Source organism: Solanum lycopersicum, chromosome 5 (genome assembly GCF_036512215.1).
Source record: "Solanum lycopersicum chromosome 5, SLM_r2.1".
NCBI lineage: Eukaryota > Viridiplantae > Streptophyta > Magnoliopsida > Solanales > Solanaceae > Solanum > Solanum lycopersicum.
In genome coordinates this window covers 62,765,010-62,837,098 of record NC_090804.1, presented here as the reverse complement: position 1 = coordinate 62,837,098, position 72,089 = coordinate 62,765,010, and the positions used below count along the sequence as shown (strand labels likewise).

The 72,089-nt window shown below is 36.8% G+C and overlaps 4 protein-coding genes and 1 long non-coding RNA gene across 5 annotated transcripts; 3 read left to right on the top strand and 2 right to left on the bottom strand.

Moving 5' to 3' along the window:
• The first annotated feature begins 18,261 nt into the window (after positions 1-18,261).
• Positions 18,262-27,758, top strand: LOC101257862 (uncharacterized). Its single transcript, XM_004240057.4, has 3 exons — positions 18,262-19,628; positions 26,336-26,390; positions 27,129-27,758. The coding sequence occupies exons 1-3, from the start codon at positions 19,470-19,472 to the stop codon at positions 27,482-27,484; spliced, it is 570 nt and encodes a 189-aa protein (XP_004240105.1). The 5' UTR covers positions 18,262-19,469; the 3' UTR covers positions 27,485-27,758.
• Positions 27,759-27,819: 61 nt separating this feature from the next.
• LOC101258156 (LIM domain-containing protein PLIM2c-like) lies at positions 27,820-30,612 on the bottom strand. The gene is made up of 5 exons (XM_004240058.5): positions 30,374-30,612; positions 29,673-29,775; positions 29,437-29,462; positions 28,930-29,019; positions 27,820-28,380 (listed from the first exon to the last, which is right to left on the bottom strand). The coding sequence occupies exons 1-5, from the start codon at positions 30,506-30,508 to the stop codon at positions 28,051-28,053; spliced, it is 684 nt and encodes a 227-aa protein (XP_004240106.2). The 5' UTR covers positions 30,509-30,612; the 3' UTR covers positions 27,820-28,050.
• A 5,789-nt stretch (positions 30,613-36,401) lies between these two features.
• On the top strand, positions 36,402-37,983 carry LOC109120329 (transcription factor PCL1-like). Its single transcript, XM_019213995.2, has 3 exons — positions 36,402-36,774; positions 36,848-36,930; positions 37,864-37,983. Exons 1-3 carry the CDS (start codon positions 36,681-36,683, stop codon positions 37,909-37,911), a joined length of 225 nt encoding a protein of 74 aa, XP_019069540.1. The 5' UTR covers positions 36,402-36,680; the 3' UTR covers positions 37,912-37,983.
• Positions 37,984-38,846: 863 nt separating this feature from the next.
• LOC138348441 (uncharacterized) lies at positions 38,847-39,842 on the top strand. The gene is made up of 2 exons (XR_011221047.1): positions 38,847-39,441; positions 39,549-39,842. It is a non-coding gene; the product is annotated as an uncharacterized lncRNA (long non-coding RNA).
• Positions 39,843-67,335: 27,493 nt separating this feature from the next.
• Positions 67,336-68,289, bottom strand: LOC138348966 (uncharacterized). Its single transcript, XM_069298583.1, has one exon. The coding sequence runs from the start codon at positions 68,287-68,289 to the stop codon at positions 67,336-67,338; it is 954 nt and encodes a 317-aa protein (XP_069154684.1).
• Positions 68,290-72,089: the final 3,800 nt, after the last annotated feature.

The window sequence follows — 72,089 nt, the reverse complement described above, 5'->3', positions numbered from 1 at the left end:
TAAATAATGTAAGAGTTTTAACATATATATACATATGACTAGTTACACTAATAATTTTGTATTCTTTTCACAATGTCAATATTATATATAATTTTTTTCCAGTGGACATGTTTTATGACTCATAAGAGTTCGAAAATCACAAAGAGTCAATTTTTAGCTTGTCAATTTGCTTAATGTTTTGAGTGTTTATATCATATCTTTTTTTTTGTCCACTCGGTGTTTAGAATTCATAGTGAAGTCTTGATTAAGTTTTGAGAGTTTGTATCATATCTTCTTGTTTTCTTGTTATACACTCAATGTTTAGAGTTCATAGTGAAGTCCAGATTAAGTTTTGAGAGTTTATATCATATCTTCTTGTTCTTTTATTTCTTGATTTCGTACCCAATGTTCGGAGCTCATATTGAAATTCTTATTAAATTCAAATCGCACATTACAAGGTCCATCTGGGGAGACATACCATCTCATGTCCCAACAAGATTTTTTTCATACCCAGGACTTACACTCGAAATCGAGAATGAATAATTTGGTATCGGTCAATGCTAATCCAAGGTTTTCACATACACCTTTACAACAAATGTGAAGTAATATGTTGCTCAAACTATTTAAAAAATTTACTCCAAAATCGGTACAATCTTGACATTTTTGAATATAAGCTCAAGCAACATGCTAGAGTGAGTTCATATTGTATTTTAAAGGATGACAACTGATAACACCGTATCGAATCCTCCAAAACTGCACTGTTTATAACACACATTTTTTAAGAATTCAATTGCATTTTAAAGGATGACAACCGATAATGCTCAGTTTTGGCATTTGAGATGAGAAACTACATAAAAAATGCTTTAGCATAACAATAATTCTAAATATATCTTAAACAAATACTCAATTGATCGACAATTTTCTTTTTATCCACCACATCAACAACTCGTTCAAGTAATTTAGAATGTAAGCCTTTATTTATTCTTTAATTTGCTAAGTGTTTATGAATGATTAGAATAATATTACAAATGAACAGGTTCTGCTTGTCAAACATGTGAAGCTTATTTTTGAGTAGTAACAATGGACACATCAGAAAGGACATTAAGTAAAGTATAAGGCAAGCATATTATTTTCATATTATTTACAAAAACTCCCCATAAGTAAAGTATATTATTTTCATGTTGCTTTCATTGTGTATAATACAGTAAAGTTTAAATGGTGTTCACTTCATATTCATGTATTCATTCGGTTATGTTGTTTTCAGTTATTCAAGCCAGTGAGTTGTTCACTCTACCTCATCAGATACTCGTATATTCAATGAATTGACGCTATTTAACCTGCATCATTTCAGGATGTGGATACAGATGCTCAGGATCATTACCATGTGTTTCGTTGAGATCACTATTTACTCGCATACAAAATTTGGTGAGGCCTGCTTGATTCCGGGCGACTCCAGTTTCATTTAGCTTAGTAGTATTGGGTGTGTCATGGGTTTTTTTCCGACATTTATTTTACATTGTTATAGGCTTTTTGAATGAATAAGATACTTCTATTATTTTCTCATCATGTGTTATTTAACTTATGACTCTTGTTAAGTATTTTTATGAGACAATATATATTTTTTTTACTTTCTTAAATGTCTAAATATTCACCTATTTTACGCTTTCGCGTATTGTTTAGTGTCATGTAAGTCATGTAGCAAGACCAACTTGGGGACCACAATGTTTCTTGAGTGCCTACCACGTCTAGGATGTATACTCGGGTCATGCCGCACCCAAACAAACTGAATACTTTTGTGTAATATATTTCTCTTTTAAGAATATTTGATAATTTGAATTATTTTTCAATATGATACATTCTTCCATTAATTTTCTATTTTAATAATTTCCTATGATACATTTGAATGGGAAACTTTTAAATGATATATGTAAAGAAAAAGGTAAGACTAGAATATATTTTCACTTTTTTCAGCATTTTAAAATTTATTTATCCGTTCACCAAAGATTATATATTGATTATAAAATTCAATATTTCAGGTTGATGTTCATTTGATTCCTAATAATTATCAAACTGTAAAATTTCATAGAAGCAAAAAGATAAATTATAAAATTATTAATGTTCGTTACTATGTAATTTTGTATGTAAGAAAATGTATTGTTTTAATTTTACTGACTAATATGTTTTAAATATTATTTTATAAATTCTGTGATATTAAATTTTTCTGGGAGGCATGTGTAATTTTACTAGTTTTAATAATGAAAGGATATTTTTGAAGTGTGTGATCTAGAATAAGTTGATGCTTGACCATAGCTTCGTAAATATTTTTGAAAAATTAATATTGAATGAAATTCTGGTGGAGTTTCAACATGTATTTAACCTTAGTTTTTGAGAAGTAATTTCATTTTTTTAGAAGAAAATTGGTACATGATTTCTATTCAAGATTCTAAAAACTATTAAAAAATGGAAAAGGGGTCAAATTGCCCCTGATCTATATGAAATATATCAATTATATCCTCGGTTACATTTTGGGATTAATAATACCCTGCCAATACTACCCTGCCATTATTGAAAGAGACCACAAATATCCTTCAAAAATTAATATTCTAAACTTTTAATGATGTGACAAGCTAAATAGGACTGATTCCTTCACCTAAACTGCCAACTAGGATTTACACTAACCCATCAATTCATCTTTCCAAAAATAAATCACCATAAGGTCCATAACTCAAGTAATGTACTCAAAGTTTTGTATTATGTTACTAATTCTACATTCCATGCCATGTGGCACAAAAAAAATAGAACATATTATTGCATTTCATAAACATCCATATATTAAGTGTGGAGTTTTATCCAAAATTGATGATATAGGAAATCTTCCAGCTCATCCGCATAATCAAGAACCATTTGTTGAGAAAAACAATATTCAAAATAATTTCAGTGCTAAGTTTAGTTATCTAAACTCCTATCAATATAAACAATTTACTTGATCTTGAAAATTGAATCACTTCATCAATTGAATTGATGGAGCATGCTCCATTGATAAAGATGATTTGATTTTTTCCTCTCAAAATTTAGGTTTGACTTGGAGAGATGAATTGATTGGTTAGCAGGAATGTATTAGTGGAGATTCTAGTTGGCATCTTAGATGGAGGAATTAGTCACATGTGACTTGCTACGTCATTAAAAATTTGGAATGTTAACTTTTGAGGGGCATTTGTAATCACTTGGGATAACAGTGGGGATATTTTTTATTCTAAAATGTAAAGGAGGGTATAAATGATCTATTAGAAAAAATGATCAAAATGGTTCTTAATGTATGGGGCATGAATATTCTTGGTCCTTTATATATATAACCTTACTAAAATAGTCTTTAATGTAAATAAAAATACAACCATTTTGGTCTTTAAACCTAAAATTAATTATACAAGGGATACTTTTTGTTAAATTTAATTGTGGGTTCCATAAAATTGCAATGTGGCAACCTCTTCTCCCTCAATCTTGTTTCTTCTTCCTCGATCGGCTTTCTTCTGCTGCAACTTTTAATTGATTTATTTTTCTCTTCATTAGCCTCCTTCTCCTCCTTCTTTTTCTTCTTTTTAAAACTAAACTTTACCAGAAAAGAATTGACACACAAAAATCTCTTCAAATCACAAAGAATATTTTAAGATTCTATGTTTCACCGTTATGTACTCTGTTTTCACCCTTTAATATCAATAGTGAAATAAAAAACAAATACATAAGAAAGTTATCAGTTCTGAAAAGAGTTCACTTATGGAGATCTCCTAAAAGAGAAATGGAGTGTTTTACCTAATTTACTTAGTTTAGATTTATTTTAAGGGATAAAGGGTCTGAAAATACCCCAACTTTGATCGAATTTACTATTAGGTACTAAACTTTCATTAGGACATATTACCTCCCTAGACTATGTGTGTGTGTGTGTGTGTGTGTGTGTGTGTGTGTGTGTGTGTGTGTATCTATGAAGCCTCACTAACTTTTGATTGTCTATCTATGAAGCCTCTAAAACTAAGATGGGTGTTGGGACAGACCCAACAACATCCTAATAAAGAACGTATTGAAAAGAAATAAATGTGTCCCCCAGAATGCAAGGAGGCTCACCACTGACTTCGAGTGCACAGCTACATCAACGAGCCACTGGATGGTGTTCGTCTTGGTTACCCGCGTCTGCATCATGATACGATGCATGACAACTGACATCAGTTCATTGAATATACGAATATGCGAGTTAGAATGCTAAACAAGATAGGCTAGAAAAGAGTCTAGAGAAACACTTACATTAACTTTGCGCGACTCATGATTAACATAACTCAATTATAACTGACTCAATTCAAAACAAAGTAGTCTAAAAGCAATTGCAACATACAGAAAAGTTATTTAAAACATGTTGTAAACTCTGAACGTATATAAGGATGCAATTAACTCTGACATGTTGTAAGCTCTTATGTTTTAAAGCATACTGATTTGGTTTGATATTAGTGCTCAAAATATACTTAGCTCACAGTCTATCTTGGAAATATTAGTTTTCCTACTAGCTTCATTAAGAAAGCTATAGTTCATTTCTGAAAAATAGCCCTAAGGCTCCTCGAAAATCTCAGTTTCCATTCCTCTAAATATAAAAACATTTTAATACTAATTCGGGAATACTTAGTGCCCATATACTTTTTTTGAAGAAAAGACGTCACTTTACTCTGAGTTAAATTCAATTTAAGTCTTAAAACAAGTTTAAAGTATCTGAAATGAACATCTTCTTATTCTTGTCTTTACTCCTTACTCAACCTAATCTCTAAGTCTTAAAACAAGTTTAAAGTATTTGTGAAAGACATCTTGAAAGAACTCTAAGAACTCTCTAGACTGGACTCTAATTTTTCCTTGAATTTGATGTTATAGATTCAAGGTCGTAAATTTGTGTTTCTAGATGATTACAATATGATTAAAAGTCATTTAGAGTAGTTAGAATCATTAAGAAGTGTTAAAACACCTTAGAAGGGTTTAATCGAACTAAACTACGAAAATTGGGTAAAAACCGCCGATCTAGACGCGTTCAGGTTGTGCCGCGCTAGACTTAATGTTAGGATCGAATTCACGCACACACACTAGATGAATGAAGAACACAAGAACTTTCAAAAGAAAGAGATGAGAGATCTAGAGAGAGAAAGAGAAAACCCAATATTTCGTGGTAACACCCCGTGAGTAAACTTCCACGGCGATGAGGTATATTTATATTAATAAATAAGAGTATTTTTGGTTACAGAGAATAAATAGGAAAACCTAAAATAGAGAATAAATAGGAAAGCCTAAAATAGAGAATTAAATAGGAAAACCTAAAATTAATCAGGCTCCACTACCTAACAATTCTCCCACTTGGAGACTGACTCAGTCATCCAAAAAATACATTCTCAAAAAAAAATATCTTCATCATCAACATCTTTACCGCACCGCAACATTTGTAGTCACAACTACAGAAGACCAACCGAGGTTTTACCTAACCTCAATTTCCCAACATCAACACATTTCGTCAACATGTCTGCCGGCTTCCTTGCACCCTCTATCTTCTCCAAGCACATATCACCATGCACTGCCCTGCGAGTGAAATGGTATCGCCTTCTGATGTGCTTTTTCTTCGAATGAAAGACTGGATTTTTCACCAACTGTATGGCACTCTGGCTATCTGAGTAAAGAATCTTCTCGCTCTGCTTCTTGCCCAATTCCTCAAGATAATCTGCCAGCCATATCATCTCTTTCCCAGCTTCAGCTATTGCCACATACTCAGCTTCAGTAGATGAAAGAGAAACACACTTCTGAAGCCTGCACATCCAACTCACTGCTGTTCCACCTATGGTGCAAATGTACCCGGATGTACTCTTGCTCGAGTCAACATCCCCACCAAGATCAGCATCCACAAAACCCTGTAGATTCACCTTGCCTTTGCCAAAACAAAGTGAAGTACTGGATGTACTCAGAAGCCACTTCACAGCTTCCCAATGCTCTTTCCCAGGGTTCGCCATGTACCTGTTAACAACTCCCACTGCATGTGCTATATCAGGTCTAGTGCAGACCATAGCATACACCAAACTACCAACTGCTGAAGCATATGGAACAAGTGCCATGTGATCACGCTCCTCGGCAGTCTTGGGTGACTTCTCCTTTGACAATTTAAAGTGATTTGCCAATGGAGTAGTCCTGGGTTTAGCATCATTAACCCTGAATCTGCTCAACACCTTCTCAATGTACAACTCCTGAGATAGATTTAAAGTGCCAGCAGATCTATCCCGAGAAATCTTCATCCCCAAAATCTATTTTGTTGGACCAAAATCTTTCATCTCAAATGCTGCAGACAACCTTGTCTTCATATTGTTAATCTCCCTCATACTAGATCCTGCAATCAGCATATCATCCACATACAAGAGTAGAAAGACATATGAATCAGTGTATTTCTTGAAGTAACAACAAGGATCCTTTTCAGCTTTGCAGAATCCACTCTTGGTCATGAAGGAGTCAAACTTCTTGTACCACTGCCTTGGTGCTTGCTTTAGTCCATACAAGCTCCTGGTGAGCTTTCACACCATGTGTTCCTTGCCTGAAACCACAAATCCTTCCGGTTGCTCCATATAGATCTCTTTGTCCAGATCTCCATGTAAAAACACTGTTTTTACATCCATTTGCTCTAGACGCAAATTCTCCGATGCAACAACACTCAACAGAATTCGAATAGAGGTTAACTTCACAATAGGAGAGAATATTTCAGCATAATCAATACCTTTCCTTTGTGAATATCCTTTAACCACTAAACGAGCCTTGAACCTTCTTTTGACATCTGGTTCAGTCTTGATTTTGAACACCCACTTGTTCAGCAAAGCTCTCTTCCCTGCAGGTAACTCAGTCAATACCCATGTGTCGTTCTTCTCAGGTGACCTCATCTCATCATCCATGGCTTGCTCCCACTTGATTGAATCCTCCACTTGTAGGGCCTCATCAAAAGACTCTGGTTCCCCTTCATCAGTCAGCAATAGATAGTGTAATGAAGGTGAATACCTATATGGTGCCCTGATGGATTTGGATGATCTCCTTAACACCTGCTCAGGTGTAACTTGCTCCACTTCAGATTCTTCAGTAGGAGTTGGTTGAGTATTTGCTTCGACATCTCTGGGGTTACTCTTCTCCAACTCAACCTCAACTCCCACTTGCTTTGTAATCTCTAGAACCTTCTGCTCTCTGTACTTGTAGATGACAGACTCATCAAATGTCACGTCACAATGTCTCAGGATCTTTCTGTTCTTGTCATCCCAAAACCTGTAACCAAACAAATCAGAACCATAGACTATGAAGTAACACTTCACAACCTTGGCATCAAGCTTGTCTCTCTTTTCTGGATCAACATGAACATAAGCAGTACAACCAAAAGTCCTCAAGTGTGAGTACTTGAGTTCTTTTCCTGTCCACACCTCCTCTGGAATATTGAACCCTAAAGGAACTGATGGTCCCCTGTTGATCAAGTATGCAGCTGTGCTCACACCATCCGCCCAAAGTGTTTTGGACAGCCCACAGTGTAACCTCATACTCCTTGCACGCTCATTCAATGTTCTGTTCATCCTCTCAGCAATTCCATTCTGCCTTGCCTTACCAGGAACTGTTCTTATCAATCTGATTTCCTCAGCTGCACAGAATGCCTTGAACTCTGATTTGTCATACTCTCCTCCATTGTAAGACTTTAGGCATTTGACTTTCAAACCGTCTGATTCTCAACTTCATCTTTCCACTTCTTGAAAGTTGCAAACACATCTGACTTATGCTTTAAGAAGTAAACCCATCCTTCCTGCTGAAATCATCAATGAAGGTAACATAGAATCTGGATCCTCCAAGTGATGATAATGGAGATGATCCCCAAACATCTGTATGGACCATTTCCAACCGCACTTTCTTTGGCTCTCTAGGAGTCTTTGTGAAGCTTACTCTTTTCTGTTTGCCCATAACACAGCTCTCGCAAAGACCCATATCAATAGACTTCAGACCCTCTAATGCTCCTTTTGCAACCAGCATCGTCATTCCTTTAGTACTCATGTGTCCAAGTCTATTGTGCCACAGACATGAACCGGAAGCACCTTCAGCAACAGCGTCCATGTTTATACACCCTTTAGTGGTGTACAAGGTTCCAGATTTGGTGCCACGAGCTACTACCATAGCACCTTTCACGATCTTCCACGAAACTTTCCCAAACTCTATTGCATATCCTGTGCTATCCAACTGACCAACACAGATCAGATTTTTCTTGATCCCAGGAATATATCTGACATCCTCCATTGTCCACTGGTTTCCCGAGGAGTTCTTTATGTAAACATCCCCCTTTCCTTCAATCTCTAAGGCTTTATTGTCAGCAAGATATACTTTTCCAAAATTTCCAGATTTGAAGTTGTGGAACAACTCCTTGCTTGGAGAATAATGGAAAGATGCACCAGAATCCAAAATTCATTATTCAACCGGGCTGTTCACACTAAGGATTAGAGCATCCCTGATGTCCTCTGCTGAATTTATAGAATCATTGTCATCTCCAAATTTCTGATTCTGTTTCTTCTTTGGCTTTGTACAGTTCGTCCGAAAGTGCCCTTTTTCTCCACAGTTCCAACAAGTCACGTTTTATCTGTTCAGTAATTTTCCTCGATTCTTTGATTTTGATCGACCATGTTGATTTTGGCCTTTCGTCTATCTTTTCCCCCTTCGATCAACGCTGAGAGCACTGCCCGATGAATCTCCCACTTTTCGTTTGCGAATACTTTCACTAAGAACAACATCACGGATTTCATCAAACTTCAGTTTCTCAGATCCACGGGAACTGCTAATCGCAGCAACAACAGTATCCCAAGACTCAGGCAGAGATGACATTAAAATCAACGCCTTAATTTCATCTTTGAAATTAATATCCACAAAATTGAGTTGACTCACAATCATATTGAACTCGTTTATATGATCAGAAACGGATCCAGTTTCAGACATCTGTAAATTGAACAATCTACGCATCAAATATGCCTTGTTCATAGCCGATGGTTTTTCATACATGTTTGACAATGCCTTCAACAGACCGGACGTAGTCTTCTCCTTCACGATGTTGAACGCCACGTTTCTTGACAAAGTCAACTGGATCAACCCTAGAGCCTGGCGATCCTTGAGTTTCTACTTCTTCTCCGTCATGGATTCCGGCTTCACCCCGGTCAACGGTTCGTGAAGATCTTTCTGGTACAGATAATCTTCGATCTGTATCTTCCAGAAACTGAAATCGGATCCATCAAACTTCTCGATTCCAAGCTTTGAACTATCCATCTTCTGTGATCGTGTTGAATCTCCTTAGCTCTGATACCAGTTGTTAGGATCGAATTCACGCACACACACTAGATGAATGAAGAACACAAGAACTTTCAAGAGAAAGAGATGAGAGATCTAGAGAGAGAAAGAGAAAACCCAATATTTCGTAGTAACACCCCGTGAGTAAACTTCCATGGCGGTGAGGTATATTTATATTACTAAATCAGAGTATTTTTGGTTACAGAGAATAAATAGGAAACCTAAAATAGAGAATAAATAGGAAAGCCTAAAATAGAGGATAAATAGGAAAACCTAAAATTAATCAGGCTCCACTACCTAACACTTAATTGAAGGAGGCTTGATTCTGGCACAGTGGCAGCGTCGCGCCAGGCCCCAAGTGATTGAGGCCAATTTCTAGCGAATTGTATGCGCGACGTACCTGGCCTTGCCCAGGTGAATCTAACCGATTTTCAACTCGTTTTAAATCCGTAAACCCTCCAAACCACCATATTTATTTCACCAAACACTTTGGACTATTGGTACCCTCAACACCCACTGGATTTAACTCAAAGATATAAGAATCAAAGAAAAATAGTCAGCATACAATTCAATCAACAAGAATTCAACATCTTTCTTCAAGAACTTCTACCTTTGACATGTAAACAACTCATAAATCGCTGAATTAAAATAAATTGGTGTGTGGGTTAACTAGCCCAACACAAACGATCTCACATACCTTAATAGTGATCACCCCCGACGAATTCCACTCGAAATTCCTTGGCTTTCTTGGCGAATTCTTGACTCTTTCTCTCTTCTTTCTTCTTTTCTCTCTTCTCCAATCCCTAAGCATGAATTTGATTTTTCCAAAACTGACTTAGGGCTTATTTTTACAACTAATAAAACTTTAAAGTGGATTAGGAAATAAATGGGTGTAAAGACTAGTTTGCCCTTACTTAATTCCTCAATTGGACTTTACTCACTTCAACAACCGAACTTCCGAGTAGGCATATTTCCCTCATCCTATAACAAAAATGTCCAAACTCGGCGCAGTTTGAAAGATATCTCCAAGGACTTTCCAACCATATCAAGAACTACCTCTAACTCATCCTGAGCTAGAAGTTGTGGTCGTTTGAAAATGACAAAAACTCTTTTCTTAAACTTAGGAAAATTTCCAAATTTTTCCCTTTCTTTCCAGAACTGATTTTTTTTAATTTCTTAGATTATTCCTAGCTATTTCGAGTTATAATATGTTAGAAAATACTACCTAGTGCCAAGATTCATTGTATTTGGGGTTTTAGTATGAAGTTAATGACTATGAGCATTATAAAGTTATTATGACAAGATCATGGATGATGAAAGCGTTTCTCACGCATGATCTAAAGAGCTACTCTATGATGTTTCTAACTTGGATTGATTGCTTATTTGTACATTTACATGGATGATAATATGACTTTAGATTGGATTGGTTGCTTAATTGTGTCTTTCCATGGATGATGAAAATAATACGGTTAAAAAATATAATGTGGAATGTTTTGCTTAGCACCGAGTGAATCAGGCTGTGAACATATCTCCAGTTAATTGCTCAAGGTGGCGAATATTAGAGGGTGAATCAAACCCAATATATATTCCTAACCTTCTTTGGGGGACCATTTTAGTGCATTGTGATGGTGCTACTGGCACATAAACAGCGCATCCAAAAGTTCTCAAATGAGATATATTGGGTTGTTGACCCAAAATCAATGGAGAAAAATTATGATAATTTATTAGTATGAAACAAATAAGTGTTGCAGCATGCAAAATTACATGACCCCACACATAAGTAGGCAACTTACTTTTCATAAATAATGGTCTTGCAATCAACTTCAGTCGTTTAATTAGTGACTCAGGTAGACCATTTTGAGTGTGAACATGAGCTACAAGATGTTCAACTCTTATCCCGATTGACAGACAGTAATCGTTGAATGTTTGGGATGAAAACTCTGCAGCATTATCAAGGCGAATAGACTTAATCTGATTATCAGAGAATTGTGCCCGTAATCGTATTATTTGTGCCAATAATTTTACAAATGCCAAATTGTGAGATGACAATAGGCATACGGGAGACCATTTAGAAGAAGCATCCATTAGGACCATAAAATATCTAAATGGCCCACTCAGTGGGTGAATTGGCGCACAAATGTCCCCATGTATATGTTTCAAAAACACAGGGGACTCAATTTTAACTTTTGTTGGTGATGGTCTCACAATTAACTTGCCTTGATAACATGCATCACAAGAAAATTCACCATTTAAAAGAATTTTCAAATTCTTTAATGGATGCCCATTTGAATTTTCTATAATTTGTCTCATCATTATAGACCCGGGATGTCCCAGACGATCATGTCAAAGTACGAAAGTATTTGAATCAGTGAACCCCCTGTTTACTATAGAATGTGTCTCAACTGCACTAATTTTTGTCCCATACAATCAGAAGATAAGGCCGTGAATTTTTCTACAACATATGTCTGCCCGGAGACATTTTTGGTTGTACCAAGATATTCAAGATTCATTTCATCAATTGTCTTGATATGATAACCATTTTCACGAATATCTTTGAAACTCAATAAGTTTCTCCGAGACTGGGGAGAAAACATGATATTATTTATTATGAGTTTAGTTTCCTTGGGCAAAATTATAATGGCTCTTCGGAAGTCCTTAATCAAACTAGTACTACCAGATACTGTAGTAACATTCATATTGTCTATTTTAAATGAGAAAAATATTTCTCATTTTTGTATATCGTGTGTGTTGTACCAGAATGAATCAAGAAAATATCTTTATAATTTGATAATTTGCTTGGAGAATTATCTATATCTTCAAAAGTAACAAAATAATTTATATTAAATGATTAATTATCTTTTGTTAAATATGAAAGAAATAATGTAAGTGTTAAAATGACAGTTGAATCATTAATAATGCATACGATTTTTATCACTCAAACCTTCAACACTAAATTTGATTTAGCTTTCATGTATAAAATAAGTATTAATATAATTTTAATATCTTAGAAGGACATTTGAATGACAAAAAGGAAAAGATGTTTTCCACTTACCAATTTAACGTGCAAATTTTTATTTAATAGCCACAAAAGTTAAGAAGAAAGTATAATTTTAATATTTATCAATTCTTCTTCAAATTATGACATTCCAACTCACTTTCCATTGGTGTTTTTAAAAGAAGAGACTTAATGAATATGCATGGATAAATATGAGCACTTTAATTATTATTATTTTCACATTATGACCAATACAAAACAACAAATATCAATAACAATAGCAAATATCAACAATGATTATTCTTTCATATCCACAGAACCGTCACCAATTAAGTGATCTATTTTTCCTTCAGGGTGTGTGAAGAAATTGTCACATCCAAGTATGTGATGTCAACATGATCAGTGATAAAATTAGCTTTGGGATTTTTATCCTTCCTTTTTAGTGATGCTTGATAAAGCTCAATCAAGTGTTTAGGAGTACGATAATCACGTGCATAATGAACCCTTCCACCACATCGAAAATAATTTATTTTAATTGTTTATGTTTCTCATCTTTTCCTTTTCCCTTTGATTGATATTTTACTTTGGTAAATAATTAACACCAGGAAAAAGATTTCGCTCTTGGTCGTAATTACGACCACGTCCACGGCCACTGCCACGACCTCTTCCACGCCTAGCATGGTGGGCGTACACCTCATTCACTTCAGGAAGTGGTGTATATCCAGTGGGACGATTCTCGTGATTTTCATTAACAAATCATTATTTTGTTAAGTCACGAGAAGATGAGAAATCAGTTCAGAATACTTCTTGAAACCCTTTTCTCAATATTGTTGCTGTAAAAGAACATTCGAGACATGAAATGTGGAGAACGTTTTTTTCCATCATATCAACATTATTAATTGTATCTCCACATAGTTTCAATTGAGAAGTAATTCTGAACATGCATAATTGTACTCATGAATAGACTTAAAGTCTTGTAGCCTTAAATGCATCCAATCATATCGTGTCTTTGGATGAATGACCATCTTCAAATGGTCATATCTTTCTTTTAGAATATTCCACAAAACGAGTGGATCTTTGACTGTGAGATATTCAATTTTTAAAATTTCGTCAATATGATGACTTAAGAAAATCATTGCTTTAAGAAAATCATTGCTTTAGCAAGTCTTGTTTTGATGCTTTATTTTCAATTTTAATGGTGTCTTCAAGACTCATAGCATCCAAATGGATTTCAGCATCCAATACGCATGAAAGGTAGTTCTTGCCTAAACTATGAAGGGCAACGAACTCAAGTTTAATAAGATTAGTCATAATAAAAAGAAGAAAAATAATAATGCATTAGCCTTCCAATTTAGTCGTCAAACTTTGAGATGACAGAATCTCGTGCTAATAATGTGTTATAAAATAAAGTCTAAGTACTAAAATTAAACTAATAACAATTAAGTAGAGAAAAATGTAGAGCAGAGATAAAATAGAAAACTTGAATCTTCCTTATTTTGGTATGTTTTCCATAGAGATTACAATGTCTTTTATAGGCATAAGAGGGGTATAATGAACATTCTTATTTTGTTTACAACAAAATTGAGTTAAACTTTTTTTAAAAAAAAATCACAAACTAGATTTTGGCTCTAAACCCAGTTTTTCTTCATTTAGATTTTGGGATATTGAATTTTTTGTCTAACTTCTTTTTTTGTCATACTTGACAAACTCAATGGCCAATTTTTTTTCCAAAATTTCTCCACAAAACTACTTGCAATATCTTTGGGCAAACATATCCTCATAATACATTATCAAATTGGAAATTATTTCATTAAGAGTATAATAAGTTTAAAGTTAAATTATTATCAAATATAGAAAGATATTAGAATTTTCTTAGAACTTAAAAAAAAGTATATTACATAAATAAATTTTAACTAGGCCTTAATTGATAATGAAACAGTCCAATTTTATAATATAAATTTAGACACACTTTAACTTAGATAATAAATATTTAGTCACCTAAACTTGTCTCTGTTATGTCACTTGAACGATTTACTTATAAGATAGTCATGTATATTTTCTAAATTTATGTATCACACCAATATCAGATGATAAGAATAAAGTAAAAATAAATTTTAACGTCTAAATGTGCATTTTCAAAATTAAAATGTTAATTATTAATTATAAATAAAAATTAAAGTGTTAATTATTAATTATAAATAAAAATTAAAGTGTTAATTATTAATTAATAATAAATAAAGATGTATCCTCTATAAAAAGAGTACTTTGGGAGCCTAGTAATTAGGGGGGTTGCATATATTGAATCATTAGACAAACAGACATCAAACTAATTTGACTTTTTGATTTTGATTTTTTAGTTTCACAATTCAGTATCAATGGGTTTTTTTTCTTTTCAAATTTTAGATCTTCAGTGTAAGAATGTTGAAACTTCGTTACATCGAAGAATTAAGCTTTTACTATTTTTCAAAAGAATAAAAATGATATATTTTCTTAATTAAAAAAAGTCAATTAGCAATAAAATCATTCATGAGCAAATCAAGGTAGCAACATATTGACAATTCAAATAGTTAACTTTGAATATTAATTTTGAAGAGGAACCTTAAAGTATTTTTTTTAAATATACGTCATGTAAATGAATTCGTCTTCGTCCTTATTTCCATCGAGCCATAGTTGGAGGCACACCATTCTTTACAAAGACAAATATAGTCTTTTAAGCACAATACGTCTCTTAATGAAACACATTACTCAACATGATTTTAATTTTTTCGATATCTTATAAATACTTTGATTTTATCTTATTTTATTTTTCAATTGCAGCATACAAATCATTTTAAAAATACAGAGTAAATCAAATTAATTCAATTCAACAATTGATTCATATTTTTTCAAAGTCAAAAATTAAAGAATCGAATAAAAATTTCATAAATCGAATAAAAGAACCCTTAGCTTGTCCCTACACTTGCTCAAAAGACAAAGTACCAACACTACCAGCGCCAAGATTCACAGGACTTTTAAAAAAAAGTGACAATAAGGTTTCAAAATAAATGGGTGGTGATATAAGTCTTAAGTATTGGGTATATGTGACATTATGTGATTAATGATTAAGGATTGTGGAGTTGCCCTCAAGTTTATAAGTTGACAGTTTGATCCATTGAATTAAATGAAGGGAAAAAGGGTAAATTGACTAAAACCTAATTTAACCAATTGTGGTGGGATTTAAAATTGGGGGAAGCCACCAGCAAGTTGTACCAAAAGAGGAAATAAAATATTTTTCTTCACCTCTCGTCATATTTTTTTCTTCCTCTTCTTCTTCGTCGTTCTTGCTTGCTTGCTTGTCTTTATTCTCATTCTCTTTATATTTTTCTTCTTCTTTTTGTACATTATTGGTCTTGGTTGCTAATCCTTGAGCTTTCTTCTTTTCTTCTTCTTGAATCAGATTTAACAAATTTAATCAGTGGATTAGATTTTGCTTGCTCTCAATTGAAATTACTTCATAAATGATTAGGGTCACACACCATTGTTTTGGTATGTAAAATTAATAGTTCTTTGAAATCATTCATCATTATTTGGGCACCTGCAATTTTGTCAATAATTTGCATTCGCGTTTCCAACAGATTGCTATATGTTGCAACAATTGACTATTAAAACAAATTATAGCCATATGTAGCAACAAAAAGGTTATTTCAATAACAAAAGAATTGACAGATGTTGCAATAACTTACACAAGCTGCAACATATAGGCTAGACATGTAGCAACATATGACTTACATGTCGCAAACGACATGATAGTTATATAATACCCTTGTAAATCATTGTTTCAAGTGTTATATCATATTTTTATTGCTTAATTATGGTTAAAAGTACTAAAATTTTATCCATTTTGACATTTTTTTCATTCCTAAATCGCTCAATTTATCGATTAAGTCATCTTTGAAGTGACATATGTGGCAACATATGCACGTTCTGTTCGAAAAATTGCAACAGAAATGTCACATGTGGCAACATATGTATATCATAAAATGATCTTTTGGGGATTAATTCAATTAAATTGTCACCTAATTCAACATGTAACACTAATATATAGTCATACAATATGTTTAAGTATAAAATTATGGTCTAAATACAACAACCTTCATCAATTCTATCAATTATTTTTACAAAGACTATCATTTACCCCTAGTTCATCATACAATGACCAAGTAACTACATATGATAGTTATACAACACCCTTTCCTTATAAATGGTTGTTTTAAGTATTATAACATATTTTTATTGCATAATTATGGTTCAAATTACTAAAATTTGGTCTAATTCACATTTTTTTCATTCTAAATTACTCAATTTATTGATTAAGTCATCATTGAAATGACATATGTAACAACATATGCACGTTCTGTTAGAAAAATTGCAATGTCATATGTGGCAACATATGTATATCATAAAATGGTCTTTGAGGGCTTGATTCAATTAAATTTTCACCTAACTCAACATGTAACATTAATATATAGTCCTAAAACATGTTTAAGTACAAAATCATAGTCTAATATAATAACCTTCCTCAATTCTATCAATTATTTTTACAAAGATTATCATATCAGTAATTCATCATACAATGATCAAGTAACTTCATATGACAGTTATATAACATCATTGTAAATCGTTAATCCAAGTGTTATAGCATATTTTTATTGCTTAATTATGGTCCAAAGTACTAAAATTTAGTCCAATTTCACATTTTTCCATTCCTAAATCGTTCAATTTATCGATTAACCCATTCTTGAAGTGACATATGTGGCAACATATGCACATCCTGTTGAAAAAATTGCAACAGACATGTCATATGTGGAAACATATGTATATCATGAAATGGTCTTTATGGGGTTCATTCAATTAAATTGTCACCCAATACAACATGTAACACTAATATATAGTCATACAACATGTCTAAGCATAAAAATATGGTCTAATACAACAACTTTCATCAATTAGTCAATTATTTTTACAAATACTATCATATCACTAGTTCATCATACAATGAACAAGTAACTTCATATGATGATTATATAACACCTATGTAAATTGTTGTCCCAAGTGTTATAACATATTTTTATTTTTTAATTATAGTCCAAAGTATTAAAATTTGATCCAATTTGACATTTTTCCATTCCTACATCGCTCAATTATCGATTAAGTCAACCTTGAAATGACATATGTGACAACATATGCACGTATTGTTGAAAAATTGCAACAGACATGTCATATGTGACAACATGTACATCTTAAAATGTATTTTTTTTCAGATAATATTTCAAAAGGAATAACAACCCAACCATCCTACAAACAAATAAGTGATAAAAATCACTAAAAAATTTCTCATTTAATGCCAATAACTATTATATGTTATCTTAGAAGATATCAACGATAAACTAGAAATGATGAGGGCAACGACGCTTTGTTGTAGAAGAAAATCACAACATATTACCACTAATGTTATAGAAAACATAGCAACAATTTGAATTGTAAAGAAATAATGGAATGAGAGAAAGGAAAGAGAGTAAAGAAAATGAAAATTAGTAAAAATAAATTAAATTTGAAATATGAAAAGAAACGACCCTTTATAGAGGAGAGGAGAGAGGGAAAATGAAAGGAGGATTGTTTTAGATATTTTTATTTTATTTTTTAAATTTTTTTGATAATTCATAGTGTGACATTTGTTGCCACATATATCCTTTCTGTTGGAGTACATGCAGATAATTTATAGTTTTTTTTACAACAAAGGTTATATATGTTGTCACAGACACCACATTGATAACAATGAAATGTTGACATATATTGCCTTTCTGTGACATATGTTGTTACATATCTTTTTTCTGTGACATATGTTGTCACATATCTTTTTTCTGGGACATATGTTGTCACATATCTGCTTCTTTCTGTGACATATGTTACCACATATCTTCTTTCTGTGACATATGTTGTCACATATACTCTTTCTGTTGGGGCACATGTAGATAATTTTGTAGTGTTTTTTATAACATAGGTTATGTATGTTGCCACATACGCCACATTCTTCTTTTCCATCATAATTGACATTTGTTTCAACAAAAAAATCATTAATATTATCAGCAAAAATAAACTTCACCAATTGTTATATACAACTTATCCAAAAAAAAAAAAAGTAATTCACAATGGTATACATAACCATCAATCTAATCAATGTTGGATATTGTTGCTTCACATCACAATTGACGACTTCGACTTTTTTCTCTGTCTTTCGCTTTCTTTTTCAATTTCTCCTTCTCCATCTCTAGGTCCTTCTCCTTCTCCTTCTTGTTCTCCTTGCCTTTTGGTTTTGAGTGTGATACAGAGCAGTAGTCATGGTTTTTTTCTTTCATTAATTATAGATAGTGATTGAGAAATAGATTTTTTCAATCTCCTACATTTCAAATATTTGTGGACAACTGAATAAAACTATATTTCTTAAACCATATGAATAAAATGGTCAAAAAAAGAACAACAAAATTAAATTCTCACTCAAGTTAACATTACATATACATTTTCTCAAATTATGTCTTTTTGGATTTGTTAATTTTCTTTCTAAAACAATAAATAATAGGTATCATTACACTATTATTCAGTTTTCACATCTATAGAACGATTTATTTCATTAGCCCAAGAAAAAAGCTTTGTATTGTTTCAAAATTATAAAATTTCAACAAAAAAAAAAGAGTTATCCATTTTAAGTCAAACACAATCTTCAAATCAGAAAAAAAGAGAGAATTACAATCAGAGATGAGAAGAAAGATAAGATAATCGGAGAAAATATGTATTTTGATAATTGGATTTTTAGATTTTCTAATGATGAAGAAGAGAAGAGAGAGCATTGAGAGAAGAAGAAAAAGAAATATTTATTTTCATTTACTGTTTTTTTTTTTTTTATAAAAATGAATTGAATAGAATTATAAATTGAAAAAATAAAGTATTTTTTTGTATTTTTATAAAAAAATTAAAAAAATTTAATAACGTTAATTTGATTCTAAATTTACTTAATTCCATTTTAAAAATAATTCGAGCCTTTCATTTCACTGTATTTGGGGTTCTTCCATCAGTAGAGACTAGAGAGTAAAGGGAGAAGAGAAAATCCATGGAAGCCCCTAAATCTGCGCCACCCCAAAGCCAAAATCTTCCTCCTTCTCAGCCACCCATGAACAGAAAGAGGCCACTTGACATCTCCAAGTCACAAAATTCCCCTTACAACAAGATGAGACTCATTGTTAAAGATCTTCGACCCCATGTTATCGAGGTACACTAGTAAGAAAATTTCTGTATAAATTGACTTGCTTTTGACTCTTCTTCTTGTTATTGCTTGTGGGTGTTTTTCAATTTATGGGTTTTCGAATTAAATTTCTCTGAGAATTGAAAAATCTCTGAAAAAACTTGACTTTGTTTTGACTGTTCTTGTTATTATTGCTTGTGGGTGTCCTTCAATTTGTGTTTTTTCCAATTAAATTTATCTGAATAAACTTGACTTTGTTTGGACTGCTCTTGTTATTTTTTGCTTGTATGTGTTGCTCTTGAGAATTGAAGATCTCTGAAAAAATTTGACTTTGTTTGGACTTCCTCTTTTTTTTTTTTTGCTCGTGTGTGTTACTCCTGCTTATTAGATTCCTCTGGATATATAATTTTGTATGTTTGCTGGATTCCATTTATACAATGGTCCACATTTTCTGTTCAATGCTAGAGTACAAATTTCGATTTTGATTTTTTTTTCTTCATTTTAAAAAGGTTTTCGAAAAGATTTGACCTTTATCATGTTAACTCCATTAATGGAGCTTGTGTATAACACTAAGTAATAGAAATATAGAAGAAGAAGAAGAAGAAGAGTAGAGAAGAAAACTGTATTATTGATTCAACATTTCTGATTACATTTCATGCCTTTAACACTAACAACCTCCTAAAAGACTCTGCTGACTCAGCTTATCTCTAACTAACTTTACTAACTGTATTTAACCATGGTAGCTTGCACTAAGATTAACATCATACTAGGGGTTTTGGGTTTTCTTAGCATTTATGGTGCAAATTATTCCATGGATTCACTAGATGTTGAAAGAAACTATTGTAGCAGCTTTAGTAGTTTTGGTTTATGCAATGACATTTACTAGTATTATATATACTCTGTAAACAAATTGGAAACTTGGGGTTGGGAATAGGCTTCTTCTCGTGGCGGAACCACGAGTTTTACAAAGAGTGTGCAAAATTTAAAGAAACTAACAAAAAATTTCAGTGTATATTCACATTTATCTTGCTCAAGCCAATTACTTTACCATGAGTAATTTCAATTTGTTTTCCACTTGATACAAATCATCTGAGAAAATTCAGTCTGAATCGCTTTTAGTTATAAGAGATACACGGTGAATTATATAAATTGAAATAATGATTTTCTAATGGATGGATGGAGATTTTTCTAAATACATCCAAATATTCATGAAAAAATAACACTAATTTATCAGTTTACTTAAACTTTAAGTTGTTTATAATCTATTGATTTTGCTACTTCTTAATTCTAATGGTGTATGTTAAATTTCTTGTGTTTTGCTAGAAAATATGTGAAATTTTTTGTCAAAAGTTTAAATCTTAGTTAGTTCTCTGGATTTACCTATATGACATTCGGGAAGAAATTAACCCCTTATTAACTTTTTTTATTTCGAAACTGTTTATCTACTATTGAGGGAATGGAAAATACAATAGTACATGTGTAATTGCATATAACATATTCTTCTAAATCTTTTGATAGAAACTTGCTTGAAATGTTATTTTATATTCCTTACAAATAAAATACCCAAATTAAAGTTTCAATTAAATCAGAGATTTACTCGAGTGGTAAACACCCTCGACCTCCAAATTAAATATTGTGTGTTCAAATCACCAAGGAAGCAAAAAGATGGAAGTTCCTATTGAGGGTTAAAAAGCAAATCAGAAAAGGGCATAAAATACCCTCAAATTATTGGAAATGGTACAAAATTACCCTCCATCCACCTATTGGCTCCAAAATACCCTTTCCACACACCTATTGGGTCCAAAATATCCTAGTCATCCACCTTTTGGTTCAAAATTGACCACTTATTTAACGGTTTTATATGTAAACTATTTAAATATTTTTTAAAATACGTGGCGCTCAACTATTTGTTATAATTTAACTTATTAGTATAATTTATAAATTAATCCACTACCCATCCATTACTAATTAAACCCTCCAAATTAATAAACCGTCACATTATTAATGCAACAACAGAAAAGCTATTGCCAATTGAGTTTTTTAAAAATTTGAGACGAAAATATCTATGGAAGTAAATTATCATACATTTAAGTGTCTAAATAGAAATTACCGATAAACTTAAAAGGCTGATTATGTTCATCTTAATTATTCTTACGTTTCAATTATGTGATGTTACTTCATAGGTAACTTTTTTTCAAAATAATATATTAAAGGTTTTAAAACAAATTATAAATATTTATAAAATTATATTTAAAAAAAAGTGCATGAATTAATTCGGGATGTATTACTTCTTTACCTTTAATCATAAATTTCTAATTCAATCTTGAAAGAGAATCCTATTGAAAGTGTCCTTCTAAATAAGCGGCTCAACCTAAATTTAATTGGGGCTTCGATTCGGACTCGAATAATTTTGGATGTCATTTTCAGGATAATTTCATTGTGTTTTAGTAGTGTTTATGACGATTTTGATATTATAGTTGGATTATTAATTGTGTGGGTTTAGTTAGTAATGGGTGGGTAGTGGGTTGGTTTATAAATGATACAAATAAATTAAATTATAACCAATAGTTGAGCATCAAGTATTTTAAAAAAAAATATTTAAATAGTTTAAATTTAAAATCATTAAATAAGTGGTCAAGTTTGAACCCAAATGTGGATGACAAGGGTATTTTGGAGCCAATAGGTGGATGAAAAGGGCATTTTGGAGCCAATATGTTGATGAAGGGTAATTTTGTACCATTTTCGATACTTCAATGGTATTTTAGGCCCTTTTCCGACAAATTAATAAGTTGTGCTTCCTTCTTCTACTTTTGCTTCTTCAGTTTATTAATCAAGAGATAGTTTATGATTATGTAATTTCTAATTTAATCTTATTATTGACTTAAGTCTTTTTCAAAAGAATTGAAATCATTATATATAATAAGTGATAGAGTAAAATTATCATTTTATTTATTATTTTTTAGAGGTGTGTCAAATCAATAATTGACAAATAAAAATGGATGAAGGAAAGTATTAATGACTTCTTGGAACCATAGGCACCTTGATTTCTGTCTCCATGATGTTTCCTCAGCCTTAGCTAACTGTTGTATCTCCATTTTTTTATTGCAGCAATTTGTTCTTTTATGCTTGAGTCTATACCCTTCTTTCGTTGCCTCTTCAAGAACTAAAGTCTCTTTCAAAGCTTTGTTAGTTCGGGTAGAAACTTTGCTGAAAACCTCCCTGTTCCATGTAATCAAATCCCTTTTCAAAGATCTCAACTTTTGAGAGTGCATGGAATATGGAGAACTATTAACCACTTAGCTTTGCCACCACTGTTTTACCAAGTTAGTAAATCCTTCCTTCTGGAGCCACATATTCTCAAATTTAATATAAGAAGGTTCGTTTGACCAGTCAACACTCTCTAAAGAGATGGGTTTAAAATCAGAAATAACCTTAGGGAGAGCCAATTGAATATCGTTCCACTCCAAAGAAATCAAGAATCTATCAATTCTAGAGGCTTGTAGTTAGTTTTTCCCCTGGCCTGGTAGAGAAGGCCCCTTGCAGTGATAAATCAACTAAGCACATGTCATTAATGAATCAGAGAAGCATTTTGTGGCCCTAGATCTTCTCACACAATTGAGTCTTTCACTTTCAAATCAATTGAAATTAAATTCTCTTCCAATGACCCATTTTCATTCCAAAACCCCCTACACTGGCAAATTCATTCCAGAAATCATCCCTTTCCCAGTTAGTGTGTGGCCCATAGACACAAGTAAAGCAGAATCTGAAATCAGTTTGAACACCTTCCATCATAGCCCACATATTGTGTTGCCCCTGATGTGCATCAATACAACTCCATTGTCTTTTATCCCATAATATAATTATTCCCCTCTATTGCCACTGGCTTTCAGTTCAAGCCATTCAACCAATCTTGAACCCCATAACTATCTAGCTATTTCCACAGAACATCCTTCGATCTTAGTTTCCTGCAAACATAGAATGTCAGGCTTCCACTTATGGATATGCTGGTTCTCTTGCTCGAATCATTGAGCCCTCTTACATTCCAGCTTGTGATCTCAGCTTTCATTCAGAGAAGGCTTTGAGTTGCCCGCCTCTGCTGGATCCTTCACCTCTTCATATGTAATAGTGCAAACCAATTTCTTTGCCTCTGTTTCTCCCTTTTTTTTATTTCTTAGACTCGCTACTTCTCCCCTTTTGCTGTTGCATTTGAGATTGCATTTTCTGCTCCATAAGTAGATTCATATCGAGGATTTCATGTTCGAAACCTGAAGAGTTCATCCCAAAAGCCTTGCGTGCTTTAGCCTAGGCAGTTTTAGTCCAACACGATGTCTTAATTACAGCTGGAGTATGAATTGCCTGGTGTATATCGTGATCCCATGTTAAATGCAAAGTATCACTACCAAATGAAGGGGAAAAATCAGAACCCTGAAATTGGGAAAGTGAGATTCTTGGTACTTAGAAGGGACAGTTAAAAGTGGCAGGGATTGCACGTACTCTGCTTCATCTGCATCGTCGTTACCCACCATAGAACCATCGTGATCAGCTTTTGAAAGAGGTAGGCAAGTTGTTTATTTCTACATATAAAAGGTTCCAGCTGGGCCTCTTCACTTTTGTGGACAAAGTGGAGGTTTACTGATAGTGATATTGGTCTGTCCCTTTTGAATACCACTCATGTAGTTGTGGCCTTGTCTTAATAAAATGAGCTTTATACCTTTTCTTTCTACTGGAATAATATAAGTGGTTCACTCTAGGTTGAAATGGACTGCTAAATCTAAACTAATGTCTTTAGCTATCTGTGCCTCGTTAAATGTAACTGGGAGCATTTTATGTGGCAAAAGTTAAGTTCCATCCTATCTCTTGCTAAGAAGAAAATTCTTCACCAATAATTATAGTACAGTTCCAACTTCCACCCGTATACATCGTAAACCATGAAATTCGTACTACAGTCGCCCTCCAGCAACAAAATTTTCCTCCTTAAGAAAAGCTCACTGGAGACGCACCAACAAAACTCTCATTAACTCTATTAGAGCAAAGACCCAGAAATCACCTTCAAACTCCGGACTCCTCTTTTCTGTTATGCTGAAAGCTTGGAAATAGTTGTCTATAGTTGTTTATAGTTGTTCTGCAGAAAAGAGATTCATAGACAAGGAAGCTATTGTTGATTGTTCTTTCAATGAGACTGGAAAATTTGACATAATTTGAGCAAATGTGAGTTGGCAATGTGTGAGGAAATGAAGATAGATGTAGATATCTCAAAAGAAGGAAACAAGTGGAGGAGAAAGATTAAGAGAAGAAATGATTAAGTTCAAACTAAATGTAATTAACATAATGTCCATTTGTAAGATGACACCGGTATAATTTAGTTTTTAACATTTGTTAGTGTATCACACTCTTTTAGATTCTCTGCGATGCTACCTCTCAGGGTGTAATTGTCTCGACCCAAAATCTCCTAGGCTAAGTAATTGATACCTAATTACCTTGAATCGAGTATACCCATTATCAATCAGTTTAAGCATGAAAAATAATAACTGAAGGAACTTAAAGCAGCGGAATAATATTAGGCTAAATATAGCTTTGTGAAGCATAAGCGTCTACAACCCCAAACGACGCTAATATAGCTTTGTGAAGCATAAGCGTCTACAACCCCAAACGATGCTAAGTCTGAACTAATACATACAACACTATCATGGTAGCATCTATAAAGTAATCATGGGACATGCCCGCCTCATAATAACTTTCTAGGATAATTGGAAAAACATAACTAAAGACATCATAGGGAGTATATGGTCAGTTCACCGTTCACCACTGTCTGATTGGGTCAACCTTGTTATCTTCTAGGCGGCCCTCCTGATTTACTGGATATACGCATTTAAGTAGAAACCTTAGACCTAATGGGAAAGTCCAAGGAAAAGTGGAAGCCAAGAAGGTTGCTTATAAATCTAGTCGGTTTTTGTTAGCCGGGTCCAAGCTTAAACTTGAACTTGATTTGCCAGTTGGTTTTTTGTTAGTGCAAACAGTTGGCTGGTCAGATGTTTCTATAAATCCAGTCAAAACCATTTCTCCGGAAATGGTTTTTTTGATAGCTTGTCAAACTTAACTCTGATCCTCTTAAGTAAATAACTCTTATCATTGATGAATGGCAGAGAGAATAACTATCTGTACCCCAGACTAATTCTACGTCATAGCAATACACATATGACAAATGCATTGGGGATTGCCTTTGTCTTGAACTGAGCTGTAAATGGTTTCAAATTACTTATTTGATGTGAGATATTTAACCAGAATAAGGGAATGTCATGTAAAAATGAATATTATGTCATGTTTAATTTGTTACGTATTTATTTTCTCATATCCTTCTCGAGGTAGGGGTAAGGTTTGCGTACACACTACCCTCCCCAGACCCAGACCCCACTTGTGGATTGGGTTTATTTTTGTATTTATTTTCTCATATATTATTTATGATGATGTTTTAAGTTTTCAAGATTCATTTTCCTGTCAAGGAAAAAAGAGGAAAAAGTTCTCTAGATTCATTTTAAAATTCTGAGACCTCATGCAATGTAACTGATAATCAAACATCTAAGGGTCTTATCCGTTAGGACCATATGACACTGGGAAGAATGTTGTATGGGGCAATCCGTGGCCAAAAACCTGTCTGTTCTCTTTGCCTTCATGAATGTTACTTCCTTATAAGAATTGGATGTTATAGGGTCTTACTTTTATTTTTCATCTTGAAGGTTCTCCGTACTCCTGACTTCCGCAATTGCAAGGCTGCTACTGAAATCCGTCAACGTAAGTTTCCTATCAGATTTATTCTTTACAATCTTTTCATTTCAAAAGTTGTCATGAAATAAATACATCACTAAGCTATTAGCAATCTTAAGCCACACTAGTTATGAGATTATTGACATGCTAGTACGCTCTCGTGTCCCTGTTTTGCTGATACCAATATGATGCATTATGTGAAAGTTCTGTAGTTAGTAAGAAATGCACGGCTGTTTGTGGCATTCTCTTCTAGGTTACATCCTGGTTGGAAAAAAAATAGTTTTAGTATGACCTAGTTGGTTGAAGGTGGTTAAACATCCACCCTTACAAACCATTTCTCTCTGGATCTTATGCCTTGTATAATAATTTACGTAGCAGCAGCTTTCATCTATTCATAAAATGCTGATTTTTGTTTTGCAAGATAAACTGATCCGGCAATCTATATAAGAACTTTGTATTAGTGTGATCCATTTGCGCTGGCACGTGGATGTATCATACTTGAACAATGTTTAAATTTCATTAGCATGATCAGCACGACACATACTCGGTGTACTACTTTGCATGGTCAGGATTTCTTGCTTACGTAAGTTATTTTTAGCTATAGCAATCCAATTGCCCGCGGATATGGTAATCTGCTGTTATTGGAACCATACATGTTGCCTTTTTTAATTTTTTGTTGTCGAACTATGATCAAGATTTTCAACATGACAATCAGCATGTTATATATCAGACATGGATCCTTATTATGTGCATGTAAATGTGCAGAGTTGAATCTCCTGATAGATCTTTACAAGGAGGTGATGGAAGAAACAGTAAACCCAGAGGTGGCTAAGGATGCATCCGGAGCCCAGAATTCTTCAGTGGATATCATGGATGAAGATAAGCCTAGTGAGCAACAGAACGACATGAAACCTCCTCCCGAGAGTGGGGCCTCTGTGAAGCCTGAAGGCAATTCATCTGAGAAACAGGAAGCTGAAGATGATGCGGTCCAAGGGACAGGCACATATGTCGTTGGAGGTTCAGCATTTGGCTGGAACTTCATAACATACACCAGCGGGAAGGCCATCTATTATGGACGAACCAAAGAGTCCTTCCGATCTTCATATGTTAAATCTGAATGAAGTAAAGTTCAATTTTACTCTCTATTTTAGGGATTAGAATTGCTTGATGTGTGTACTATTATAGATTCGGATGTTTGGTTAGTTTTACGACCTCTTTTCCACCCTCCTCTATCTTGTATGTATCGCGACTATTGAGTATAACTGCTTGCATCGTCTAAAACTCTTAAAATTTCTACCAAGATCCACCTATGTACTTGACAGACAATCTCTTTATTTGAGCATGACATAACATGTGAAGAAACCTACATATCTATAGCAATCTCTTTAAGGTGTATATTGTTATATGTCATCTTTGGCCTTGACTTGTTGATTTTGGACAATGACACATTGGAATATTATCTAGCAAATGATTGTATAACAAAAAATAGTTAACCTCTCAAACATGTTTACAAACTAGACACCAAGTCTAAAAGGGGAGAAAATGAAGTTTTTGTAATCAAAAGTATAACAAGACTTTTGATCACATGAATATACTTGGATTTCAAATGCAAAAACCTTTTTCAAAATTTTCAAAAAAACACAAACAATTAGTAATCAATTACATTAAGTGCATAATTAGGGGTTGATCAAGATTGCTCATTTTCATCATTAGGTTCCTTCTCATCTGCCTTGTCATGATCATTAGCAGGCTTGTCGTCCTCATTAGCAGGCTTGTCGTCGTCGTCATTGTTATTATTATTATTATCATCATCATCAACAGGTGTTACAGTACTCTTCTTGTTAGTAGTAGCCTTGAGGACATGTTGGTAACTTCCTTTCTCCATGAAAAGTTGAGCAAAATGGTGCTTGCAATAAAGGACTCCATCAAGTGCAGCATATGTTGCATGAGTCAAGGCACAACCTCCATGAGCACACTTGAAGCATGATTTGTGAAATGCTTCTCCCTCCAATATTACCTATATATCAATCATTACAGTGACGAAATCATGATTTTCACTTAGAGTGTTTTGAAAATGAAAAGTAAACACATAAACAAGTCAAGAGGATTCAACAACTACAATAAATAAACAATGCAATTAATAGTTCTCTCGAAAGGGTCGACTGACCTTACCTGGCTTCGCCCCTGAATTATCACTATATTACGAGACAGAAAAACATTAATCATGTTGATAAAGTTTGTTTGGTATTATAAGGGTTATTTTTCAAAAATTAACATGATTACTTTTACCTACATGATATCAATTATAATAGCGTCGGAGTCATGATTTTTACTAATAGTGTTCAAAATATAAATAGTAAACACATGAACAAGTCAAAGGGGTTCAATATATCAACTATATATTAATAAAAAAAATCAAGTTACATCATGAATAAATATTGTAATTCATTTCCTACGAATAACTTTACCTGACTTCGCCCCTGAATTCATTATATTATGAGAGAAAAAAGAATATAAGTTCTGTTTGGTATGATTAAAATCATTTTTTTTTAAAAAAAGTTAATACCTTTTCAAGAGGGTAAACAGTTTTGCTGCAAGCAGCACATTTGTCTTGGGTTCCAGAGAACATTGCAGAGACTTTGCTTGGAGCCTTTGCCTACACAAAATATTAAGGCATTTAACTATTTGGAGGATTGAAGTAAATAATACTACTGTACTGTACCGTGTACTATCTAACTCAATTTATGTGACACATTTAGTTTGTCTGGAAAAAAAATCATATTTTTATAATTAGAAAAAATCAACTTTTAAATTCTATTTTTTCTTAATAAAATGATTTACGATCAGACAAATGTCAAGACTTGTTTTAGACTAAAACATTTCAATCATTTTTTTTTAAAAAAAAAAAAATCTATCTCAAGTCAAATAGTATCACAAAAATTAGTTCCAAACAATTTAATATTGATTATATACATATCTATATGATCAATTTTCACCATATTTTCGTTATTTGATCAAATTAATATTTAAAAAAAACAGAGAAATGTGTGTCAGTGTGTGTCCAATAACGTACCAGAGAACTTTCCTTTTCAGACTTGGCTGCATAAATTATAAAAAATAAGGTTAAAACTAATAGCAGTTGCATAATATAATTAATAAAATAAATTAAGTAAGGGTTGTGGTGAAGTGAAAAGTAGTCTCTCATTGTTAATCAGAGATTCAGAGTTCTCGAACTCGAGTTTAGATAACGCTTTAGTGGGACTTCTCGATAATAATAAACTAAGTATAAGAAAAGGCAAGATGTCTTACAAGAAGTCTGAAAGTTTTTGCTAAAATTTCCAGATTCCTTAAAAAGTTGTTCGAAATGTGGCTTGCAATAGAGGACTCCATCCATAGAGGAATAATTGCTCATCTACATGACAAAAACATCACCATGAGTACAGAGGTGAAGCTAGAATTTCAATTGTACGAGTTTTGAATTTTATTATGATGATTTTAAGAGATAATAACTTGATTTTAAATTTAATATTTTTAAATATTTAATAAGTTTATTAGCACTGAATCGGTTAAACGTCCCACATACAAAATACTAGCTCAGTCCCTGACAATGACATAAATGATGGTGACTTTGAACTGAGCACTGATCTGTGTATTATCATACATATGGAAATATTTATGACCACTAAAACATGCTTTTATTTATTTAATTATATTTATTTATCAGAGCAAATTAAAGCTCATATTAAAACAAAAGCTTATTAGAGGGCAAGAAAGCTAGAGATTAAAAAAAAAGACAATATCATCTTTTATCACAAGTAGAGCAAAAAAAAAGTAGAAAAAGAAAAAGATAATCAAAGGTGTAACTTGTTACTTCGTTTCGATTTATCTTGCTTTCTCTTTCTCGTGACATGTTAACAATCACGTGATTCAGAAGTGTTTATACATAACTCTATGCACGTAAAGTTAGAATCTGATAAACAAATTAAAACGAAAAACATATATATATATACCACAAGAGTGCCTTTGCAATGGCTACATTTGAAGCATGACTTATGAAAAGTAGCTCCATCAGCAGATAACAAATCAACAAAGTAAACTGTCTTATCACAAGCTTTGCATTTATCCAATGTCCCTGTGAATGCCATTTCCTTTTTATTTTATTTATTTTTTAAAATAAAAAAAATTCTTGAAACTCAAATCTCAATAATAAAAACTTTTTCTGAATGAGAAATGGCTAAGAAAAAAATTTCAAGGATCCTATTTTTCCTACTTATATCTTCTTAGTCATTGAGATTAAACAAACAAACAAACTATTCACTAATTTTTTTTCTATTGGAAAATAATTAATTCAATTTTACTTAGTTCACATAAAAACATGACACATGTTTGGGAGATCCATTTCATAGGAGGTGAAATTGATGGAACTTATTTGAACTCTAAAAGAATGTGGATATAATTCTCTTTAATTGGAGTGAAATGAGGCCCTTTTTCAACTCTTCACCATGAGAAAATTTTATTATTTTTCCTCCTTAATACCATACCTATAATGTCTCTTTCATCATTTTGTGTACTATTCTGATAATTTACATCCTACGTAGTATATTTATCTGCGAAAGAAATATTAATGATAAAGTAAAATAAAATAAGGTCTTAGTTTTTTATACTATTTTAAATTGTTCAATTTCTTATTTTTTACAAACTATTAGAGCTTGACTTACCATAGGATTAATTTCTTGACAATAATTAGTCTTACTTAATTAGATGATTAAAGATATTATAAATTTACGAGTTAATTAAGAAACACTAATGACTGATAATATTATTTGAAGATAGAATTTGATTAATCCCTTGTATGTGTTGTGAATTTATAAAGCATGTGACTGATAATTGGTGGGATGACAATGCTTGTATGAGTAATACTATTTTTGCTATGCTTTTTTTCGGGTGTATGTATGTTTCAGGTTGATTATGTGTTGGTTGGGATGACAATTATTTAGCAAAAATAATGTATATATGAGTTCAGTGTATTAATAGTTTCTTATTTGGTATATTTTTCATTTTATGTATAATTAATGTTTGCATTAGTTATAAACTCTATTGTGTATTGAGAAGTGTATTATTAATATCGTGGATTTTTTAGTATTAGTAATGCAAAGAGATTTAATACATACATTTGCATAATTAAAGATCATATTACCCCTCAAAAGTATGTTTACATCTTTTCCATCACAATTGTAAAGGATATTTTTGTAAATAAATATTTGTATACAATCATACTATTTTCATACATCAAGCCAAATATATATATATATATATATATATATATATATATATATATATATATATATCAATTAAACAAAATCATCAGCATTAATGATGTCAATACAGTATATTATATTGATTTAGTATCATTTAAACGAAATTACCAATCTTAATAATACTAATACAATATAGGATACTGATTTAGCATCAACCAAGAAAAAATAATTAGTGAGCATGTAGTGCAATTATGTAACATCTCGTAACTTGAATTAACTAAGAATACACTAAGAAACCAACAATAATCAATTTTGGGAGTAAGTACGGAAATCTGGAAAATTTCCAACTTTCAAAAGTGAGTTTTGATCATTTTCAAACAAGAAAAAATAATTAGTGAGCATGTAGTGCAATTATGTAACATCTCGTAACTTGAATTAACTAAGAATACACTAAGAAACCAACAATAATCAATTTTGGGAGTAAGTACGGAAATCTGGAAAATTTCCAACTTTCAAAAGTGAGTTTTGATCATTTTCAAACAAGAAAAAATAATTAGTGAGCATGTAGTGCAATTATGTAACATCTCGTAACTTGAATTAACTAAGAATACACTAAGAAACCAACAATAATCAATTTTGGGAGTAAGTACGGAAATCTGGAAAATTTTCAACTTTCAAAAGTGAGTTTTGATCATTTTCAAACGGTCATATATTTCAGCTCGGGAGGAGTTTGGATGAGTTCTTTATATGATGGAAATTCATCGGGAAAATCTTTCTAAAGCCGCCAAATTTGCGAAGATTTGATGTCGTATGAGGGATATATGTCTTTCAAAAGTTGGGGTGTTAGACTGAGAAAAATTCAATCCGAATTTTAGTAAGGGCAAAGTTGTCTTTTCACCCTAGTATTACCTAATTCATTTTAAGGGTAATTTAGGGGTAAAAAGTCAAGTCCCAATCAGTTTTACAAAAATTAAGAATGCTTAGGCTTGAGAGGAAAGAGAAAAGAAGAGGAAGATCAAGAATTGTCCAAGAAACGCATAAATCGTTGCATGAATTTCGTCAAGGGTGATCCCTATCGAGGTATGTGAGATTATTCGGTGTTGGGTCCTTTCACCCACACCACAGTTTGATTCACTACAGCAAATTAGAGTATATTTGAATGAAAATCTTGAAGTTCTTGACGAAAGCTTGTGAAGTTCTTGTTGGTTGAATTGTAGTTGATTTATAGTAGGTTTGTTTCATATTTCCGGATTGTTTTCGGATATAATCTATTGGCTAATGAGTTATTTATCGATCCCAAGTGTTTGGGGTGGAATCCATGGAAGTTTAGGAGGTTTAGAGATGAAAAACGGAGAAGAAAAATTGGAGGTCCTGTCAGATAGCCTTTGGGGGGCCGCGCCTGCCTAAGCCCCTCAGGGCAGGCTTTGTCTAACAGACGCTGGCGGGCCACCCCAGCCATAGAGCCCCAGACCAGGGTCTGTCCGACAGGCCCTGACGCCTAGAGATCCCATTCTTCCCTATCTTTCCGTACTAGTTCCTAAGTGATGTACCTATCATTCCTAGTCGATTCCAACATTCTAAAGTATAAATATCATGAAATCATCCATAAACACGAGATCATGATCCTTGAATCTATAATCCTCAAGGAAAGTTAAGATTAAAGTCAAGGGAGTTAAGAGTCAAGTCTAAAAGTTTAGAAGCAAGTCAAAGTAAGCTCCTAAAGCATTCAAGAGTCTTAAACAAACGTTTTAACTTTGTTTTAAGGTTCATGTAAAGAGTTGAGTTAAATTCTCAAATGTTATAAGGAAACTATCGAGTAAGCAAAAAGCATAAAGTTGAGTTCATTTCTTAAGAGTTACAAGGGAACTAAGTAGTCCTTCAGAGCTTAAACTAAAATGTTTTCAAACTTTTGAGAAAGAAAGGAAGCTAGACTTCCATAGAGCCTATGGCTAGTTTTAATAGAAGAAAGAAGAAACTATGATTTCCATGAGAACTTTTTAAAAAGTAAGTTTTGAGCACTAATTCCAGATCACAGAATCAGTATGCTTTTGAAAACATAAGAGCCAGTATGTATATATTTTGGGAGTAGTATTGAGCAGCGATGTGAGGATGCCAGTTCAGATTAACTCAAGTCTTCATGTAAACCATGTAGTCATCATGGGTAGAAAAGGGTCATACTTTTTAGATGAGCCCTCTTCATATTTTACTAGTGGATCCATTAGGCAGTTCAGGTCCTATACTTTGGCAAGGTTAGGATGGCCGGGCAGCGTGGCTTGAGTAACGTTATATCATCACTATAACTCTTAACTGATGGTTGTCGATTAGAAAAGCTCCCGTAGAAGTATTGTACTTTCATATACATCAGTTATTTATATTTTGACATACATCTCAGATATTATTATATACTTGTATACATTCAAAGTTGATAATATATTTTCAGTCAGCATTTCTTTATATTGCAATTACTTTTACACTGCGTATATTGAATAAGAGTTAATAGATCATGAGTTAAGTAGAGCCAAGGTAAGTGTTCTTTCTTACTTCTTTTCAAGCTTAAGTGTGTTTAGCATTTCAACTCGCATACTCGTACAATCAATGTACTGATGCCAGTTGACCTGCATCGTTTTATGATGCAGACGCAGGTAAGCAGGATCAACACGCAGCCTTTGATCCTGTTGAACACTCCATAGTCACTTGGTGAGCATCCTTGCATTCCGGATGACATACCTTTTATTGCTTTTCTAGCTTACATCATTAGGATGTTGTGGGGTCTGTCCCAACATCCATCTTATTCAGTTTAGAGGATTCGTGGACAGTTAGTAGTTCAGTAGTATTTTCATTTTCATTTTATGTTAAAGACTTTATTTGCCATTTTGGCCAGTTTGAATGTTTAAGATTTTTAAAAACATTCCAGATAGTATTTCTATTCAGTTCAGTTAAGTTCTTTCATTCTTACAAATATGATTGTTGTCTTCCACTGAGTTAAGTAAGTCAGGTCAAGGGTTTGCTCGATGTCAGCAATGATCGCCGAATGTTAGTCCGCCCAGGGTGTAGTCTCGGAGCTTGACAAATTATTTAATGGGGTATTAATGTAAAAGAGTATATATTTATAATTACTTACTTTTATGGGATATTTGCTTAATCTTCCCAAAATTTATTTTATCTCTATGAAACAAAGAAACCCAACAGTACTAAAAACTTAAAGAGCATTGGCTGATAAATGTATTTCGAGAGTTTCATTAGTCGTGTTCCTTCACCTTTTCGTGGCCTAAGCTCTTAGTTGATAATTGTAAACACATAGAGTTTGTTAGGCTAAATTCATATAAAATGTAGACCGAATACATGTTTGTTTGAGTTGAATGGTTTATTTTTAAAATACACAATTTTATAAGTCTATTTACTTAATTTAAGCCTATGATTTATTAATCTTGATGACTCAAATTCATAACACCTGTTAAAGCGATGTGGTAATATATTCAAATTTGGCCAATAGGATCAATGCTAACAAATTGCTTGATGTCTGATAGGAACCAATCGAAATAAGGCAAGATAATTCATTTACATTTGGATTGTCTACTTGCTCCACCTTTTTATTTTTCCTGATTTCTTACCATAAATAGGTTTTCCTCCTAGGAAAAGGTTTTGAATTGACTAATCCTTTTTTGGTAGAAAAAGGTTTAGGACTCTATAAATAGAGGCATGTTCCTTCTAACTTAATCAACATTCACAATGTAGTCTTAAGGGCTTTGAGAGTTTTGATTAGAGGGAGAATTTGTGGTTCACAAGCTTGATATGTTATCACTTGTGTGAACCTCCCATGTATTCTGAGTGAATTGGTTGAGGTTGTTTCCCTCTATTTTGTAGTCTCATATTTTTAGTGGATTGCTCATCTCCTTTGTGGTCGTAGGTCGATTGACCAAACCACGTTAAATCTTTGTGTCTTTTAGTATATTTCTCGTTGTCTTCTTACTCGTGGTCTTTCGAGGTTTGCTTTGCTAGCTTCCGCATTTACACCTTGCTTATTTTCGGTCCTAACAAAGACATTACATATAATTCAAATTCATAACACGTGTTAAACCGATGTCATAATACATTCAAATTTGGCCAACAAGATCAATGCTAACAAATTTATTGATGTCTAAAAGTAACCAATCAAAGTAAGGCAAGAGAATTCATTTACATTTGAACAGTCTACTTGCTCCATCCATAAATAAGAGATGACATAAGACCAAAATTCATAACATATGTTTAAGCAATGTGATAATACATTCAAATTTGGACAATAAGATCAATGCTAACAAATTGTTTGATGCCTGACAGTTACAATCAGAATAAGACAATACAATTCATTTATATGTGGATTGTCTACTTGATCCATCTTTAAATAAGAGATTACATATGACCCAAATTTAGAACCCATGTTAAAGCGATGTGATAATACATCAAAATTTGACGAATAGGATCAGTTCTAACAAATTGCTTAATATTTGACAGAAACTAATCAAAATAAGGCAAGAGAATTCATTTACATTTGGATTATCTACTTGCTTCATCTATAAATAATATATTATATATGACTCAAATTCATACCACGTGTTATAGCGATGGGATAGTATATCCAAATTTGGCCAATAAGATCAATGCTAAAAAATTGTTTGTTGTCTGACAAGAACCAAAGAGAATTCATTTACATTTGGACTGTCTACTTTCTCCATCTATAAATAAGATACTACGTATGACTCCAATTCATAACACGTGTTAAAACGAATGTGATAATACATTTAAATTTGGTCAATAGGATCAATGCTAAAAAAAAATTGTGTAATGTCTGACAGGAACCAATCAAAATAAGACAAGATAATTCATTTACATTTGAACTGCCTACTTGTTATATATCTATAAATAAGAGACTACATAGCTTTCTGAGGACATTCAACAATTTTTACAAAAGACATTAATTAAAATCGACTTTATAGCTCTTCAAAAGAGGAATACTTAGCGTTCTACCTTGATATCAACCTGAAACAACAAGGTGTTCACCAATGTAAACAAAAAAATTATGGAAGAACGAAAGGAGAGAAGGCTACGTATAAAATGGACGCCGAATGTTAACAAGAAATTCAATGAAGCTATTCGCAGATTAGGAGAAAAAGGTATGTATTTCTTAGAATACTTTCTTCTTAATTTAGTCTTTTACTATTCAATCTTTATCTTTCGTTGATGTAGCTACTGCTATACCGATCTTGGAGTACATGAATGTGCCACAATTGACTCGCAAACAAGTTGAGAATCGTCTACAGCAATACAGAGTACATCAACTAGCTCAACATGCTTCTTCTTCTTCTCTAGTTCTAGCTAATCCTCCTAATGTACTAAATTCGCATGATGAACTTCAACACACATGCAACAATACCTTCTTTAGTTCCACCAGATGAGTTCCTTACAGGATCGGATGACTTGATTCAAAATCTTGAATTCGACCTCTATTCCAAAATAAGCGAAAATCAGATTGACACTTATCAAAGTGAACCTCATCTCAACATGTTCAATCACATCCAGGACAATAGCGAGTTTCATATAAGTTTCAATAAACGGATTCAACAAGGACACCTACCTCAACCCCCTCCATTACCTTCTCTAGTTCCAACAAGTAATTTCTTCGCAGGGTTGAATGACTGGAACCAAGATGTAGGACTCAACTATTTCAATGACAACATGATTGAAAATCAAACTATCACTTGTTTCAATACAGATTTGGTAAATCATTCGAATGTATTGAAAACGAAGGATCTAACTATGAACTTCAGTGAACCACATCAAGATGCATATTTACCTCAACCACTTGTCATTCCACCAAATGATTTGTTCACAAGCTTGGAAGATCCATTTGCTAGCTGCCCAACTCAAGATAATATCTCCATAAGATTAGTATCAACATACAAACAACACAAATACTTCGTTTGTTTCACAAATAATGGTCTAATTTGACTTGACACGGAGTTTAAGAAAATAAAGAAGATTTTTGATCATAATAGGGTCATAAACTAAGTTATATCAAATGTACAAAATTGTTTTTAATCTTGTGCCATTAAACATGTCATATGGAAAGTTGTTACCAGAAAAAGAAAGTGTTCATTCTTTTTTAAACAGACTAAAAAAAGATCATTAGTTTTAAACGGAAAAAGTACTTTAATTTATGATTAATTTTATCAATTTATAATATTGTATATTGTTGCCAACAGGAATCAGAATCCTTGACATACACAACAGCATTACTGGAGCACTTTTGAGGAATTTTTATTTGCGAAAATGGAATGCAATGGAGAAAAATGTTTGATAATTTTTCATTCTTCTATTTTATATACCATTTGGAACTCAAAATATCTTTATCTTTAATGTTTTATTATGAGTACTCATACATTTTTTTATAAAAAAAAAATCATTCGATTTCCTTCTATTAATTTGTGCATATATGGAGTTTTAAAGATTTGAATATTTTATTATAAAAATATAATGATTTGAAAACTTTAATTCTTCGTTTTAATTTCTAATCTTTTACATATTTAAAAATTACATTAAAAAAAGCTTAAAATCTCAATGTAACAATTCAAGATATTTTTAGCAAAACATAATTAAAAATCATAACGAAATTGGTTGATTCCCTTATTTTTATCGAAACAAAAGAAAATTGCATATATTGTTTGAAAATGACGTAAGAACTAAAAAGTACTATAAACCACAGTAAAATGACAATTAAAAATATGTGAGAATCATATAAGAAATTCTGTTGGTTTTCCTAAAATCACTTGTATCATATAAAATGAAAGAGATGGAGTAACATATATTATTTGAAAATTAACATAAAGGTACATAAATTAACAATTCAAAATATTTTTAAGAAAAGCACATATAACAAATTTAATTTACTTTTTCAAATTTCATTTGTATCGCATAAATTCAAAGAAAAAACTAACATACGTTGGATCCGCATTGGCGTGAACACCTAATATCTAGTATATAAAGGCTAACCATAGACAAGGTGATGTGGCACCTCTCTATGATCTCCATTTACATTTAGCTTTTTCCTTTTTTTTTGGATTTTTCAAAAGAATAAATTAATTATTATAAAAAAATTACTTAAATTTATTACAAATATATATATATATATATATATATATATATATATATATATATATATATAAAGCTGGATATAGAAAATCTGATGTGGCACCTCTCTATGGCCAGCATTTCTATTTATGTTTTATTTCATTTTTATTTGTAATTTTTATTAACAAAAAACTGGAAAAAAATATTTAATGCATTACATCATGCTCCTTTAAAACTTTCATCATACTAATACACATTTAAGTAAGGCATCATACATATATTTGCCCTTAAACTTGGCTTTAAATTTTAAGTATGACCTCAAATTTTTATAGTGCACAAATAGGCACATTAACTTTCCTATTTTTTTTTATAAATACACACGTGAATTCTACATGGCAAAACGCGTGTTATGCACGTTTTCTGCGCGAGTTATGACTATTTTCGAGGCCCACAACGGTAAAAAAAATAGAAATGACAAATATACCCTTAATGAATTCCCTTTATATATATCTTTATACCAAATTAAAATCTAATTTCTCTTTCCTCCTCTTTCAAATCAAAAAATTTTTCCCTCTCTTTAGAACAATTTGTGCTCATATTTTGTGCAAATGACTTCTAATTTTTTTTCTCATTGTGGAAAAAGAGCTATAATGAAGATTTCTTGGTCTGTAAACAATCCAGGTCGTTGGTTTCTTGGATGTGAAGATGGTCGGGTAAGGTTCCGTTTAAAACATATTTTTTTGTTTAAATTTTAGTTCTCAAGATTCAATTTTGATAGTGAATTTGTTCTTCTTAAACAAGTTGGATGCAATTTTTTTAGGTGGTGTGAACTTGATTATACTGAACACGCTAGAATTGCTATTTCGGGATTACAAAAGAGGATAAAAACATGATGAAGAAAAGGAAAAGATTAGGAGAAAATATCGACTTTTGCTGATCATTGTGATACTATCTTGGATTTATAGAGAGTTCTTTATGTAGTAAATGTTAGATATACTGGTTGAAAAAATTATGCCAAAATTGTTATGTATAGCTTTCTTTATGGGTTAGGGGTTGTTAATATGTATTTTAAGCAATCAAAGTAATGGATTGGAATGCACTACTTTAAAGTTGACAGTTTGTCTCCAACATTGGCTTTAATATTCATCACTTTTACAATCGAATAGCATTATTCACACACTTTCATACTAGCATGATTCACACACTTTCATACATAGTAAACACCTAACATCAAGGCAGCCTTAATATCAATCATAACAAACACCAAAAGGCTTCACAAAACACAACTTAATATCCATTAAACACAACTTAACAAACTCCAAATATTTGTCTATGCAAACATACATCAAAATAACCCAAAATACATCAGAATGATCAGTAATTGGAGTAGACCTTTACAAACAGTTACCAAAATAAACAAAAACAAAGACCTCCTAGATCAACATTTATGCACATCAGTAAGACTTTGACCTCTTATGGAACCCACTTTCCCTTGGATTTGCTTTGCACCTTTTTCTTTGACAATTGTTGAAGTTGATTTCCAGTCATTGCATCTTTTCCTTTCCATTTTAAACTAGGTGGCTTGAATCCAAGATCAATTTGTTTGTGATGCATCTTTAAATGCTACCCCTATTCCACTTGAGATAACTCTTTCACTTGATCATCCGGGCTGCATAATTCATAGGGCATTATTTAGTATACCTAAATAAAGATGTAAGAAAATCAATTAAAAAAGGCAATATACATAAGTTAATCACTTGTCTTTCAGATTGTATATCTGTGTAAACACCAAATCACACATCCTTGTTCTTTTCTTTCCAACTGAAGCAGCTGGTTGCATTCCAACTAAAGAAGTGGTGGCTTTCCAACTAAAGAAGGTGGTGGCATTCCAACTAAAGAAGATGATGTCCATGCAGTTGAAGAATATGTTGCCCTTGCAGTTGATTTCTTCTTTTAACCTTTGAAGTATCTACACATAAAGAAGAGGCATTGATATACCGTGGTTTCACGGTATAATTAATACTTTTTCCTTAAGTTTAGTGTGTCCGAAAGCCCTTTTTGTGCTAATTTTGATATAAGTTTCTTTTTGTTTTGCAGGAAATCTGTCCAAAGCTGAATGCGGAGATTTTGAGCAAAAAATGCAGAAGAGACCACCTACGGAGCTTATGACGGTCCGTCGTGCATGTGACGGTCCGTAGGTGGCAGCGTAGAGAAGCTGCTAAAGGAAGATGGGGAAGTCTGACCAAGTGTGGGATTACAAAGCTTGTGACGGTCCGTCATGGCTATGACGGTCCGTCCTGCAGGTTCGTCGTGAAGATCAGAGAAGTGATCCCAGTACCCAGATTCCAAGAGTTGAAGTATTTTGAAACGATACCCTCGACGGACCGTTGTGCCTATGACGGTCCGTCACACTTGCCGTCGAGGGGAATGAAGAAAGCAGCAGAAGAATTGCACCAAGTATGGGACAACGGAGTTCACGACGGTCCGTCATGACCACGACGGTCCGTCGCGTGGTCCGTCGACCCAGCCGCGTGTTGGCAGATTTTCAGTAATTAGAATCCTTGTTTAATTAGGTTTTTATTTTTTTATAAATAGTTCGAAAAACCTCGTTTTTGAGGTTAGACTCTGGGAGATTAGACATCATATTATTTAGACTTTGTGTATTAGTGTTTGATTTTTGAGAGATTCTTACAAGTGATTTTTGGTGATTAATCAAGCAATTTTTCGGACTTTACTCTTTCTCATTGAAGTAAGTACATGAATTCTTATTTAATATATTTGAATATTGTATTTGTGGCTATGAGGAACTAAACTCCATAACTAGGGTTGTGGGAACCATAGGCAAATAATGAGATAAACCCTAGCTAAAACAACAATTCTAGAATAGTGTCTTGCATGTATTAATAATTCTTTCGCTTAGAAGTCTTTTTAACGGATGATCAACGTAAGAACTCGCCTTAATGCTACTTGACGGACCAAGGAGGTAGATAATAGGAAAAGAATTATTAACATAGATTTAGTGTATACTATCTAATAGGCTAGTATTGATTGGTACGAGGTAATAACTTAGTCAAATATCGAATACGATGCTTAATATGAGGTAAAGATAAGGGTTAGGAAAGCAACACACGCAGCTGGACCAAGGTGCGGAGTGAGATTTTCTAGATGCCGGACCAAGGATTTAGAAATACATAACTTATCACTTTGCATGCAAGATACTAGGAAAGAATTGTTATAGTTAGAGTTATCAAGTTATGAACCTGTGGGGAACACGTAAACCCTAGTTACTTTGATTAATTGATTATAACCCAAAATTAAAAGGTGTTAAGTGTCTCTGTCAAGTTCGTTAGTTATTTTTACTTATTAGGAAATACAAACCCCCCTTTTTATGCTTTTACTTTCTAAGGAAGTCATCAACGGAACAATAGTAATAACAAGTTGAAGTTAAGTCTAGACTATTTTCCTCGTGGGAACGATCCCAACCTCATTAGTTGGGTTATTTACTTGACGTGACCGCTTTTCTTCTCAAAAGAGAAGTAAGTTTGAGCGTATCAAATTTTGGCGCCGTTGCCGGGGAATTTAGCTTTTAGATTAACTTGAACTTATTACTAAAGTTTAGTTGATATTTTCTTGATTTTACTTTGTTTTATTGTTTTTGATTTCCTTTCAGAACTATCCTCCTTATATGTCAAATACACGGAGAGGAAGAGAACCCTTGTTTCCCTACGATCACGAGCTAGAGCGTACACTGCGCAATATGAATCGAAACTTGGGAATAAATGATGAGGATCCAAAACAGAACATCCCAAATCCAGTGGATGTTCATGGTCAGATGTTACCCGACGCTCCGGGTGAACATCAACAGAGGGGCCAAAATCCCGTTCCACGGCCCCAAGCATACTACAGAGGGTATGATAACATCGCAGACTCAGATGGGCCACTTGTCTTGCCCCCTCTACCCACAGGCCACACTTTTGTGGTAACTAGTAGTCTGATGCAAATGCTCACTGCCAGAGGTTTGTTTTCAGGGCTACCTTCTGAAGATCCACATGCCCATATAGCTAAGGTACGGGCAGTGTGTAAAAGTTGTGTGGGGAGGCCTGATTTGGATCTAGATGTAATAGGTCTCAGAGTGTTTCCTCTCTCACTGACGGGAGAGGCTGCTATGTGATTTACTGAGCTCCCATACAACTCCATCTTCACTTGGAACCAACTACGGGATGTCTTCTTAGCACGCTACTATCCGGTCTCCAAGAAATTAAACCACAAAGACAGGGTGAATAACTTTGTGGCACTACCAGGAGAGTTAGTTAGTAGTTCTTGGGATAGATTCACCTTATTCTTGAGAAGTGTTCCAAATCACCGTATTGATGATGAGTCACTGAAGGAATACTTCTATCGAGGACAGGATGATAACAATAAAGTAGTGTTGGACACTATAGCAGGTGGATCTTATGGAGAATGCCCCTATGCTGAGATTGCTGAGAAATTAGAGAAAATCTCCCGTAACAACAAAGCTTGGAGTACTAGGAAGTCCGATACAGGGAGAAACACCTTAGCAGTGCAGTCCACTCATAACCCAGCCACAGATGATATTCGTGAAGAAATGGCTCAGATGAGAACTGAGCTTGGGTTGGTACTAAAACATGTCACTGGGGGTGCAGAAAAGGTCAATGCAGTCAACTACTTGGCTAAACCACCACCTCCAATCGATGAGTGTTATTATGAGGAGGATTCCTATGCAGTAAATGAACAGATGGGGGGTTTCCAACCAAGTGCCCAAGGCTCTAATCAGGAGAATCGGCGCCAAGGTCAAGGGAACCAAAGTTGGAACTATGGTAACTACAATCGTGAGGGTCATTATGTCCGAGATGAAAACTACAATCGCGACAACAACTTCAACAGGGGTAACTATGGTAATAGAAACGACAGGAATGGACCCTATGTTCCTCCTCAAAATCGTGAAGTTACTCCTAGGGATGGTGGAGGTAGTATGTCGCGAGTTGAGGATATGTTGCATAAAATGATGAGGAGGTTCGATGCTAGTGATGAGCACAATAAAGAGTTGAGGAATGATTTAGCGGGTATTGGGCAAAAAGTTGATACACATGCAATATCGATTAAGCAAATTGAGTTACAATTGGCCCAATTATCTGCAACTGTGAACACACGGCAATCGGGCACTCTTCCTAGCAACACTGTCCAAAATCCAAAAAATGATGGACATTGTATGGCAATTACTACTCGCGGTGGCAAGCAAACCATTGACCCACCTATGCTATCTAATGAGAATGAGGTGACAAAAGACACTGATAAAGTGGTAAATGTTGATGCTAATTTAGAGGATAACATTGCAGAAGATGCTGAAGTGCCTAAAAAGGTAACTCCCATGCCTAGGCCACCACCTCCATTTCCTCAAAGATTAGTGAAAAAGACTGAGGATGGCAAATATCGGCGTTATATAACAATGTTGAAGCAACTTTCTATCAATATCCCTTTGGTATAAGCTTTAGAACAAATGCCCGGTTACGCCAAGTTTATGAAAGATTTGGTCACAAAGAAAAGATCGGTTACTTTTGAGGATGATGATAAAATGCAGCATTGTAGTGCTATTGCTACAAGATCTCTGGTCCAAAAGAAAGAAGATCCGGTGCGTTCACTATTCCTTGTACAATCGGGCTATTACATTTTGCGAAAGCATTATGTGATCTGGGGGCAAGCATAAATCTCATGCCCCTCTCGATTTACAAGAAGTTGGGTTTGGGTGACCCAAAGCCCACTACGATTGATAGGCTCAAACTTACTTCTCAAATGAGAAGTAAAGCGGTCGCGTCAAGTAAATAACCCAACTAGTGAGGTTGAGATCGTTCCCACGAGGAAAATAGTCTAGACTTAACTCCAACTTGTTATTACTATTGTTCGGTTGATGACTTTCTTAAAAAGTAAAAGCATAAAAGGGGGGTTTTGTACTTCCTAATAAAATAAAAATAACTAACGAACTTGACAGAGACACTTAACAACTTTTAATGTTGAGTTTTAATCAAGTAATCAAAGTAACTAGGGTTTACGTGTTCCCCACAGGTTCATAACTTGATAATTCTAGCTATAACAATTCTTTCCTAGTATATTGCATGCAAAGTGATAAGTTATGTATTTCTAAATCCTTGGTCCGGCATCTAGAAAATCTCACTCCGCACCTTGGTCCGGCTACGTGTGTTGCTTTCCTAACCCTTATCCTTACCTCATATTAAGCATCATATTCGATATTTGACTCAGTTATTACCTCGTACCAATCAATACTAGCCTATTAGATAGTATACACTAAATCTATGTTAATAATTCTTTTCCTATTATCTACCTCCTTGGTCCGGCAAGTAGCATTAAGGCGAGTTCTAACGTTGATCATCCGTTAAAAAGACTTCTAAGCGAAACAATTATTAATACATGCAAGACACTATTCTAGACTTGTTATTTTAGCTAGGGTTTATCTCATTATTTGCCTATGGTTCCCACAACCCTAGTTATAGAGTTTAGTTCCTCATAGCCATAAACACAATATTCAAATATATTAAACAAGAATTCATGTACTTACTTTAATGAGAAAGAATAAAGTCTAAAAATTTGCTTGATTAATCAACAAGAGTTACTTGTAAGAATCTCCAATAATCAAAAACTCAGAAAAATAAAGTCTAATAATATGATGTTAAATCTCCCAGAGTCTAACCTCAAAAACGAGGGTTTTCTAACTATTTATAAAAAAATAAAAACCTAATTAAACAAGAATTCTAATTACTGGAAATCTGTCAAAACGCGGCTGGGTCGACGGACCACACGACGGAACGTCGTCGTCATGACGGACCGTCGTGGGCTCCGTCGCCCCATACTTGGTGCAATTCTTCTACTGCTTTCTTCATTCCCCTCGACGGCAATTGTGACGGACCGTCACAGGCACGACGGTCCATCGAGGGTCTTCGTTACCAAATACTTCAACTCTTGGAATCTGGGTACTGGGATCACTTCTCTGATCTTCGCGACGAACCTGCAGGACGGACCGTCATATCCATGACGAACCGTCACACGCTTCGTAATCCCACACTTAGTCAGACTTCCCCATCTTTCTTCAGCAGCTTCTCTACGCTGCCACCTACGGACCGTCACAAGCACGACGGGCCGTCATAAGCTCCGTAGGTGGTCTCTTCTGCATTTTTCGCTCAAAATCTCCGCATTCAGCTTTAGACAGATTTCCTGCAAAACAAAGAAAAACTTATATCAAAATTAGCACAAAAAGGGCTTTCGGACACACTAAACTTAAGGAAAAAGTATTAATTATACCGTGAAACCACGGTATATCAACACCCTCAACTTAAATTCGTTGTTTGTCCTCAAGCGACGCACTATGACTCACTACACCATCTTTGTACAATAGTATTCATGTTTTATCCTTTGCAATCATTTGGCTATCAATCCCGACTAATCCCATCAAATCTATGCATGCTATCACTATTAGGCTTGACTTTTGTGGGATTCGAACATGACACAGACTCACCATGCACTAACGCCTATCCTTTTCAATTGCTTACCGAGGTGCTAACAATTCCGGTATTGCAACTAGTGTCCTCGCTTTAGAACAAAATCCTCATTTTTCACACAATGATTTCAGTTTGAGTATAAGGATTACATTTCAACACTCGCTCTCAGAATAAAGTCACACTCATTCATACCTATTGCCATAAGCTTGCCCTTATTTTCACTGCCTTAAGTTCACTATACAACCCTTAAGATCACGATAGGACTTTTTTTAAGATTGTAACGTAGGCTCAGAGTCAGGTAGGGTATATTTAGGTATACTTTAGTGACTTTTTGCCCTCCTTGACATGTCGGCTAAACCTTCCGCTCTATATCAATTTATCTCGCCCAGTTTCTCCTATTCTTTCACCTTGTTGTTTCCCTTCTTTCTTCATTTGTGTAAGTGACTCTTTTCTTTTCTTGTTTGTAATTCTTGAATATTTCCCCTTTTTTTTCAATGAGTTCTTGAGTCACTTTACTTTTGTTCTTTCTCTCTCTTTGTTCTTTCAACCCCACTTTCCAGAGCATTCCTCAAAACAGCCACCCTCAACTCATGGCTTTGCCATGAGTCAAGGTACACAATACCCAAAATCGGGTCAGGGCCATAACGAAGGTTGTTTATACATTAGCCACCCTCAACTTATGCTTTTGGCATAAGCTGAGGTGCACATGTCCAAGGAGGGACCAGGGCCAACATATTGTTCCCAGAAAAGATCAGTTGGGGTGAAAAGAAAGGTCTAATTTTAAGCTCAAATTATTTGGATCAACGAAGGATAACTTTCATTTGGTTTCTTTTATTTAGGCTAGAAATGGGCTATATTGAATAAGGGCCTATGATCCTTTCCTAATTGTATGTTACAACTTACTTTTAGCAGAACTAACCAGACAAGTTCTAGCTCAGTATCAGTAGTGGACTATTCAACTTTCCTCACACTCACTTGACATCTCATCACTATACCAGATTATCAGACACCTAGTTCGACTTGAAGGTTTAGAGTAGTGCAATGGTGTAACTCTATTTCATGTTTAGATCCACACAATTATCAGTTACTACGCCTTTTCATGCAACCTTTTCCAGTTTTATCGGGATATCATTTCAACCATCATGCTTCAGAGTTAAACTATGTACAAAAGATATAACGTGCCGGTTCAACAGAAAAAGTAATCAGTCTTTTGGGGAAAAATAACACAGGCAAGAAAACCCCAAAAGAGGATAGTGAGTTGGGCTACTCAGACTTCACCCTAACACTCACTTTCCATTTACCCCACCCCCAACAAAAAAGCATGCAATTGTCCGCAATGCATAAAAAAATCTAAAGATTAGAGGGGTAGGTGAAGCAAACCTGTGGCGCATAGCGCCGTCGGTCAACAAGCTGGTGGGTCTGGTTTCCCAGAACCCACATCCTCTGCAATCTGGACACCCTCAGTGATGTCCTCAGCAACAACTGCACCCTCAGTAGTGCCTCCTGCTGTCTCTACAGTGCGGGAGCTAGACGCCCCAGCCGCTATCTGTGATGCTCTGATCTGGTGTGCCTCCGCCTCAGCAAGTGAGGCTCTCCTCGCGGCCTCCATCTCTCGGCGCTCCTTCTTTCTTGCTCGCGCCCCATCCTCTGATCGACCCCTCCGCCTCTTGGCACTCTCTCTCGGGGAAGATGGGGGAATGTCTGGAGTAGAAAATAGAGCCGCCAATACAGTATCCTCAGCAGGCTCGACAGACTCTGACACTCTTGTCGCTAGGATCGTGTCGATGTCTGCACGAAGACTGGCGACTGCAGCCTGGAGAGTCGACACATCTACCGGAGGGGCTGGTCGAGCTAATACTCTCAATTCAAAGGCATCGAGGCGCTGGTTAACTTCAGCAATCTTCCGCTGCATCTGCCTCTCCATACGCGCCTCAGACTCAGCAATAGACTTCTGCATCCACGGTTGGATATGATGCAGAAGAGTGGCCATTTGTGCCTCCAGTTTTTGGACTCGGGCAAGCGGGGCCGGTGTCAGTAGAGGGGCTGTACTGCTACCCGGGATAGACTCGACCGGGGTAGTGTCCATGGATGCCTGTGTAGCTGTGCGAGCCTGGGCCACCGTATCCGCAAGGTCATCAGATAGTGGTGGCAGCTGTGGACGGGGCCCTCGACGTGGGGCCAACTCATTGGCCTCGTCTCTGATGAGGCCGACGTCAACGGTACCCGGCGGGGTCCTCAACTAATCTATGTGCCATATGGGCACACCTGCAGACCTGCAAAGGGCAAAGATCATGCACGGAAAGGGGTAGGTGGTGGTGACCTTGAATGCCCTCTCGTGCATGACTGCCTGGAGAAGCCATGCATAGTCCACCTCGAAGCCGGCTATCATCGCCGCCATCAGCACTGCTCGATCCCAGGTGACTATGTTATCAGCAGTTGTGGGGGAAAGGCAGTGACGCACGAGCAGCCACAAGAACTTGGCGACGAACGTGAGGTTGGCCTTCTTGATGGCCCCCTTCGGCTTGGTGACCCAATCTGCACCCTCTCCGTCGACTGATAAGGGTAGGGCCATCCACCGCTTGGTGGTCTCCCTTAGTGCTGGCTCTCGCAGGAACTGTCCATCCTTCACTACCTGTCAGCGGTAGTCAAACTCGGCAGTGATGGGGGTCCGAGTAGCATCTGTACTCTCACCGTATAGGAACCAGCGAATGGCGGGCAGGGAAATGTCAACCTGCACGCCCCGGACTAGAACCTGCTCCAATGGGGCCTATTTCGCGGGAGCAGCCCGCCTGTCGATCTGTGATCGGAGAGTCGCTACGTAGGACGCGTAGAACTCTCGGACCATCTCCTCACTGTATCGTCCCAAGGGACGGGCTGTCCACTCTAGGCGATGCCTGGTGAATATGTTATGGATCTCCGGCATCGAGTGGAGACTCCCTGTAAGTACCCGCTGCTCCAGGGTGAGTGTTCGAGTCATTACTCCTTTATCGGTCAAGAACTTCGCGTCGGAGTAAACCTGAAACTGGCCTTCAACGCACCACCGGTTTGGCTGGTCAGAGGCTGGGGTGGGGACCGGGGCTGGTGCGCCGGATGTGGAGTCTGAACTGTCAGCCTCATCAGACGAGGCCGACGCTGCAGCAGTGGCGGGTGCGGGAACCTCAGCAGATCCTGAAGCTTCCTCGGACCAGGATGCTCCCAAGGAGCCAGACGCTCCTTCCTCGTTTGTGGCCGACCCAGAGGGTGTGCCGGTCAGTGTGCGCTCCTCATCAGACTGGGAGGCAGTGACTACGCCGGACGCCACCGTCTTGGGTGTGGCTCTAGGGGCACGTGTAGCACGGGAAGGAGCGGAGGTGCCTGGGGGCATGTATTCAGGGTCCCGCTCATCATTAGACCTGATGATAAAGCGTGCAGACGGGGGCGACAGACTTAGATCGCCCGCGTGCATAAGTGCGGTCTTGCTTGGGTGCCATAGTCGATAGTACCTGTAAAGGGGCAATGTTAGTATGAGTAGTGGCAATCAAATCAGGCAAGATCATATGACATGAAACTTTAAAAAAAATGTGTTAGTAATATTGAAACTGTACCACACGACGGGACCTATGACGGCTCGTCGTGACTTTGACGGACCGTCATGAGGTCCGTCGTGTTATACTTGGTATATGTATATATAAGGAACCCTGAAGGAGGGGTCGCTGACCATCATGACGGTTAAGCAGGACGGACCGTCGTGGGTATGACGGTCCGTCGTAAGGGTCCGTCGTTGGACACTTGGAAAATGATGGGAGAACCTCAGAAGAGGGTTCTCTGACCATCATGACGGTCGTGCAGGACGGACCGTCGTGGGTGTGACGGTCCGTCGTAAGTGTACGTCGTTGGACACTTGGAAAATGATGGGAGAACCTCAGAAGAGGGTTCTCTGACCATCATGACGGTCGTGCAGGACGGACCGTCGTGTGTATGACGGTCCGTCGTAACTGTCCGTCGTTGGACACTTGGAAAATTTTTGGAGACCCTTTTCAAAGGGGTCTCTGACCATCATGACGGTCGTGCAGGACGGACCGTCGTGTGTATGACGGTCCGTCGTAAGTGTCCGTCGTTGGACACTTGGAAAATTTTTGGAGACCCTTTTCAAAGGGGTCTCTGACCATCATGACGACCGTGCAGGACGGACCGTCGTGAAGACAACGGTCCGTCACAGGCGTCGTTGGGGAGGGTGCTAAGGCTTATGCGACGGACCCTACGATGGTCCGTCGTGAATACGACAGACTGTCATCGGGGTCTCGTTCTGAATATCAGAGACAGAATTGTAGCCCTAAGCAACCCCAATGAACACATATGGTCGTGTAGTGTTGTGGACCTCTATGTGTCTATCCCAACTACCTAGGAAACTATTAATGTGAAATCACCTATGTCTGGGGTTATTATCATGGCAAATTCAAACATTTAGAGCCTAGGTCTAGACATAATCATATCAAGGTAACAAGAGACGACTAGGAACGAAATAATAACTAATAAACAAAAATATAAGAGAAATGAGTACAAATTTAGAGACACATACCTTGGAAATGGAGAAAACACAAGTGGGGAATGATTCAGGTGGCAAGGTAGATACCAAAAACAGCAGCACCGACAAGTAACTGATAGTAATAAGGTTGGGGAGATTGTGGAAGTAATGATCAGTGGGGGAAATGTGGAAGTGGAAAAGAGAGGGGAGATGAGAGGAAGTGGAAGTAATGGGGTGGAATATGGAGGGATGGGGAGTATAAACGGTCAAATTTTGAAAAGGGGTCCAGCCGGGTCGGGTTGGGTTAATTTCATTAATCGCGCGACGGTACCCCGATGACGGTCCGTCGCACATGCGACGCCCCGTAGTGGTGTCCGTCGTGTGTGCCCTAATTTCAAAAATGACAGAAATACGTACCTGGTGTGACGGTGCATACGACGGTCCGTTTCACAGGCGACGGTTCGTCGTTGTATCCGTCAGTGGCTACTGCGGAGTAGTTTTCTGCAGAATTTCCTGGTGATGTGCCTGCAAATTTAAAACCCATTTATAGAAAAATGCTACCATTATTAAAAAGACGACAAGTATTGAGTTGCCTCCCAACAAGCGCCAGATTTAACGTCGCGGCACGACTGGGGCCACTTGATTACTCAGACTTCATCAAGATGGCATGCCTCTATCACTTTATTCCCCAATGCTTTATGCCCAAAATAGAGTTTTATTCTATTTCTATTCTTCTTAAACCGCACTCCCTCCTTGGCTTTTAACTCAACTGCCCCATGAGGGAATATTTGGGTAATCAAGTAAGGGCCAGTCCATTTAGACTTGAGCCTACCTGGAAGACAAGGCACCCCAGAACTGTCTACAAGTACCAAATCCCCAACCACGAACTCTTGTTTTGCAAATTTTTGTTCAGTCCCCTTCTTCATCTTTTCTTTGTGGGATATGGCAGATACCGATTGGAGCTCACCACTCTGCCTCATGGTCCTACAAATGTTGAAGGTTGCTTCTTCATTATTCAACCGAAATGTCATCTGTCCCTTCTCCATGTCAACTAAGGCTCTACCTGTAGCAAGAAATGGCCTCCCAAGAATAATGGGCACCTCGAAATCGACTTCGCAATCAAGAATCACAAAATCTGCTGGAAAGATGAATGATTCCACTTTTACTAGCACATCATGGAGTATCCCTATGGGCTTTTTCACAGTCCGATCGGCCATCAGTAGCCGCATCGCAGTAGGTTTTAGATCCCCCAAACCCAACTTCTTGTAAATTGAGAGGGGCATTAGATTTATGCTTGCCCCCAGATCACATAATGCTTTCGCAAAATGTAATGACCCAACTGTGCAAGGAATAGTGAACGCACCCGGATCTTCTTTCTTTTGTACTAGGGATCTTGTAGCGATAGCACTACATAGTTGCAATCTATCATCATCCTCAAACGTGACCGATCTTTTCTTGGTGACCAGATCTTTCATAAATTTGGCATAACCGGGCATTTGTTCTAGAGCTTCTACCAAAGAGACATTGATAGAGAGCTGCTTCAACATTGTTATGAAGCGCCGGTATTTACCATCCTCAGTCTTTTTCACTAATCTCTGAGGGAAGGGTGGTGGTGGCCTAGGCATGGGGATTACCTTGATAGGTACTTCTGCATCTGTTCCATTACTTTCATCTGTTTCACCACTACCCTTTACCACCTTATCATTATCCTTTCTTACATTTTTCTCAGCAGATGGCATGGGTGGGTCAATGGTTTGCCTACCACCCCGAGTAGTAATTGCCATGCAGTGTGCATCATTCTTTGGATTTTGGACAGTGTTGCTAGGAAGAGTGCCCGGTTGCCGTGTGTTCACTGTCGCAGATAATTGGGCCACTTGCAATTCGATCTGTTTAATCGAAATTTCGTGTGTGTCCACTTTTTGCCCAATACTAGCTAACTCACCTCTTAATTCTTTAATGTGCTCATCACTAGCATCGAACCTCCTCATCATTTTGCGCAACATATCCTCAACTCACGCCATACTATCTCCACCATCCCTAGGAGCAACTTCACGATTTTGAGAAGGAACATAGGGTCCACTCCTGTCGTTTCTATTACCATAGTTACTCCTGTTGAAGTTGTTGTCGCGGTTGTAGTTACCATCTCGGACATAATGACCCTCACGGTTGTAGTTACCATAGTTCCGACCTTGGTTACCTTGACCTTGGTGCCAATTATCCTGATTTGAGCCTTGGGCGCTTGGTCGGAACCCCCCATTTGTTCATTGACTGCATAGGAATCCTCCTCATAGTAACATTCACCGTTAGGGGGTGGTGGTTTAGCCAAGTAGTTGACTGCATTAATCTTTTCTGCACCCCAGTGACATGTTTTAGTACCAACCCAAGCTCAGTTCTCATCTGAGCCATTTCTTCCCGAATATGATCTGTGGCTGGGTTGTGAGTGGACTGCACTGCGAAGGTGTTTCTCCCTGTATCGTACTTCCTAGTACTCCAAGCTTTGTTGTTACAGGAGATTTTCTCTAATTTCTCAGCAATCTCAGCATAAGGGCATTCTCCATAAGATCCACCTGCTATAGTGTCCAACACCGCTTTATTGTTATCATCTTGTCCCCTATAGAAGTAGTCCTTTAGTGACTCATCATCAATACGGTGATTTGGGACACTTCTCAAGAATGAGGTGAATCTATCCCAAGAACTACTAACTGACTCTCCTGGTAGTGCCACAAAGTTATTCACCCTGTCTTTGTGGTTTAATTTCTTGGAGACCGGATAGTAGCGTGCTAAGAAGACATCCCGTAATTGGTTCCAGGTGAAAATGGAGTTGTATGGGAGTTCAGTAAACCACATAGCAGCCTCTCCCGTCAGTGAGAGAGGAAACACTCTGAGACCTATTACATCTAGATCCAAATCAGGCCTCCCCACACAACTCTTACAGACTGCCCTTACCTTAGCTATATGGGCATGTGGGTCCTCAGAAGGTAGCCCTGAAAACAAACCTCTGGCAGTGAGCATTTGCATCAGACTACTAGTTACCACAAAAGTGTGGCCTGTAGGTAGAGGAGGCAAAACCAGTGGCCCGTCCGAATCTGCTATGTTATCATAGCCTCTGTAGTATGCTTGGGGCCGTGGAGCGGGATTCTGTCCCCTCTGTTGATGTTCACTCGGAGCATCGGGTAACATCTGACCATGAACATCAGCCGGAGCTGGGATATTCTGGTTTGGATCCTCATCATTGATTCCCAAGTTACGATTCATGTTTCGCAGTGTACGTTCTAGCTCGTGATCGTAGGGGAACAATGGTTCTCTTCCTCTCCGTGTATTTGGCATACAAGGAGGATAATTCTGAAAAGGAATCAAAAACAATAAAACAAAGTAAAATCCAGAAAATATCAACTAAACTATAGTAAGAAGTTCAAGTTAATCCAAAAGCTAAATTCCCCGACAACGGCGCCAAAATTTGATACGCTCAAACTTACTTCTCAAATGAGAAGTAAAGCGGTCGCGTTAAGTAAATAACCCAACTAGTGAGGTTGGGATCGTTCCCACGAGGAAAATAGTCTAGACTTAACTCCAACTTGTTATTACTATTGTTCGGTTGATGACTTTCTTAAAAAGTAAAAGCATAAAAGGGGGGGTTTTGTACTTCCTAATAAAATAAAAATAACTAACGAACTTGACAGAGACACTTAACACCTTTTAATGTTGAGTTTTAATCAAGTAATCAAAGTAACTAGGGTTTACGTGTTCCCCACAGGTTCATAACTTGATAATTCTAGCTATAACAATTCTTTCCTAGTATCTTGCATGCAAAGTGATAAGTTATGTATTTCTAAATCCTTGGTCCGGCATCTAGAAAATCTCACTCCGCACCTTGGTCCGGCTATGTGTGTTGCTTTCCTAACCCTTATCCTTACCTCATATTAAGCATCATATTCGATATTTGACTCAGTTATTACCTCGTACCAATCAATACTAGCCTATTAGATAGTATACACTAAATCTATGTTAATAATTATTTTCCTATTATCTACCTCCTTGGTCCGGCAAGTAGCATTAAGGCGAGTTCTAACGTTGATCATCCATTAAAAAGACTTCTAAGCGAAAGAATTATTAATACATGCAAGACACTATTCTAGACTTGTTATTTTAGCTAGGGTTTATCTCATTATTTGCCTATGGTTCCCACAACCCTAGTTATAGAGTTTAGTTCCTCATAGCCATAAACACAATATTCAAATATATTAAACAAGAATTCATGTACTTACTTTAATGAGAAAGAATAAAGTCTGAAAATTTGCTTGATTAATCAACAAGAGTTACTTGTAAGAATCTCCAATAATCAAAAACTCAAAAAAATAAAGTCTAATAATATGATGTTAAATCTCCCAGAGTCTAACCTCAAAAATGAGGTTTTTCTAACTATTTATAAAAAAAATAAAAACCTAATTAAACAAGGATTCTAATTACTGGAAATCTGTCAAAACGCGGCTGGGTCGACGGACCACGCGACGAAACGTCGTCGTCATGACGGACCGTCGTGGGCTCCGTCGCCCCATACTTAGTGCAATTCTTCTACTGCTTTCTTCATTCCCCTCGACGGTAATTGTGACGGACCGTCACAGGCACGACGGTCCATTGAGGGTCTTCGTTACCAAATACTTCAACTCTTGGAATCTGGGTACTGGGATCACTTCTCTGATCTTCGCGACGAACCTGCAGGACGGACCGTCATATCCATGACGAACCGTCACAAGCTTCGTAATCCCACACTTGGTCAGACTTCCCCATCTTCCTTCAGCAGCTTCTCTACGCTGCCACCTACGGACCGTCACAAGCACGACGGACCGTCATAAGCTCCGTAGGTGGTCTCTCCTGCATTTTTTGCTCAAAATCTCCGCATTCAGCTTTAGACAGATTTCCTGCAAAACAAAGAAAAACTTATATCAAAATTAGCACAAAAAGGGCTTTCGGACACACTAAACTTAAGGAAAAAGTATTAATTATACCGTGAAACCACGGTATATCAGCGATGCGGCTACTGATGGCTGATCGAACAGTAAAACGGCCCATAGGGATACTTCATGATGTGCTAGTAAAAGTGGAGTCATTCATCTTTCTGGCCGATTTTGTTATTCTTGATTGTGAGGTTGATTTTGAAGTGCCTATTATCCTTGGAAGGCCATTCCTAGCTACGGGAAGAGCCTTAGTAGACATGGAAATGGGGCAGATGAAATTTCGGTTGAACAGTGAGGAAGTGACCTTTAATATTTGTAGGTCCATGAGGCAGAGTGGTGAGCTCCAATCGGCATCTGCTATATCCTACAACATGGGTGAGACATTTGAGACACAAATAGAAGAACGTCTAGGTGTCGAAGCATTAGCGGCAGTGATAATAAACTTTGATAGCGATTGCATTGAAGAGTATGAGTCATTAGTCGCGGCTCTTGACCGAGGTGATGTTCGGTTTAAACCGAAGAAATTTGAGGTTGATATGAAGAATCGCGAGTCCCCACCCGCTAAACCATCTATAGAGGAAGCTCCAAAAGTTGAATTAAAAGCTCTTCCACCTCATCTTAGGTATGAATTCTTAGGAAATGGTGACACTTTGCGGATAATCATTGCATCAGACCTGGATGAACAACAGGTTCAGAGTTTGGTGAAGGTACTAAAAAGGTCCAAAAGAGCTATTGGGTGGACCATTGCGGACATTATTGGGATCCCTCCTGGTATTTGCTCTCATAAAATCCAACTCATGCCTGATCATAAGCCGAGTATTGAGCACCAGAGACGCTTGAATCCTCCTATGCAAGAGGTTGTGAAGAAGGAAATTATCAAGTGGTTGGATGCTGGAGTAATCTATCCAATCGCCGATAGTAGTTGGGTATGCCCGGTTCAGTGTGTACCTAAGAAAGGGGGAATGACTGTGGTCCCCAACGAAAAGAATGAACTTGTTCCAATGAGACCGGTTACTGGATGGAGGGTGTGTATGGATTACCGTAAACTAAACTCATGGACTGAAAAAGACCATTTTCCTATGCCCTTCATGGATCAGATGTTGGATAGACTTGCCGGAAAAGGGTGGTATTGTTTTCTTGATGGGTACTCGGGGTATAATCAGATTTCTATTGCACCAGAAGATCAAGAGAAAACCACTTTCACTTGTCCATATGGGACTTTTGCGTTCAGAAGAATGTTGTTTGGGTTGTGCAATGCACCCGCAACCTTTCAGAGATGTATGATGTCAATATTTTCTGACATGGTGGAGGATACTATAGAGGTTTTTATGGATGATTTTTCTGTGGTTGGTGATTCATTCGAGCGGTACTTGACCAATTTATCTGAGGTTCTTAAGAGATGTGAAGACTGCAATTTGGTACTAAACTGGGAAAAGTGTCATTTCATGGTGAAAGAAGGTATTGTGTTGGGTCATCGCATTTCAGAAAAGGGCATAGAGGTTGATCGAGCTAAAGTTGAGGTAATAGAGAGACTTCCCCCGCCGATCTCTGTGAAAGGTGTGAGAAGCTTTCTTGGGCATGCAGGTTTTTATCAGAGATTCATCAAAGACTTTTCAAAAATTGCACACCCATTGTGCAAATTGCTGGAGAAAGAATGTAAATTTTGTTTTGATGAATCCTGTCTTAAAGCATTCGATGAGCTAAAAGAGAAGTTAGTGTCTGCGCCTATCATTATTTCTCCGGATTGGAACAGTCCATTTGAGGTAATGTGTGATGCTAGTGGGGTGGCTCTTGGTGTAGTATTGGGATAGAGAAGAAACAAAATCCTTCACCCAATTTACTATGCTAGTAAAGCCCTAAATGAAGCCCAGAAGAACTACACAGTGACTGAACAAGAACTCCTCGCAGTAGTCTTTGCTTTTGAGAAATTTCGCTCCTATTTGCTAGGTACTAGAGTTATAGTGCATACTGACCATTCAGCATTGAGATATTTGATGGCAAAAAAGGATGCGAAACCAAGGCTGATTCGTTGGGTATTACTGCTGCAAGAATTTGACTTTGAAGTGCTGGATAAAAAAGGGACTGAAAATCAAGTTGTTGATCATTTGTCTCGTCTAGAGGATGAAGCTATGAGAGAGTTAGGGGATAAGACTGACATTGATGATACTTTCCCCGATGAACATGTATTGGCTGCTTCACAAGACTTGATTCCATGGTTCACAGATTTTGCGAACTATCTGGCTAGTGATATTGTTCCATCAGACTTGTCCTTTCATCAAAGGAAAAAGTTCATGTACGATGTGAAGAAGTTCTTTTGGGATGAACCATACTTGTATAGGAGTTGTGCCGACGGGCTTATTCGGCGTTGTGTGCCAGAATGTGAAATGTTGAGTGTGTTGAAGGCATGCCATTCTTCACCTGTTGGCGGACATCACAGTGGTATCCGAACCGCTCACAAGATATTTCAATGTGGTTACTATTGGCCAACTCTTCATCAAGATTCTCATGGGTTTGCTTAAGCATGTGAAAAATGTCAACGAGATGGTGGTATTTCAAGAAAGCAAGAGCTCCCTCTAAACCCCATTCTTGTGATTGAGTTATTTGATGTGTGGGGTATTGACTTTATGGGCCCTTTCATGAGTTCTCATGGGATGAAGTACATTCTTGTAGCAGTTGATTATGTATCTAAATGGGTCGAAGCCATAGCCCTCGCAAACAATGAAGGGAAGAGTGTCACTGCATTCTTGAAAAAGAATATATTCTCCCGTTTTGGCACTCCAAGGGCCATTATTAGGGATGGGGGATCCCACTTCTGCAACAGATTGTTCAAGGGGTTATTGGAGAAATACGGTGTTTGCCATAATGTGGCCACTCCTTACCACCCTCAAACTAGTAGGCAAGTTGAAATATCGAATCGGGAGATCAAACAGATATTGTCCAAAACAGTAAATGCCAGTAGAACAGATTGGTCAAGGAGGCTTGATGATGCTCTTTGGGCCTACCGGACAGCTTATAAGACTCTCATAGGTATGTCTCCATACCAACTTGTATATGGGAAAGCTTGTCATCTTCCGGTTAATTAGAGCATAAAGCCATGTGGGCTAAGAAGAAGTTAAAAATGGATTGGAGCGAAGCTTCAGAGCAACGGTTAAATGGTTTGAATGAACTTGATGAATTTCGCTTGAAATCCTATGAAAGCTCAGCCCTATATAAAGAAAAGATGAAGAAGTATCATGACAACAAAATTGAAAAACGAGAGTTTATGGTCGGGGATTTAGTGCTTCTATTCAATTTCAGATTGCGCTTATTTCCAGGCAAACTCAAGTCCAAATGGACTGGTCCTTACACGGTTACCCAACTATTCCCTCATGAAGCAGTTGAGTTGGAAACTAAGGAGGGTGTGCGGTTCAAGGTGAATGGACAACGCATAAAAATCTATCTCGGGCATGCTGAATCGGCGAATGAAGTGATCGAGGCATACCATCTTGATGAAGTCTGAGTAATCAAGTGGCCCCAGTCGTGCCGCGACATTAAATCAGGCGCTTGTTGGGAGGAAACCCAATACTTATCATCTTTTTAATAATGGTAGCATTTTTTCTATTAATGGGTTTTAAATTTGCAGGCACATCACCAGGAAATTCTGCAGAAAACTACTCCGCAGTAGCCACTGACGGATACAACGATGGACCGTTGTGAATGCAACGGACCGTCGTATGCATCCATCACACCAGGTACGTATTTCTATCATTTTTTAAATTAGGGCACACACGACGGAACCTACGACGGGACGTCGCAAGTGCGACGGACCGTCGTCGGGGAACCGTCGCGTGATTAATGAAATCTACCCGACCCGACCCCGCTGGACCCTTTTCAAAATCTGACCGTTTATACTCCCCACCCCTCCATATTTCACCCCATTACTTTCTTATTCCCCTCATCTCCCCTCTCTTTTCAACTTCCACACTTCCCCTCACTGATCATTGCTCCCAAAATCCTCCTAAGCCTTATACTTATCATCCACTAGTCGGTGCTGCTGCTGTAGGTGTCTACCTTGCTAACTGAATCATTCTCCGTTTGTTTTCTTCTCCATTTCCAAGGTATGTGTCTCTACATTTACAATTATTTATCTTGCATTTTGGTTTTGTAGTTAGTATTAGCTTAGTTCTTAGTCGTATACTGTTTCCTCTATATGATTATGTCTAAACCTAGGCTCAAAATGTTCGTATGTGCCATGTTGATAACCCTAGGCATAGGTGATTTTGCTTTGGTAGTTTCCTAGGTCGTTGGGATAGACACATATAGGTCCACAATACTACAAGACCATGTGGGTTCATCGGGGATGCGTAGGGTACCCCCAGTTCTAACACTGCTACTCAGAACAAGACCCCGATGACGGCCCGTCGCACACACGACAGACCATCGTAGGGTCCGTTGCACAAGCCCTAGCACCCCTACCCAACGACGCCCGTGACAGACCGTTGTCTTCACGACGGTCCGTCCTGCACAACCATTCTGGTTGTCAGAGACCCTGTTTCTAAGGGTCTCTCAAAATTTTTCTAAGTGTCCTACGACGGACTCTTATGACGGACCGTCATACCCACGACGGTCCGTCCTGCACGACCGTCATGATGGTCAGAGACTTCTCTGATAAAGGTCTCCCAACATTTTCTAAGTATCCTACGACAGACTCTTATGACGGACCGTCGTACCTACGACGATCCGTCCTGCACGATCGTCATGATGGTCAGAGACCCCTCTGATAAGGGTCTCCCAACATTTTCTAAGTGTCCTACGACGGGCTCTTACGACGGACCGTCGTACCAACGACGGTCCGTCCTGCTTGACCGTCATGATGGTCAGAGACCCCTCCTTCAGGGTTCTTTCTATATACATAGACCAAGTAAAACACGACGGACATCATGACGGTCCGTCATATCCACGACGAGCCGTCATCTAGCTCGTCGTTGTGATACAGTTTCACTATCACTAACATACTATTTTAAATGTTTTATGTTGTATGGGCTTGCCTGTCTTGTTTGACATTACTCGTACTAATAGTGATCCTTTGCAGGTACTATCTACTATGGCACCCAAGTAAGACTGAGCCTACGCATGCGGGCGATCCAAGTCTTTTGCCCCGTCTGCACGCTTGATCATCGGGTCTGATGATGAGCGGGACCCTGAATATGTGCCCCCAGGTACCTCCGCACCTTCCCGTGCTGCACGTGCCCCCAGAGCCACACCCAAGATGGTGGCGTCCGGCGTAGTCACTGCCTCCCAGTCTGATGAGGAGCGCATACTGACCGGCACACCCTCTGGGTCAGCCACAAATGAGGAAGGAGCGTCTGGCTCCTTAGGAGTATCTTGGTCCGAGGAAAGTTCAGGCTCTGCTGAGGTTCCCGCACCCGCCACTGCTGCAGCGTCGGCCTCGTCTGATGAGGTTGACAGTTCCAACTCTACATCCGGCGCACCAGCCCAGGTCCCCACCCCAGCCTCTGACCAGCCAAACCGGTGGTGCGTCGAAGGCCAGTTTCAAGTTTACTCCGACGCCAAATTCCTGACTGATAAAGGAGTAATGACTCGAACACTCACCTTGGAGCGGCGGGTACTTACAGGGAGTCTCCCATCGATGCCGGAGATTGGTTAGAATGGACAACTCGTCCGTTGGGACGATACAGCGAGGAAGTAGTCCAAGAGTTCTACGCATCCTACGTAGCGACTCTCCGATCACAGATCGATAGGCGGGCTGCTCCCGCTAAACAGGCCCCACTGGAGTAGGTTCGAGTCCGGGGCGTGCAGGTCGACATTTCCCTGCCAGCTATCCGCCGGTTCCTATACGGCGAGAGTGCAGATGCTACGCGGACCCCCCACACTGCCGAGTTTGACTACCGCTGGCAGATAGTGAAGGATGGCCAGTTCTTGCGCGAGCAGGCACTGAGAGAGACCACCAAGAGGTGGATGGCCCTGCACCTATCAGTCGACGGAGAGGGTGCAGATTGGGTCACTGAGCCGAAGGGGGCCATCAAGAAGGCCAACCTCACGTTCGTCGCGAAGTTCTTGTGGCTGCTCGTCCGTCACTGCCTTTCCCCCACAGCTGCTGATAACATCGTCACTTGGGATCGAGCAATGTTGATAGCGACGATGATAGCCGGATTCGAGGTCGACTTCGCATGGCTTCTCCAGGCAGTCATGCACGAGAGGGCATTCAAGGTCATTACTACCTACCCCTTCCCGTGTATGATTTTTGCTCTTTGCAGGACCGCAGGTGTTCCCATATGGCACATAGATCAGTTGAAGACCCCGCAGGGCACCGTTGACGTCAGCCTCATCAGAGACAAGCCAATGAGTTGGCCCCACATCGAGGGCCCCGTCCAGAGCTGCCACCACTTGCTGATGATCTTGCGGAGACGGTGGCCCAGGCCCGCACCGCTACACAAGCGTCCACTGACACTACCCCGGTCGAGTCTATCCCGGGTAGTAGCCCAGCCCCGAGCTCCTCTCGCACAGCCCCTCTACCGTTACCGGCCTCGCTTGCTAAAGTCCAAAAACTGGAGGCACAAATGGCCACCCTTCTGCATCATATCAAGCCGTGGATGCAGAAGTCTATTAGTGAGTCTGAAGCGCGTATGGAGAGGAAGATGCAGCAGAAGATTGCTGAGGTTCACCAGCGCCTCGATGCATTTGAGTTGAGAGTGTTAGCCCGTCCAGCCCCTCCGGTAGATGTGTCGACTCTCCAGGCTGCAGTCGACAGTCTTCGTGCAGACATCGACACGATCCTAGAGGCGAGAGTGTCGGAGCCTGTCGAGCCTGTTGAAGACACTGTATTGGCGGCCCTATTTGCTACTTCAGAACTTCCCCCACCTTCCCCTCGAGAGAGTGCCAAGAGGCGTAGGGGTCGATCAGAGGATGAGGCGCGAGCAAGGAAGAAGGAGCGCCGAGAGATAGAGGCCGCGAGGAGAGCCTCACTTGCTGAGGCGGAGGCACACCAAATCAGAGTATCGCAGATAGCGGCTGGGGCGTCTAGCTCCCCCACTGTAGAGACAGTAGGAGGCACTACTGATGGTGCGGTTGTTGCTGAGGACATCACTGAGGGTGTCCAGATTGCTGAGGACACCACTGAGGGTGTCCAGATTGCAGAGGATGTGGGTTCTGGGAAACCAGACCCACCAGCTTGTTGATCGACGGCGCTATGCGCCACAAGTTTGCTTCTAATCTTTAGATTTTTTTATGCATTGGGGACAATTGCATGCTTTTTTTGTTGGGGGTGGGGTAAATGGAAAGTGAGTGTTAGGGTGAAGTCTGAGTAGCCCAACTCACTATCCTCTTTTGGGGTTTTCTTGCCTGTGTTCTTTTTCCCCAAAAGACTGATTACTTTTTCTGTTGAACCGGCACGTTATATCTTTTGTACATAGTTTAACTCTGTAGCATGATGGCTAAAATGATATCCCGATAAAACTGGAAAATGTTGCATGACTAGGCGTAGTAACTGATAATTGTGTGGCTCTAAACATGAAATAGAGTTACACCATTGCATTACCCTAAATCTTCAAGTCAAACTAGGTGTCTGATAATCTGGTATAGTGATAAGATGTCAAGTGAGTGTGAGGAAAGTTGAATAGTCCACTACTGATACTGAGCTAGAACTTGCCTGGTTAGTCCTGCTAAAATTAAGCTGTAACAGACAATTAGGAAAGGATCATAGGCCCTTATTCAATATAGCCCATTTCTAGCCTAAATAAAAGAAACCAAATGAAAGTTATCCTTCTTTCATCCAAATAATTTGAGCTTAAAATTAAACCTTTCTTTTTCACCCCAACTGATCTTTTCTGGGAACAATATGTTGGCCCTGGTCCCTCCTTGGACATGTGCACCTCAGCTTATGCCAAAAGCATAAGTTGAGGGTGGATAATGCATAAACAACCTTCGTTATGTCCCTGACCCGACTTTGGGTACTGTGTACCTTGACTCATGGCAAAGCCATGAGTTGAGGGTGGCTGTTTTGAGGAATGCTCTGGAAAGTGGGGTTGAAAGAACAAAGAGAGAGAAAGAACAAAAGTAAAGTGACTCAAGAACTCGTCGAAAGAAAAGGAAAGAAAAAGAGATATATTCAAGAATTACAAAAAAAAGAAAAGAGTTACTTACACAAATGAAGAAAGAAGGGAAACAGCAAGGTGAAAGAATAGGAGAAACTGCGCGAGATAAAGCGATAGAAAGTGGAAGGTTTAGTCGATATGTCAAGGAGGGCAAAAAGTCACTAAAGTATACCTAAATATACCCTACCTGACTCTGAGCCTACGTTACAAACTAAAAAAGTCCTATCGTGATCCTAAGGGTTGTATAGCGAACTTAAGGCAGTGAAAATAAGGGCAAGCTTATGGCAATAGGTATGAATGAGTGTGACTTTGTTCTGAGAGCGAGTGTTGAAATGAAATCCTTATACTCAAACTGAAATCATTGTGTGAAAAATGAGGATTTTGTTCTAAAGTGAGGACACTAGTTGCATTACCGAAATTGTTAGCACCTCGGTGAGAAATTGAAGAGGATAGGTGTTAGTGCATGGTGAGTCTTTGTCATGTTCGAATCCCACAAAATTCAAGCCTAATAGTGATAGCATGCATAGAGTTGATGGGATTAATCGGGATTGATAGCCAAATGATTGCGAAGGATAAAACATGTATACTATTGTACAAAGATTGTGTAGTGAGTCATAGTGCATCGCTTGAGGGCAAACAACGAATACCGTGGTTTCACGGTATAATTAATACTTTTTCCTTAAGTTTAGTGTGTCCGAAAACCCTTTTTGTGCTAATTTTGATATAAGTTTCTCTTTGTTTTGCAGGAAATCTGTCCAAAGCTGAATGCGGAGATTTTGAGCGAAAAATGCAGAAGAGACCACCTACGGAGCTTATGACGGCCCGTCGTGCATGTGACGGTCCGTAGGTGGCAGCGTAGAGAAGCTGCTGAAGGAAGATGGGGAAGTCTGACCAAGTGTGGGATTACGAAGCTTGTGACGGTCCGTCATGGCTATGACGGTCCGTCCTGCAGGTTCGTCGTGAATATCAGAGAAGTGATCCCAGTACCCAGATTCCAAGAGTTGAAGTATTTTGAAACGATACCCTCGACGGACCGTTGTGCCTATGACGGTCCATCACACTTGCCGTCGAGGGGAATGAAGAAAGCAACAGAAGAATTACACCAAGTATGGGACGACGGAGTTCACGACGGTCCGTCATGACCACGACGGTCTGTCGCGTGGTCCGACGATCCAGCTGCGTTTTGGCAGATTTTCAGTAATTAGAATCCTTGTTTAATTAGGTTTTTATTTTTTTATAAATAGTTCGAAAAACCTCATTTTGAAGGTTAGACTCTGGGAGATTAGACATCATATTATTAGACTTTGTGTATTAGTGTTTGATTTTTGAGAGATTCTTACAAGTGATTTTTGGTGATTAATCAAGCAATTTTTCGGACTTTACTCTTTCTCATTGAAGTAAGTACATGAATTCTTATTTAATATATTTGAATATTGTGTTTATGGCTATGAGGAACTAAACTACATAACTAGGGTTGTGGGAACCATAGGAAAATAATGAGATAAACCCTAGCTAAAATAACAATTCTAGAATAGTGTCTTGCATGTATTAATAATTCTTTCGCTTAGAAGTCTTTTTAACGGATGATCAACGTTAGAACTCGCCTTAATGCTACTTGCCGGACCAAGGAGGTAGATAATAGGAAAAGAATTATTAACATAGATTTAGTGTATACTATCTAATAGGCTAGTATTGATTGGTACGAGGTAATAACTTAGTCAAATATCGAATACGATGCTTAATATGAGGTAAAGATAAGGGCTAGGAAAGCAACACATGCAGCCGGACCAAGGTGCGGAGTGAGATTTTCTAGATGCCGGACCAAGGATTTAGAAATACATAACTTATCACTTTGCATGCAAGATACTAGGAAAGAATTGTTATAGTTAGTGTTATCAAGTTATGAACCTGTGGGGAACACGTAAACCCTAGTTACTTTGATTAATTGATTATAACCCAAAATTAAAAGGTGTTAAGTATCTCTGTCAAGTTCGTTAGTTATTTTTACTTATTAGGAAATACAAACCCCCCTTTTTATGCTTTTACTTTCTAAGGAAGTCATCAGCGGAACAATAGTAATAACAAGTTGAAGTTAAGTCTAGACTATTTTCCTCGTGGGAATGATTCCAACCTCATTAGTTTGGTTATTTACTTGACGCGACCGCTTTACTTCTCAAAAGAGAAGTAAGTTTGAGCGTATTAGGCATTTCCAGTGCTAGCCTCACTGGTGGCTGTGAAGGTTGCCTCACTGGTGGTTGTGAAGGCTGCCTTACTGGTGATTGTTGAAAGGGCCTTGCAGGTTGTTGTGTGGGCTGTTCACAAGGCTGCAAAGACACACAATTAGAAGTATAAAACTTATTAAAATTTAAAAGAAAGACAAAAGTACTTACTACTGATTTACAAGTTCTTTTGTTTTGCCCAAATTGATGGCATTTGGAACATGACATCTTCACTCCATTCTTTGATGTTTTCCCCCATTTCTTTTTTCTTGGTTTATCTTATCTTTTCTTCTACATCTACCTGGTCTTCCAGGCATTGGCTTCACTTCAGGAGGATTTACGGGTGGGTTATTGGTGTCAAGACACATTACCATATTGAAAATGGGTTGTTAAAAGTACTTATATACACTTAGAAATGTATCTTTTTTGTACCAATGTTTCACATGATCTTCTGGTTCTTGGCCAATATGATATAAGGCACAAACTACATGTTGGCAAGGTATGCCCCTCAACTGCCACAACCTACAGCTACATGTCTTTCTAGTCATGTCAATTATGTGTCTACACTCTCCTTCTTGGATTTCAAATCCAATGTCATGATTCTAATTCACCCTAAGTGCCCTACCAATCTCTTTGTTTTCTTCTAAAATCAGTCTTGCCATAGATGAAATGTCACTGATCCAAGTATCTGCAAAATTAATCATATATCCATGCCTATCCATCATTTTATGCCTATTATCTTCAAGCATACTAATCACAAATTTTTGTCTATGACCAACAATCCATGAGTTAAATGTTTCACACATATTATTTTCCACCACATCATACTTTGATTTTTCACTAAATAAAGCTCTACACGAATATTCTTTGTTATATCCAAGCAATGCCTCACATATTTTATGACCCAATTTCCCCAAATATTCAAATTCATCTCTTAATTTAACCTCAATACTAGCTTTGGAGCACCTCCAAAATGTTTTTCCACTTTCCTCACCTCTCCATCTTTTTTGCCAGTTTGCCCAAATATGTCTTGCACACATTCCTCTTTCAGCATTAGGAAGTAATATAAAATCAAAACAATAGCTAACTTCACTTGCTTCACACACTAACGACAGATAGTGACAATAACTAACAGTGAAAACTTATGGTAACACAAAAAAAAGTAGAATAAATACCTTTTGCATGTTAGACATGATTGTTATGCCATTTCCATCACCAAGTTGCATGTCTTCAATGAGATAGCTTAAGAACCAACTCCAATAGTGTTTAGTTTTTTGATCAACCACTGCCCAAGCTATTGGATAAATTTAATTGTTTTCATTTTTTCCAACAGCCACTAATAATTCTCCTCTACAAGCACCCTTCAAAAAGCATCCATTCAATCCTATAATCTTCCTACAACCTTCTAGCCATCCATTTTTCAATGCAGCAAAACAGACATAAAAATATTTGAACAAGTGTAAGCCAGGGACTGTTTCATTATCAATTCTTACACAACAAGAACTCCCAGGATTCGTACTCTTAATTATATCAGCATAGTCTAACAACCTTGAAAACTCAAGTTTCCAATCACCCAAGAACTTGGCAATAACATTCATTTTTGCCCTGTAACATATTGATCTTCCCACTTTTAATCCCCATTCTTTTCTTAGTGTCTCTTGAAGCTTATGAACTCTCATGTCTGGCTGAGATATTATTCTATCCCTCATTTTCATTTCAACATATTTGGTTGTGCACAACCTGTTCCTATTCTTTGAAATACATCTATGAGCAGGATAGTATTTCTTTACAAAAAAATTTTCAGAATCTTTATCCAAGCTTGCAAAGATTTCCCATTTACACTTCCCTTCACATTTTACCCTAACTCTATGAGGTTTATTAGGTTTAAGCCTTAACTGAATCTTATGTTGAACAGCATAATCAGCAAGAGCCTTTCTAAATTGAGTTGCACTCTCAAATATCATACCCAACTCAAAGAAAGAAATGGAAGAAGAAAAATCATACCTCAGTTTATTGCTTTTTCTTCTTGAAGGTAAATCAACACCCGGTTGTGCTAAAACATCTAGATCCTCATCACTAGCTTCACTTGGTTCATCTGATGAATCAATAAACACTTCATCACCTCCATATTTTCCATTATATTTGGCTTCCTTATTGTTGAAGATATTTTCAAATTCCTTATCTATGTCAACTTCTCCAAGCTCAACACTTTGATCCTTTAAGGGTTTTTTAGTTCTATTTTTTTTTCTTTGCAGCTTCATTCTTTTTGTCTTCCCTAAGTTTTTCTTTAAAAGATCTCAGTTCTTCATCAATTTCACTATCATCCTGATATAGAACATCATCTAAGTCATCCTCTTCAAAGTCAAGAGAATCTCCATTTCTTTCTTCTAATGGTTGTTCAACTTCACCTGCCCCGTGTGAAACCCTAGAGCAATTTCCCAATTCTTGATTATTTTTTTCAATAGAAAATGGTCCCAAAGTAGTGGAACCCCTTCTTTATCAGTCACATGCTTCAAAAACAACTTAATAGATGACCCACTCCACAAATCTTTAACAAAGTTATATAGTTGGTTGTCACTTTCTAACTTAACAAAATTATGGGTTATAGGATCTTCAGGAAAAAAAGAAGCATCAACTTCATCATACCCAATATCTTTTTCATACGATTTTAGTTCGGTCAAAGAGAAGTGGTCCTTATGTATGCTGAAAACGATGTTTCTCAATTTCGACACATATTGACATTTATAAAAGCGACCTCCATGGTGAAAAATAGCTATAATATGACCCATATGCATAAATCTGTTAAAAAAATAACAATTTTACACTAATGGTGACAGAAAAATTCTACTTTGTAATCAAAGATAAACTTTCAAAAGAGCAAAATCGAGGCATACTTGAACTAAATCGAGGAAGATGAACATCAACTTTAGTAGCAATCTTGAATGATTTTCGCCTTTGATTCCAAGATTTTGATTCCCCTGATAACCTCGGGTTTTCACCTTTGAGCTGAGTGACTGATGAAGAAATGGGTGAAATGGGTAGAAAAGTGGATAATGCAACTTCTGGAAACGTTACCCTCTATGTTAATTAAAATTAATTTTAATTTTTTTAGTTCTTAAATGACGTGTCAATTTTTTTAAAACAATAACGTGTAAAATATTTAATTAGTTGGCATTTATTGAGTGGCTCACTAAAACACGTGGGCGCGATTGTATTTCACGCTCTTTGGGTCCAAAAATCGCGTTGTATTTATAAAAAAAATAGGATAGTTAAAGTGCCTATTTGTGCACTGTGAAAGTTTGAGGTCATACTTAAAATTTGAAGCCAAGTTTAAGGGCAAATATATGTATTGTGCCTTTAAATAAATAGAAGATGAAAGGATCAAATTCTTTTCATTTTTCATAACAGATTATAATTATTTAGCCTATAAAATAAAAAAATTGACTATTGTAATCAACAATAGTTCAATTTCTCTCTTCTTCTTCTAATGATGAATATATAGATACCAAATTTTGATATTGAGATGTCCAGTAAATTTTTAGGCCTTCTGATTTTTTCAAGAAAAGGAAAAGAGAGAGTATCTCAATATCTAAATATATTGATGATGATAAAACTTCTAAAGATATTGGTGGTGATAAATATCATATCAAATTTCTTGAAAAGAGGAAGAGAGAGTATCTCATGATCTAAAGATATTGGTGATGATAAAACTTCTAAAAATATTGTAATGACTCAAAATGTCATTTTTAGAATTCATTTTACTTGAGTTAATTAATCAATGAATAATTATAGATAATTGACTAAATTGATAGTTAGTGGGCTAAAGTGATAATTTATTAAAACCCTATGACATTAGGCCATGTATTAGAAATAAGTTAGTGAATCTTTTCAGTTTTAATAAACAATTAATTTGAAAAGAACTGGAAATGAAAAGGAGGAACTGACGGTGGCGACGACAAATTAAGAACTTTAGGTGAGAACCTCAAATTTGAATTTATTAAACTCTTTAGTCCCATAATGACTTGTATATTCATGAATTAATGAATGTATTATAAGTTAGACGGGAATGAGTATTAAATTGATATTTATAATTTATTGTCTTTCAATTAATGTTGATGTACGTGGGCTTGGAAATTTGGGGTACAGATTTTAGTGGGATATTCACGTGAGGTTGTCAGCGTAAGGTTTAAGTTTGTATGAGAAATCGCGGTTAGTAAATTGGCTGAACTGCAAGTTTTTCTTAAAATGTTATTGAAAAGTTTGATAAAGTTTAACACTTTGGAAAATTCTTATTGAATGAAAAAACAAACAAACTAAGGTTACTGTAAATGCCTATATTTATGTTCCCTTGAGAGGAAAATAAGGGAAAACAATTAACAGCATTGTGTCATGTGGCGATGATTGAAGATCATGACTATGTGTGATATCTTATGTCAAAAGGTGTCAATTATTCTCATGGGTTTTACTGTTATAACTCTTTATACTATAAGTTAGCACTGCGTATTTTTTTAAAGTTAAAAATTTCATTGTATAGTATGAATCATTTTGGCATATTGAGATACCTAATTAAATATTAGGTATATTTGATTGTATGCTATCATTAATTTTATATGATACTTGTTGAGATTTAACCCTAGGCTTGGAACTTGGGAAATATCATAATTGAAATGTTAATTGACATCAAAATTTGAGAACTTGATTATAAATTTGGGGTGAATTTTTAGGTCAAGGTTAAACACATAAAAGTGTGAGTATTGTTAGTTCTGAAACCTTATTGTGAATATATACTTGAATAGATTCCTTCTGTTTGGAAGCTCAACGGAAAGGGAAGGCTCAAGTCCAAGAGTAATTATTTTTACTGGATTCAGGCAAGTGGATTTCGAAACTCTTGCTAAGCTACGAAATTCGTGTATTTCCTTGTGCGGTGTTGAGAATGATTTGGAGACTTGTTGCTTATTTGTTGGTGGTGTATTCCTTCTTGCAAATTATGTGTTGTTATCAAAATGACTATGTCCTCATTTTTATTTTAGTATGTAATTCACACTGCATTTGAAACATGGTTGTGATAGAGTTATGTGATAAGAGGATGTACCATTTCGAGGGTCGTATCGCGCGCCGCGATGGATATTATATTTCGAGGGACGTATCGCGCGTCGCGATGGTTACTATTATTGAGGGTTGTGTCGTGCGCTGCGACAGATGCATGGAAAAATGTGTGCACACTGAGAGACAGCGGGTGTATATCGTTAGGGAAGATATGCATCACTATACTTGACATTGCATCTCATGGCATTACACATTTTTACTATTGATGAACTTGAATACGTGGTTTGCTGATCTTGTTAGTGTTTCTCTGTGAAAATTGTGACTGTTGAATATTGAGCTGTTATTGAGAATATGTAAACTAATAGAGTCTGGTTATTGAGTTGTGTGTTTGGTAAACTGTGAGTTGTTTGTAGTGTGGAGGTTCAGATAGGGTGTAAGGAGTACTCGTATTTTTTTTTCTTAACTTGTGTTTAGAGGTTTGCTTGTTGGGTACCACGTGGTTTGGTACTCACCCCTTCCATTCTCTTCGTTTTCAAGGCATCTTGTGGAGGATTGTGAGGTAGTTGCTTGTCATCTCAGCAAACTTTCCTACTCCAGTTTATGACTTTGTTTTTACTTGAAAGACAACTTCATGTTAGACTCATATCTTTATATCAATTCTAGTATTTATATTAGAGGCTTGTGCACGTGACTACCAAGTCTTGGGAATTGAATTAAGTTGAATTGTTTCCGTATTAGTAATCGTTATCAGACTTTGGTTTTATTTCTGCATTTTATCAAAATCATTTTTTAGGCTGACTTGTCTTGGTAGGATAAGACGAGTGTCATCACGCCCATTTTTGGGTCGTGACAAAATGGTATCAGAGCCCCAGGTTCATAGGTCTCATGTGTATATAAGCCGAGTCTACATAGAGTCTCAAGGATCAGTACAAAGACGTCTGTACTCATCTCTAAGAGGCTATAAAGATTACTAGGAAACTTCCTTTTGTTCATTCTTTCTCATCGTGTGTAGTTA

Coding starts and splice junctions, on each gene's coding strand:
- LOC101257862 (XM_004240057.4), top strand. CDS start 19,470: ATGGAAGCCCCTAAATCTGCGCCACCCCAAAGCCAAAATCTTCCTCCT. Junction 19,629..26,335: donor TTCGACCCCATGTTATCGAG/GTACACTAGTAA, acceptor TTCATCTTGAAG/GTTCTCCGTACTCCTGACTT. Junction 26,391..27,128: donor TGCTACTGAAATCCGTCAAC/GTAAGTTTCCTA, acceptor GTAAATGTGCAG/AGTTGAATCTCCTGATAGAT.
- LOC101258156 (XM_004240058.5), bottom strand. CDS start 30,508: ATGGCATTCACAGGGACATTGGATAAATGCAAAGCTTGTGATAAGACA. Junction 29,776..30,373: donor ATTGCAAAGGCACTCTTGTG/GTATATATATAT, acceptor TTTGTCATGTAG/ATGAGCAATTATTCCTCTAT. Junction 29,020..29,436: donor CTGAAAAGGAAAGTTCTCTG/GTACGTTATTGG, acceptor TATTTTGTGTAG/GCAAAGGCTCCAAGCAAAGT.
- LOC109120329 (XM_019213995.2), top strand. CDS start 36,681: ATGGAAGAACGAAAGGAGAGAAGGCTACGTATAAAATGGACGCCGAAT. Junction 36,775..36,847: donor TCGCAGATTAGGAGAAAAAG/GTATGTATTTCT, acceptor TCGTTGATGTAG/CTACTGCTATACCGATCTTG. Junction 36,931..37,863: donor ATCGTCTACAGCAATACAGA/GTACATCAACTA, acceptor TGTTGCCAACAG/GAATCAGAATCCTTGACATA.
- LOC138348966 (XM_069298583.1), bottom strand. CDS start 68,289: ATGAAGCTGCAAAGAAAAAAAAATAGAACTAAAAAACCCTTAAAGGAT.